Source organism: Pistacia vera, unplaced genomic scaffold (assembly GCF_008641045.1).
Source record: "Pistacia vera cultivar Batoury unplaced genomic scaffold, PisVer_v2 Contig4, whole genome shotgun sequence".
Classification (NCBI taxonomy): Eukaryota; Viridiplantae; Streptophyta; class Magnoliopsida; order Sapindales; family Anacardiaceae; genus Pistacia; species Pistacia vera.
Genome location: NW_022196223.1, coordinates 518,754 through 590,066, shown reverse-complemented (window position 1 = coordinate 590,066; position 71,313 = coordinate 518,754). Strand labels below are relative to the sequence as shown.

General features: G+C 36.5%; 7 protein-coding genes and 1 long non-coding RNA gene across 8 annotated transcripts in view; 2 read left to right on the top strand and 6 right to left on the bottom strand.

Annotated features, from left to right (window-relative positions):
* The window catches only part of LOC116141453 (calmodulin-like protein 7), a 1,064-nt gene extending 488 nt beyond the window's left edge, over positions 1-576 (top strand). Inside the window, exon 1 of the mRNA XM_031426951.1 lies at positions 1-576. This exon is cut by the window's left edge and continues 488 nt beyond it. Within this exon, the coding sequence (XP_031282811.1) occupies positions 1-357 (357 nt within the window). The 3' untranslated portion in view covers positions 358-576.
* An 853-nt stretch (positions 577-1,429) lies between these two features.
* On the bottom strand, positions 1,430-5,961 carry LOC116141452. The gene is made up of 5 exons (XM_031426949.1): positions 5,460-5,961; positions 5,232-5,361; positions 2,313-2,533; positions 2,008-2,181; positions 1,430-1,857 (listed from the first exon to the last, which is right to left on the bottom strand). The coding sequence occupies exons 1-5, from the start codon at positions 5,652-5,654 to the stop codon at positions 1,771-1,773; spliced, it is 807 nt and encodes a 268-aa protein (XP_031282809.1). The 5' UTR covers positions 5,655-5,961; the 3' UTR covers positions 1,430-1,770.
* A 30,647-nt stretch (positions 5,962-36,608) lies between these two features.
* Positions 36,609-43,830, bottom strand: LOC116141493 (putative disease resistance protein At3g14460). Its single transcript, XM_031426999.1, has 3 exons — positions 43,583-43,830; positions 36,816-40,397; positions 36,609-36,678 (listed from the first exon to the last, which is right to left on the bottom strand). The coding sequence occupies exons 1-3, from the start codon at positions 43,828-43,830 to the stop codon at positions 36,609-36,611; spliced, it is 3,900 nt and encodes a 1,299-aa protein (XP_031282859.1).
* A 92-nt stretch (positions 43,831-43,922) lies between these two features.
* On the top strand, positions 43,923-45,332 carry LOC116141492 (probable calcium-binding protein CML21). The gene is made up of 5 exons (XM_031426998.1): positions 43,923-43,937; positions 44,221-44,281; positions 44,342-44,544; positions 44,743-44,911; positions 45,163-45,332. Exons 1-5 carry the CDS (start codon positions 43,923-43,925, stop codon positions 45,270-45,272), a joined length of 558 nt encoding a protein of 185 aa, XP_031282858.1. The 3' UTR covers positions 45,273-45,332.
* A 2,159-nt stretch (positions 45,333-47,491) lies between these two features.
* LOC116141491 (putative disease resistance protein At3g14460) lies at positions 47,492-48,502 on the bottom strand. Its single transcript, XM_031426997.1, has one exon. The coding sequence runs from the start codon at positions 48,500-48,502 to the stop codon at positions 47,492-47,494; it is 1,011 nt and encodes a 336-aa protein (XP_031282857.1).
* A 2,338-nt stretch (positions 48,503-50,840) lies between these two features.
* Positions 50,841-53,257, bottom strand: LOC116141490 (putative disease resistance RPP13-like protein 1). Its single transcript, XM_031426996.1, has 3 exons — positions 52,489-53,257; positions 52,036-52,395; positions 50,841-51,937 (listed from the first exon to the last, which is right to left on the bottom strand). Exons 1-3 carry the CDS (start codon positions 53,255-53,257, stop codon positions 50,841-50,843), a joined length of 2,226 nt encoding a protein of 741 aa, XP_031282856.1.
* Positions 53,258-59,982: 6,725 nt separating this feature from the next.
* LOC116141469 lies at positions 59,983-62,493 on the bottom strand. Its single transcript, XR_004129812.1, has 3 exons — positions 62,458-62,493; positions 60,591-61,348; positions 59,983-60,477 (listed from the first exon to the last, which is right to left on the bottom strand). It is a non-coding gene; the product is annotated as an uncharacterized LOC116141469 (long non-coding RNA).
* A 155-nt stretch (positions 62,494-62,648) lies between these two features.
* LOC116141489 (putative disease resistance RPP13-like protein 1) lies at positions 62,649-66,335 on the bottom strand. Its single transcript, XM_031426995.1, has one exon. It carries the CDS (start codon positions 66,333-66,335, stop codon positions 62,649-62,651), a length of 3,687 nt encoding a protein of 1,228 aa, XP_031282855.1.
* Positions 66,336-71,313: the final 4,978 nt, after the last annotated feature.

Below are 71,313 nucleotides of genomic sequence, written 5' to 3'. Positions count from 1 at the left end.
GTAGTGAAAGTTGATGCTAATGGAGATGGGTTGATTGACTTTGATGAGTTCTGCATGTTGTACGAGGCTATGATTGGGCATCAAGATCATGGAGCTTCAGGGAAGATCGAAGAAGTTTTTGATCAAGAGGAGGATTTAAAGGAGGCTTTTGATGTGTTTGATAAAGATAAAGATGGGTTAATTTCAGTGGAGGAGTTGGGTTTTGTTTTGTCTTCGTTAGGTTTAAAAGAAGGGAAGAAGATTGAGAATTGCAAAGAGATGATCAGGAGGGTTGATAGTGATGGAGATGGTATGGTTAATTTCGATGAGTTCCGGAGGATGATGAAGCCTGGAGGAAAGCTTGTTGCAGCCTTCTGATTCTCAATGGAGTCTAAGTCCAACCTTACTAGCCGGAGGTAATTTGGAGTTTCTGTTACATGAAAGAGGAGAAACAAAATTCAGATACAACAATAAAAGTGTTTTTAACCTTCTTCTTAAAAATGTTTGGCTTCAACCTCACATGTATCGTGCAGTACATATGTAAAGGCTCAGGGTTTCAAAATGTTTGATATATTTTATAAATTTTTCTTTCGTTTTTCCTGGAGTTCAACCATGGATGAATGCAGGAGCATAGGATTGTGTAATATTTTTAATCAAGCGGATAGATTTTTGATCTTCAAGCTTGATATTGATGCCAGTAGGTACATATAATTAGAACTTTGATGTATGCCATGTAAAGACCTTGCTTTTAAGGTACACATTTGTTAGTAATATATCAGTCTCAATTAGTTTGCTAGTAAGACCACAAATATGTAAGGGTAATTGTATCTTCTGTTATCAATCCACACTTAAACATTTTGCAGAAAGGGGGAATCAAATTAGTTGTGGTGTCCCAGTAAAATCAGCTTTTCTTCAATTTCCAAAGGAATTCAATATTCTGCAAAGCAGGGGGAGTTAATTATGCTGTCCAAAAGTATTCCAAGGCAGAGAAAGGTGTATGATGAAAGCAACCTGAAAGAAAACCTTGCCTGTGTTGCAAGGAAATCTAAAATTGCCAGCCACACAGACCAATGATAGGGTTTTTCTTTTGCTGATTGTGCAAACAAGGCGTGGAACCCACCAGAGAAGTAGCAAACGCTGACCGATGGGACCTCAACCCAAGCAGTAACATAATCAATTCCCAATACTGGAGGTAGAAGACTTAAAGCTGGAATCCTCTCATTTTGTTTCTTGTTTTTAACTTCAAACAACGGGTTCCAACTTCCAATTCAATCTTCATATCCCAAACACTAATTGACCCATCATTTACTACTTTATTTTATCATAAACATTTTAGATACGTTTCGGACACATCGCAATTTCTATGTTATCTACAGATAATGCGAAATCATGCCACCAAGATTCACTTTCACTAATTTAGTGATAACATGCTGTCCAAGAGCTTATTATATATTTATAATTTTTACTTCTTCAATTAGTCATCCACCACCAATGCTTTTGTATCATATCAGTGCTACAGATAACTACTAATAGAAAGTCTATGAATATCGTATCCACTTCAAATCAATTACAGCAACAACAAAAACAAGAACTTAACAATCTTCTTGATAGGCTTTTGATAAATCCATCTCTTAGGACATGTAATCCCTTTATGAAAAATGCACTAAATGACAACAGGATTCAAAATTCAACACCCTGCATATCACACTGCTACCACTTTCCTGTTGTGCTCAAAAGGTGCATTTTTTTTATATTCTATCCACAGAGCCAACTCAATATTTTAAACAATTATTAGAAAACATCCGGGTGGAAACGCCCTGGGATAGAGTTGCTCTGCTCCGCTTGCTTCAGGTGCATTGTCAATGCATAGTTGTTCACCTGGTAGGGCATCATACAATCAAACAAAAGTTACAAGTTAGACTCCCATAGGCATGAAAAGAAGCATGAGATATGTTTTTCAACCATTTAATGAGAAGGTTCAATGATACATTCAATATAACTGTGGTAGTATGTGTCTGTGAGCCTGACCTCTAGTGTTCTCAACTGCTCCTGGTACTGGGACACTAACTGCTTTAGGTGCTGCAACTCCTGGCTCCGATCTTCATACTCCTTCTGACGTTCATGCTGAATAGCCACAGCTCTCTTGAGAACAATATTTTCCTGAATAAGTGCTTCCACTTGTTCCTTTAGTATCTTATTTTCCTATAACAAGGCAAGCAACATCAATAAAACCTTAATAAGTCATTTATCACAGCCAAACCCCCTCTGGCACCAATTTCAACTATAAACCAACAAAAACAGGTAATATAGAATGGCCTTCGACAGTAACCAACCTCGTGAAAGCTTTGGGCAGCCTCAGCACTAGCACGTGCACAGATGGACTTCTCCAAAACCTCTAATGCTCTAGAAGCACGGGCTCTGGCATCATCAATGTTGGAAGCACTCATCATTTCTCTAACAAAATGCTCAACCCATTCCACACCATCCAGTTGAATGACCTTTGAAGCAGATGGATACTCAGTAGGGGGAACCTCTCCATTAACTGTTGCTGAGCCTGCAAGAGAAAATTGCTCTTCCTGTTGAGAACTTCCAATGCAATTAAATTTAACATCACAAGGATCAACATCTGGAACGGCATTACATCTATTAAATCCTAGCATTAATTATTGTTATACTGTTGCACTGAATGATAATAAAATCATAGTCCAAGAGTCTGGGTAATCATACTTTTTTGCACAGTATTTAAAAGGCACTGTACTCTGCAGGTCAGTGTGACCTTCCGACCAACCTATGACTAAAATATCCGTAGAAGGGGATAGGGCTAGGCAAAGCAAAAAGGGTTTTCCATGAATGGGAAATGAAAATTATTAGCCGCACACGAAGCTTGTAAGTAAGTGATCGTCAATGAGCAAGGAATATCCGTCTTTCGGCTAAATATGATGTATTGAACTCATAATTCGTTAAATGTTTTTTTATCAATGTCAACCAAGTATCGTAAGTGAATTGTTCTCGGTTGTTCAATAATTTGATAATTTTGTTTTCTTTAGTTGGTGGGGCGCCACTTTGTGGGTGGTTAGGTTTACTGGTGGAAGAAGTACTTCTAAGCAATCAACTAACATAAGCCCTTCTGTACAACTGTACAACAGTCAATTTCAGTTTCTTGGTGCCTAAAAATCTCTGTACAGCACCTTGACTTTCTTCCCGCCCAATAAGAGTTGCCTTGGAGCATTATGGCAACCCTTTGTCCCAGAAGTTATTCCGCCTCATAAATTTCTCTTGACAGCAAGTTTGGAAATCACTTTCAATCATTAAGGTCAAGGTATTCAATTACCAATTAAGAATTTTGGTGGGATATGTAAAAATTTAGTTTTCCAAACATGTTAACAAATAAAGTAGGCATAAACAATTCTCAAAGCTGAAAGCTTATTCCTACATTTGCAGGTTATGAAAAGTAATTCAGTTTCTATTAAAAAGATAACTAACCAAGTCTAGGAATGACTGGTTATGACTGAAGATTGCTTAAATTTCATCTAATAAGGAACAAACTTTATGAAATCAAAGCTCAAAGCTTGGAAAAAAGCCCTGATACAAGACAAAGCAGACGGCTTAAATGACATATTATTCTCAGTCATAACAACCTCACCTTAGTTTCTCACCTCAGAGAACCAAGATGTGCCAGTATATGTATGGATGTCTAAGGAACATATCAAGAAGAACATATATCACAAATAATGGAACAGCTCAAAGAATATAAGGAAAAATAAGCTGCGGCATGAAATGGCGAAAAACTATGAAGGGATCATCTAGGCAAATATTAATGAGATCTGAGAAGAAGATGTTGCTAGATTTGAGATTTAAAAGTACAAAAGAAAGAGAAGTGTGATAGGAACCCACTCCAATAACTCAACAATTTGGGTTGGGCCATGGGTCTTTCACGGGCTTGGGTAGAACTCTCCTTGGAAAACCGGCTTGCCAAGGGAGGATGCCCAAACCTTTATAACCCACATGCCCACCCTTTTCCCTTTCAATGTGGGATCCTAACAAAGTGCAAACAAATCCAATCAGGTAAAGACCCAATAAGAGTACATTTATAAATCAGCAGTGTTGAAGACTTGAAGGTATTTTCAGCGGTGTTGGTGAACAACGATGCAAATAGAAACTGACAAGCCAGTCACAAATGACATCGAGGTGTCAGCACTATCGTTGAAGTAGTAAGACTGGGCATAAATGAACTCCCTTCTACAGAGGAGCTCAAAACACAGAAAAAAAGGCCTGATGTGAGAAAATATTTTAGAAGCTAAGGGAAACAACAAGAAAATACTTGTGGTGATCAAGAGTAACTGAAATTTGTTGAAAACAAAATATAAAAAGCAAGTAAAGAAATGCAGACATTCACAGATGAACTTGAAGAAGAAAGTTATTCACCTGACACTCAACAAAGTAACTTAGCATACCTTGCAGGAAATGCTTAGGAAACCAACAATCAGTAACGAAGCCTACAGGCAAGAGTAGCACCTTTACAAATTAAAAAAATAAACATCGGTACATTATAAACCCATGACCGCTTGAAATTAGCTAAGTTTTGAGCTTCAGAAATTTGGTTTGGGCCTAAAGCTCTGGCTGCCTAAGTGATTAGAAAACAAAGCATAAACCCTAATCTTTCAGAATAGGACCAGAAGACATACCCATAACATTTAAATTTCATGACATACATTAAAAGAAAAGCTACAACTGATCACTACCAATTTTTTTAAACCAGACGTATTAATGCCAGACAAGTCGATAAATTAAAGTCAGAAACTGTCTAAGAAGAGAATTTCTAATTGAAAAAGTCAAATGTGAGAACCATACAGGAAAAATACTTATTATACATAGAAAAACAATAGAGAAAGATGATTCACGAGATGAAAACAAAACTGATGAGTCAATGGCCTGCGATTGATTTATTAACAACATTAAACCGATGTGTGAAGTAGAACGAATCAACAAGCATATGAGCAGTTCTAAGGTCACAATCATGAAATGTTATAATGTCAATGTCATATACGCATCTTGGACAGGAAAACCACAATTAATGGAGCAACTCAAATAAACAAGGGAGATAAATTATCTGGATAAACAAGAGAACAATCACAAAATTTGGCTCTCATAAACAAGGACAAAAGCAACATCTGCCACACTTTCATAAAGAAAAGAATCTTTGTAAAGCCAGAATAGTAAATTGGCTGCAGTTAGTTTATTGAAAACCTTACCTAGCGGATGAAGCTGAAAGTTGGCTTCTGAGGCCTCGTTCCGATCAGCAGATCCCAAACGAAGCTCGTTCAAACTTCTAATAGCCGAATTCAAATCATCTCCACATTCTTCAAGCGCTTTCTCAAGAAGCTAAAAAAAATGACAAATTCCAAACAAAAACAATTATTAATCAATCAATCAGTCAATAAATTCATTGATTGAATTACTAAGATATATATAAAGCTAACCTGCTTGTCCATGTGAGGGAAAATAGCAGCGAGCTGATCGAAGATATGGGAAGAAGGAGCAGGAGGAGAGAGATTGGAAGAAAAAGAGGAGAAGCGCACAGGAGAAGAAGAAGAACAACGAATTCTTTTAGAAACAGGAGGAGATGCAGCTATATCTTCAAAGAAGGATCTCTTTCCGCACAGAATTGCAGACATGTTTTAGCTTCCGTCTGCTCTGTAATTTCTCCTCTCCTATCTCTACTCAGTTCCCCCCTTCTTCTCTTTCATGCAGCGATCCCAATTTCTTCTTCTTATTAGATATAAAATAAAATAATAAAACTCAACCGAACAACAGAAATGTTGAAATTACTAAGGAATCAATCAATCAATGAGTAAATTAGGTTTGAAGAAGGATGATTAGGGATTGGGCAATTGAATAAACAAAGAGGAATTGTTGCATTTGGTCGGTTCGGGTTAGAGTTTCGTCTGGTTATGATAAACTTTAGCTTTCGCATATGCGACGCCCCAACCCCAACCTTAGTGGTTAATACACGTAAGCGCAACTTTGGATTGATCGGGGATTTCAAAGGGAACGTGTTCGGACTCGATCCCATCAGGTATTCTTAGAACGTGGGAAACGGGGAGTTTTGACCTTTTCATTTAATTTTTTAATTTCTTTTATGATGATGACAAAACGGCCCTCCGCACGGGCGGAATTACACATGCCCAGACGAGGTTTAGCCTCAATATAAGTGTTATCCTTGTTTTGAACAATCATCAAAGTTTCACCTATTTTCCAAGCTTCATCGTTCAATTTAACAGGAAAAAGACATTACCCAATACATAAAGCCCTCAAAAAAATCAGACATATATATAATTTTTTATGGCTATTATAAATTGGAATTGAAAAATACTTTTCTATTAAACTAAGGAAAAAAAGACATAAATTTCATCTGTATAAATAAATGTACACCTTTATTAGATAAATATATATCAATAAAAAAAAAACACTTTTATTTTACAACTTTTTTAATTAATAAATGAACATTTTTTTACTAAAAACTCGTGTCATTTATCCTTTTGTTTTTATAAAAAAGCGTCCTCCAATTTTATTCTCTATCCAACCCTAAGAGATTTCAAAACTCGCAAGTCAAACCCTAACACAATTCAAAACTAAAAAAACTTATAAAAAAAAAAAATGACCAACCACCGTGGCCAACACAGTGTCGTAGTCGAAGCAGGCCTTAACTAGGTCACGACTTATCGGATCATGGCTTGGGCAGCATTGCCTGCCCAATTTTTAGCTGACAACGAAGTCAATCTTAATAAATTTCTTCAGTCTTGATTAATCCAAGTTATATCATTAATCTTTTCTAGGATTCACTTATGAACTATTCATCTTAATTCTAACTTTTAACAATATGAAGTTATTAACTTTCGTATCAAAGAATAAAAAATATCAACCACAAGACAGAAAAATCTTTTATGTGAAAACTTAAATCCACGAAGGAAAGATCAAATCTACAATACTTAGCATGACGACTTCACTCACGAGTAACGTAACCACTCACAATTGTAAGTTGTAACTTAACACAGCATCTTCAAACTTGTCTATTCGTTGCAACACGCTCAATTCATGACTCTCTTCAATCAAAACCTTTGAAATTTACAGCTTTTGCAAAAGTTTTATCTCCCCATAAAACACGCCTGAAGAATGTGGAATTCCTTCTTAAGAATATCTCTAAATTACTTCTATCCTTGTTTTGTTTCCTCTATTGTTGTTGTTAAGAAAGCCTAATGAGATCAATTGAAGACTTAGATCCACAAAGCTTCAAGTCAGCCATTCAACGTTTTCATCAAGGCCTATTAGGCCCAATTGGAGGTTTGTTTTCTTGAAAACTTTTTTTTTTTTTTTTTTTCAGAGACCGATGGACCAAAACCACTTCAATGGGGCAATTAGGGTTGATATCAAGCCGAACCGAGCCAAGCTTCAAGGTGCTCGAGCTTGAACCGCATGCCATAGCCATCACCATAAAAAAAGCCCAGCAAAGTCACCCACCCTTTCTTCATGCCCAGCAAAGTCACCCATCCTTTCTTCATGCCCAGCAACCCACCACACTCCCTTTTGCCTGCTCAACAACCCCAAAAAAATGCCCAACATCCAAACATAACAACCCACAACCCCGCAATCAACAATCAAAAGGCCCAATAAATTAAGAGATTTCCTTAAAAACCAAAAAATTACATAAGTAAGAAAGAACGGGTGGGGAGATGTTTTCAATGCTAAATGTGTTTATTAATGGCTTAAAGGGGTAACTAGAGATAATTTAAATAAAGTGTTAGTTTGAAAGGCTCAAACGATCTAAAGATAGCCTAAATAATTTCCTAAGTAATGTGTATTTTAGGATTTCATCTTAAATAGTTATCAAGTGAGTTCTAGAATTTTTTGAGATCGCAATAATGTTTATTAAAATTCTCACATAAAAACCATTACTAAGCCTTAAGACTAACTAACCAAGTCTTACCACATAGCATGAGAGTCTGAAACTCAATAAAACTAATAATTATTTGGATCCTCTCCTTCCAATCCTCTCCTTCCAAACCTCTGAAAAGTAAGTAGAAGATGAATCATTCTAGATTTTAATTCAAAAGTTTCACCCGCCTCATTATACCAAATGCATATAGGTTGCTGGTCCCAAGTTGGTGTAGCTATCTCTTTAAGAGTACAATTAGTTATCTCCTCGTGATCTGAATAAAAACAAAAACAAACAAAACAATTAAAACTAAAATTTAAAAATAACAAAAAGTAAATAAAAGTTAATTTAAGAAAAATCTATGGCAACGACACCAAAAACTGATGCGTTGCAAAAGCAATACCTAATTTTATCTCACTTAAAATCTATAGCATTGTCATTTACAGTATAGAGCAAGTAGGGTCTCTTCTGCAGAAGTCTTTTCTAATTAACTAATTACTTACTAAACTAAGGGGAATTTTGATTTGTAATGTGAAAACTAAAAACACAATTAAACTAAAAGTAAGAGGATATATGAGATAAAGTTGATTGAAGGATCATTCGCCACCACTAAACATGAATTGTAAACTAATAGAAACACATCTTACCTTCCTACACTCTTGATTACATTAGATCAAAAATATCGCAAGCTCGATAAATTCGATCTTTCTTTACTGTGTTGTTAGATTAAACAAGCTCTTAACCCAATTTCCTACCTATTAAACAACCTAGCATAAACTCTCTAGATTTAATTTAATAAAAGAATTACGCAGTGAAAGACATACTGAATCAAGGCTAAACTCATAAGCTCGATTTAGTTATCTTGAGTGTTTATTCCCATTGCATGCAAGCATACAACCTACCACTAATTATTTGGATTAGAAAAGCGATTACGGACTAGACAATCCAAATTGGTAATAATAGACTATCCCAACTATTTAATTAGCCACTTAACAAATTAAAGAAAATCTATTAAAGCATTCATCTCAGAGCATAAACACATAATCAAGAGAAATTTAGAAGATAGAAAAGTGCAGCCATTATATTAATGATAACAAAACATGTCTAGGGTTTTGAAATCACTCCCAATTACTAAAGATTTAGCTACTCATAGCAAAAGAATAGGACTATGACATGAACCGAGCCGCTCTGAGCCAGCTCGATTCAGCTTGACCAAAGCTTATCAAGAGCTCAACCGGGTCGACTCGACTTGATTCATGAAGGGGATTCAAGCTGAGTTCAAACAATGCTCGACTCAGCTCGGAGGCTCATGAGCTGAATCTGGCTCGAGTTAGAGAGGATTACATAGAGTGTTTTCAAATTATTGGGGTATTTTACCCCCAAATCAACAAAATCCCTAAACTGGAACTAGAAACCCTACCCAAAATTGACAAATCTCGATTAACCTTCGCTGTTGCCATCGCCGTCGCCCACGATTGCCGTCTTCCATTGTTGTTAGAGTCATGAAAGTGACTATATTTTGATGATAAAAAGACCCTATGTGCGATTAAAATGAAATCATATTGAGGCAATTAAGAAATTTATAAATTTATTCACGAAAAATCGCAGCCTAATGTTTTCTTATGAATTTAACATGATTGGAATGATTTTGGAAAGGGCATGAGTTGATATTAGGTTGTGGTTTATGGATTAGGGGTGATTTTGTCTCATTTATGCTATTTAGGGGGTAAACTGTCATATTTGTAGGGATTGATTTTGTCACTTTTTAATCGTGTAGGGACCAAAGGAAAATTTTCCACTTTTGTATAAAAAGGAAGTGAAGGGTCGCATTCCAGCAGCGCCGCTCACCCCAATCTATAGTCCGCGGTCGGCAACTCTTCCTCTCCCATTTCCAACGACGTTCCAATTTCCCCTTGCACCGATCATCATCATCCTGCACTCACCATCGTGATTCATGCGTTTGCCAGCAACGTTTTGTCTTCCAGCTATTGTTGGGCCACTTTCCGGCGATCCTTGGCATGACACCAAAATTTTATCAAACTGGTTGTCATTGTCACAAAATTAATCCTAAATACCATAGTTAGCGGTAAGCAGGGTCGAATCCACAAGAGTGAAGACTGACAACCTAATGCAAATGTGAGTAGCGAAAATGAAATTGGAAAATTGATTACTTAAACCTAACAATCTAAATGCAAATAATAAAAGCTTGAAATTAAAACTAATGAAGACTTTATAAAAAAATGTTGCCGTTACAATTTTGGTTCGACACGAGACCAACTCATACAATTCTCCTACACCCTCTACAATCCCTTAAATCTACAAAGCAAGGTAAATCAATGAAATGGCTTTTCGGCACTCTAGGTATAGTCTATCATGTCTCACCCAATCACTTAAGTTCGATTGGTTAAAGACTATCATTGAATGCCGACAAACACTACAAGACAATACCACTAGTTGGTACGCAATTAACAAATACAATTTGTCAACACACATAATCCAATCAACCAACTTCACAATAAACGCAACAACAGTAGAAATGACGTTAAATCCGAACACAACTCAATTACAATCGATGCGAAGTAATGAAAAGTAATATTCATCATTTAATTATCTCAAACCAACAACTATCATTTAATAAGTTCTATGAAAACATTTAATCACAATAGACAACTATATTCATCACAAATTATGCTCAAACTATATTAAAGTATCGAAATCAAACATGAAACGAAAACATATATAGTTTAAAACACAATACTACCAAATGTCCTATAATTGGGCTCATCCAACTAGTCAAGAGCTGATGAGGAGAGCAGTGGAGTCAATCTCGATCTTGCCTACACTGTAACAGACAACTGGGAACTCATTCGCTCATGGTGGTGTTGACGGAGACTGTAGCGGTGGAAAAGAAGCTGGTCATGGTGAAGAGGAAGTAACCGATAGCGAGATGATGCGAAGAAAGAGTGAAAATGACCAAGGAAACTCTTGGAAGTAACTGGCGGCGTTGATCGGCGAAGAGGAGATCCAAGGGTACGGGAAGATAGATTAGGCGATGGAGATGATGGATCTGCTGGTTGGAAGGTGAGAGGTCATCGAAAAATGCACGAAAAACGACGAGGAAGCTGAATGGTCACGACAGCAATTTGGTGAGATGGCGACTAAACGATGGCAATGAAGCTTGGAGGAAAGTGGATCTGATCATGGGAAGGATGGTCGACACCTAGAGAAGCTGGATCGTTGTCAGAGAAGCTCCAAGGTTGCCAAAAAATGAAGAGACGTGATGGTGGGAGGTGTAACGTCCCCGACGTGGATTGAACGGCGGTAAAAGGTGGGATGATGATGATCGGTGCAAGGGGAAGCTGGAACGTCGCCGGAAATGAAGAGGAAGAGTCGCCGGCGGTGGACTGTAGATTAGGGTGAGCGGCGCTGCTGGAATGCGACCCTTCACTTTCTTTTTATGCAAAAAGTGAAAAACTTCCTTGTGTTCCCTGCATGATTGAAAAATGACAAAATCAACCCCTACAAATATGACAGTATACCCCCTAAATAGCATAAATGAGACAAAATCACCCATAATCCATAAACCACAACCTAATATCAACTCATAACCTTTCCAAAATCATTCTAATCATGTTAAATTCATAAGAAAACATTAGGATGCGATTTTTCGTGAATAAATTCATAAATTTCTTAATTGCCTCAATATGATTTCATTTTAATCGCACATAAGGTCTTTTTATCATCAAAATAAAGTCGCTTTCATGACTCTAACAACTGTTACTACCGACGGCGTCACCTGTTACAACTTTCCCCTTTGTTGTCATCGTTTCACCATTTTCATCGACCTCCAGGCTCTCTTTGTCGCCATCTGCTTCTCTTTCTGCAGTCGACTTGGCTTTGCCCCGTCATCCTTCTCGCCATCATAGTAACTCTGTCAAGTATTATTTTGGCCCATTTTTTCTTTGTTTTCCCAATATAAATACATACATTGAAATTTGAATGATTGAAATGTCAAACGTGTGATGTTGAAAAATGAAAATGTTGTGGACTATGCTACTGTATTTGTGACTTTGTGTTGACTGTTGAGGAAAAGATTGAAATGTGTAAGGTGTTTGTGGTGTAGAGTGTGGACTATGCTGTTTAGGATGGTATTCGGGTGTGTTGAGAATGATTGAATGAGGAGTAATGACTAATGAACTTTATATTAAATGCTACACAACTGGAATAAGCTTTATATTAAATGTAGGATTTGCTTTAAATAAATGCATGTGTAATGTTGAAAAATGAAAATGCTTTGGGATGTAACTGCTGCGTTTTTGTTGACTGTTGAGGAAAAGATTGAAATTTGTAATATGTTTGTGCTGTGGAGTGTGGATTGTGTTGTTTAGGTTGGTATTCGTGTGTGTTGAGAATGAGAAGTAATGAACTTTATATTAAATACTACATGGTCGGAATGAACTTTATATTAAATGCAAGATTTGTTTTAAATAAATGTATGTGCAACAACCCTTCATTGCATCATTGTCACTTCAACAACTTAAGATTCCACCAATAATATAAAAATGACTAAATTAATAGGAATTTAGAGGAAACAAAATTTTAAGGAAGTGGTTTTATTTCTCACGGTTAGCACTTGGCAGTTTAGTTTGGTTCCAATTAATTCATGTTAAAAGATTGCTTTTCTAGCTTGTTAATACTTGAATATATAGTTCTAAATTTTTCAGGAGGCATTCCACATATTTCCAAAATTCCATCTAGTAACATTCTTTGATTCAACTTTATCTCCACATATTCTAATTTATTGTTGAATTAATTCTAGATTTGTAGTGGCCCTATCTTGTGTTTTTGGACTATTTTATTGTTGGATTTGTTTGATTTCATCAAGGGTATTCCGTCAAATATCAATAAGAAAAGCTAACCCTTTTCTTTTTATTTTGTATTATAGGTTTGGAAACGGCAATACCTCAAGCAGCCCTACAGAGCAAGATATGATTACAATTACACCAAGCAATAAGCGTGCCTTGAATGAGACCATTACAAATATAGAACACATTATTAGTAGCCCAGATAATGGTGGGCAGAACGACAATCCAATTTAAAGGAAAAAGGGAGCTAAAACATCAGTGACTTAGATAGAGTTTAAGGAGGTGATTCTTCCGGGGGGTACAAAAAAGGAAGAGTGTATCCATTGCAAAGCCAAGCTGTCTATTAATGCCACCAGAAGCACCACCCAATTTAATAGACATTTAAAATGGTGTTCAAAGAAAATAACTTCCATGAGGCAACAACACATTACTTTTCTTGTTGTTGGTTCTGATGTTGGAACTTCCTTTTTACCTACTTCAAGTGGAAAGTTTGACATGATAAAGATGAAGGAACTTATTGCCTATTGGGTGCTTACGCATGAGCATCCATTTTTAGTTCTGGAGGAAGAGGGCTTGAACAATATGATGAATTATGGGATTCCTGAATGGAGTTCAGTTTCCTGCCATACCTGCAAAAATGATTTTATGAAGGTATATGAGAGTGAGAAAGCAAAGTTGAAGACGTTGAAGAATGTGACCAAGATTAGTTTGACTACGGATTTGTGGAATTCCGCAATCAGAAGATGGAGTATATGGTGCTTACTGGGCATTGGATAGATGGTAATTGGAGGATGAATAGACGTGTCCTCAACTTTGTACATTTACCTCCTCCCCGTACCGGTGTTACGATTGTTGATTCCATTTCCAAGTGCCTAACGGAATAGGGGATTGAAAATAAGGTGTACACTATCTCAGTGGATAACGCTTTAAGTAATGATATTGCAATCAAAATTCTAAGGGAAAATTTTGAAGTTATGGGGAATACGATTTGTGGAGGTAAATTGTTTCATGTTAGATGCAAACCTTATTGTTCAAGATTGACTTTATCAGATTAGGCATATCATTGACAGCATCTATGAGAGTGTCTTATACATCAATGCTTCAGAGTAGGATTATGATTTTTATTGAGATTGTGCAACAACTTAAATTGTCATTTCGAAAGCTTATTCTACATTGTAAAACAAGATGGAATTCAACGTACGAAATATTGACAATGACAATTAAGTTCATAAAAGTATTTCCCAAGTTGAAAGAAAGGGATTCAAGTTATCATTACTATCCACAGGACGAGGATTGGGAGACAGTGTGTGACATTTTAAAGGTTTTTAGTGGTATAACCAATCTCATTAGTGGGAGTGATTATCCAACATCTAATTTATTTCTAAAGGAGGTATGTTTAGTGAAAATGATGTTGGATAGTAAGAGTGAAGACAGAGATGAGTTCATTAGAAACATAGTAAGGAAGATGAAGGAGAAGTTCGATAAATTTTGGGGGGAATGTAATGTGTTGATATCTATGGTTGTTGTATTGGATCCTCGATTGAAAATGAGGGTAATTCAGTGGGCCTATTCTGAGTTAGAATCTCGTGCAAATATTGTAACTGTTTGAGATGCATTGTATGAACTATGTGGAGAGTATGTTGAAGCTAACAAAGCTTCTACTATTTCCCGTGGGCCTCCAATAGTAGGGGATGGAGTTGGAGCAGTTGGTGAGGAGGCAACGACTTTGAGAGCTGCGAGTTGAGATGATTTTAGCAGTTTTTTGTGGGACTGTTGAGCCGAGTGAGTTTGAGCTAGACTGTTATTTGGGAGAGGGGTGTCATAAGTGCGTGGGGGATCATGAGGCATTCAATGCTTTACAATGATGGAAGACAAATTTAATCATGTACCCTATATTGTCTATGATAGCTTGTGAGATACTAGCCATCCCGATCACTACGGTTGCTTCAGAGTCTACATTCAGTGTCTGGAGTAGGGTTATTGACAATTATCGAGCTTATTTATCTTTAGACACGATGGAAATGCTCTTGTGTGGATGTATTGGTGTCAACCTTTGAACAGTGTGAAGAAAAGGTGCATAGGTTCCATTGATTCTATTTTTAGTGCAATTCAATATTTATAATTACTTTATGTTAGTGTAAACTTAATTTTTATTTCTTATTTCATTTCAGAAAGAGCAGGACCACTTGGAGATTGTTTTTCCTATCCCGTTAGTTGATGGGAATCAGTAGATTGTTTGATTCTCCCGCATGTCATTAGCTTTGGTAGCAAGATTGTGCAGATTGTTTGACTTAATTGATTTTTTGTTTAGGTTCGCATATTCATCTTTATGTACTTATATCATTAATTGATATTTTATTTTTTTGTTTGTAGAAGTGGGGCAAGAATGGTTTTGGGATGTAGCTGCTTAGCATACAACCATTTTTTTGATGAAACATTATATTTTGATGTTTTGTGATTAAATTTGTATATAGTCCCTTTTTTGTTCTAATGAAAGATGAATTAAATAAAGTGAACCAAACAAAAACTTCAGTTCACTTCACTCAATTTGTTGAAACAGATCCAGTATGGTAAATAGTATGATGAGATGATCACATGTGGTGTAATACTCACATTTAGAAATATGGTAGGGATTATTTTATAGTCATAGTGAATATATTTAATTAGTTTTATAGAGAAATTCCATAAAAGTTTCAATAGGGGCAAAATGGTCATTTCACATAGAATCACATGTTCAAGTGAAAAGTGAGTATGATAAATATTAAGTAGCTCGCCATGAGATAGCGTGATAGAAAGATTATGGAAAATACATGTGGTGTGATGCCGAGAAAAATACGTGTTTGTAAAGTAATAGAAAGAAATTAAAGAATAAGGGTAAAATAGTCTTTTCACTTACAACTAGATGAAAGTGTGGGGAGTGAAATTAACCAAGAACATGTATTAAATCCATTGAAAGTGAGGGTATATCGGTGAATGCATGTATGACATAATTGGAATTATCATAAAAGTGCAAGGGCAAAATAGGAATATATATATTATTAGTTTTAAGGCTTCAATTGAAAAACCCTAGCCATTCTCATCCCTTGAGCACGCCACCTTCTTCCCCCATTTCTCTTCCATTTCTTCAAAGTCTTCCAAGGGAATTACATAAGAATTCATGCCTAAGTGAATATATGTTCATTTTGTGGCTTTCTAAGCATGAATCAATGGAGAAGGTGAGCAAAGGAAGCAAAGAAAAGGATTCTTGCAAGAAAAAGGTGAGTAAATCCAATCTAAGCTTTAATTTGAGTAGTATATGTGTAAGTTGATTCTTGAGTGTTTGTGTATGATGTATGATAAAAAGTATTGGATGTTTAGATGCTTGTTTGATGGAGAATAATGTGTAGAAGTTCAGCCAAGATGAGTAGTTATGTAGATGTGATGTTTTGGTTGAAATTTGGATGAAAATTTGATGAGTTGATGTTGGAATTTGGAAGTGTTGAATCCGGCCAGATTTGAAGTTAAGTTTGGTGAGTTTTTCCTCCAATTTTGGTGGATTTGAGAGATGTGGAAGTGTGACCAACCAAGTATTTGCATGTGCATGTGAATTGTTTGATGAAAATTCAAAGAGAAATGCATGCATGAGTTTGTTAAATATTGTTGAAGAAATTGTTTGAGAAAGGAAAGAATTGGAGTTGAAAGGTTATGTTAGGCTTAACCAAGTGTAAGTTTTAGTATTCAAGAATACATTTTGTTATGCCAAAATTTAGAATAACACTTGGTTATGTTAGTTCAATAAAATGAATGGCCTTTAGTGCATGGTTCAAGTTGTTTGAACTTTTAGCATTAGTTTGAATGGCATATTGTATTTAGTCATTGAATTATGAGTTTTGAAACTTATAACTTTAGAAAAGTGATGGCAAGGATTGCATATTAAACTGTTGCAATAGTGTAGTATTGATGATAGTGAAGAATGGGTGATTATACTATAATATTACAATATGCCATAATAAATTGTCAAGTTTGTATGCTTGAAATTAGAAAGATCATTCAAGGAATGGCTTGGCCAAATGAGGATATTGTTATTTCTTGTTTTGAGATTAGTTATAAACAACATGTAATAAGTGGTTTTATTGTATAAAGAATATAAAAGTTTTCCCAAGTATAAATACCAAAGAAATAGAAGTTTAGTTTATGTATTAAATACATGACCATTTTAGAAATTGATTGGTATGAGTATAGTTTTCATGCCTTATTATATATTACAAGCCATAGAATTTGCTAGAAGATCTTGAGAATATTTTGTATTGGCCAAAAATTTAGTTAAGAATGTTAGAAGGAAATTAGAATTTAGCCAAAGTATATATGTTGTGCCACATGTTAGACTAAATTTACAATGATTAATATAGCAATATAGATTAATGTATAGAATGTAGCCAAAAGAAAAGAAGAAAGAAGGGCATGTATAACAATTGAAGTTGATGCTCATGTAAGATAATGCAAATTTATGACATTAAGATTTGTATTTAGAAAGTTGTACAAGATATGTTTGTTACATTAGAAAAATATTAGAGAGTTGTTCAATGTCATGGTTATGTGACATATAAGTTTGAGAAAATCTAGGAGCATATTGGGCAAGTTAGTAGACTTAATACCTAAGTTATGGCATAGCTTTTTATAGAAGAAATTAGATTGCCCAAAATGTAGAATTCATTCCCTAGTTGAATTGTGCCATTTTGATATCTCACTAACATAATTATTAAAGAGTAGAATTTGTGAGAGATAATGTAATTGTGTACATGTATACTTTACATAGCATGATAGAATTGAAGAATTACATAATTATGTAGAAATTATAGAATCGCGCACGTACACACGATGCATAGAATTCAGAAATAAAGAATAAAATAGAGAATGTTTAAGTTAAGCGTGTTATTAGAATAAAACTTTGGGCTTTCCAGAAAAGTATAGAAATAAAAGCCTTAGAATTAATAGAATATATGCCAGAGTCAGACACGTATTTTGGGATCATGCATAAACGGCATATAAATGCATGACATAGCATATCATATATTTCAGAAATTTTAAAAGTATTGGAAAATGTCTAGCTAGTTATTTTGTAGATTTACAGAGATGTTTTCAGAGGACTGTTGTGATGGGGAACCTGTGAGCGTTTGCTGCGTTAGTTAGTGGCAACAGAGATGTAAAAGTTTCCCACATGCACACCGCCATCAGTGAGTAGCCTCAGAATAGAAAAAACAAAATTTGTACAGTTCATTAGAAGTGCATGTGGATAAAGACTGTACCCATAAAGAATTTCAGAATACGCTCACATGGCCAAGGTTCCAAATCCATGCCTCAACCTAGTTTGATTGGCAAACCAGAACAAAAAACAGAAAGGATTCCAGAAAGAAAGAAAAATAGAATAAGAAATAGAAAAAAAAAAATTTCAGAAAGAATTAGAAAAGAATTTTCAAAAAGAATACAAACATGATCATATGCATATGCATTAGAAATTTTATGTGCATTGCATCTTATACATTTATTGCCGGATTATGGATTATGAAATTTTCAGAAAGAATACAAATATGAATCTTCAGTTTGCACATTATGAAAAATGCATAGTTTGTGTGTGTTGTTGGATTCTGCAGTTTGTGTTGCCGGATTATGGAGTTTGTGTGTTTCATTAATGATGGATCCTTTCTTTTTAATTATAGGTATGGCCTCCGAAGGTAGTTCCTTAAACACCCCAACATTGGATGACATCGACTATACAATTGTAATTAAAGTAGTTGATCGTCGTAACATTTATGGAAGCACAACCACTACCCGTATAGAACAAAGTGTCAATAGGCCCAAAAATGTAGTAGACAATGATAATCCACTTCACAGGAAGAAGAGAGCCAAGACATCAGCGATGTGGACATAATTTAGGGAGGTGGTTGTCCCTAGTGGTGCAAAGAAGGCTGAGTGCATCAATTGTAAAACCAAGCTGAAAATTACTATCACTGGAAGCATTACCCAATTTAATAGACATTTGAAGAGATGTGTGTAGAGATCAGCTTCCTTGAGGCAATAACAAATTAAATTTTCCCCTTCAATACTCAGGGTATATCTATCATCCTGCCTGCTCTACAAGGACAGTTCGATATGCTTAAGATGAGGAAACTTATTGCCCATTGGGTGTTGATGCATGAGCTTCTGTTTACTATTGTGGAGGAAGACAAATTGAATAATATGATGAAATATGGGATTCTTGAATGGATTCCGATTTCGCGTAACACTTGCAAGAATGACTGTGTGAAAGTGTATGAAAATGAGAAGCAGAAGTTGAAGAAGGTATTGAAGGGTGTAAGGAAGATCAGTCTCACCATAGATCTATGAAATTCAGGCAATCAGAGGATGGAATACATGTGTTGATTGGGCATTGGATTGATGATAATTGGAAGTTGAATAAACGGGTCCTAAACTTCGTTCATTTGCCTCATCTTTGTACTGGTGTTGCCATTTCTGATGTCATTTTCAAGTGCTTGATGGAGTGAGGAATTGAAACTAAGGTCCACATGATCTTAGTGGACAATGCTTCAAGCAATGATGTTGCAATCAAAGTCTTGAAGGAAAATTTTCAAGTTATCGGGAAGCTCATATGTGGGGGCAAGTTGTTTCATGTGAGATACTATGTACACATCTTGAACTTGGTTGGTTGTTCAAGATGACTTTTATCAAATTAAACACATTATTGATGACATCTGTGACAGCGTGTTATATATTAATGCCTCGGAGAGTAGACTTAAGGTTTTTGCAGAGATTGTTCAACAATTACGATTGTCGTCTCGCAAGCTTATTCTTGATTGTAAAACACGATCGAATTCAACATATGATATGTTGGAAACGGTAATGAAGTTTAGACGTGTTTCTCTTAGATTGAAGGAGAGGGATATGAGTTACCATTATTGTCCCAAGGAGGATGATTGGGACAAAGTAGAGAAACTTTGATATTTGAAGGTGTTTAGTGGTGTGACCAATCTCATATCAGGGAGTGATTATCCGACATCAAACTTGTTTGTAAAACAAGTTTGTCTAATCAAAATGATGTTGGATAGTAAGAGTGAAGATGAAGATGATTTTATAAGGGCCATTGTTTGGAAAATGAAAGAAAAGTTTAACAAATATTTTTTTGGGGGGGGGGGGGGGGGGGGTGCTAACAGTTGTGGTTGTTACATTGGACCCTAGACTGAAGATGAGGGTCATTTAGTAGTCGTTCCCTAAGATGTATCCTGACCTCGAAGTGCAGGCAAATGCTGATACTGTTTGAGATGCTTTGTATGAGGTATATTGGGAGTATGTTGATGCTAGTAAAGCATTGATTGCTTCCTACACTTCTAAATCAGGAGGGGAAGGAGTTTAGGTTGTTGATGAGGGGTCGCCTAGAGATTGGGATGATTTTAGTCACTTTCTAGATGTGGTCGAGATGGTAAAGCCAAGTAAATCAGAGTTAGACTATTATTTAGGAGAGGGATGCCATAAATGTGTGGGGGATTCTGTGGCGTTTGATGCTTTGCAGTGGTGGAAGGCAAATTCAACAAAGTTTCCAATTTTGTCTACCATGGCTCGTGACATATTAGTCATCCCTATCATTATGGTTGCTTATGAGTTTGCTTTCAACGCTAGGAGTAAGGTTATTAACACGTATCAATCGTCGTTAGCTCCTGACATGGTGGAGATGCTCTTATGTGGATGTGATTGGTGTCGCTCTTTGAATGGGGTGAAGAAAGGGTGCAAAGTAGGTTATATTAAATATTATTTTGATTAAATTCAATAATTACATTATCTTTATTCTAACTAAACTTTAATTACTCCTCCTTTGTCATTTTAGGAAGATCAGCAACCATTGGAGATCAAGCTTCCTATTCGGTAAGTTCTTGGGAATCAGATTCCGTACATGGTTTGGCTGTGGTAGGAGGCATGCACAAGTGCATGGTTTATGGGTTATTTTCCGGTTCTTGACTGGTTCTTTATGTTGTGGAAATCTATTCTATATTGTTTGTTTGTGTTGTGGAAGTTGCTGGAGTTGGGTACTAGAGGCTATTTGGGCGTGGGGAAATAGTTAGGGCTGGAATTGGGCTATAGAGGCCAATTGGGCATGGGGAAATAGTTGGGAAAATAATTGGGCAGTAGAGGCCGTTTGGGTGTGGGGAAATAGAGGCCGTTTGGGTGTGGGGAAATAGATTTTTCTTAATTGAATTGTGTTGGTGAGTTGTGGATATTGGTTAATGAAATCTGGGTAGGTGTTCATCAATTTAGGCAGGTGCTCATTAGTTAATTGTGTGTTATAATAGCAGGTGAAGGCTGGGTATCTAGCGAATTTTGATGGTGGTTTCGGTATAAGACGTAGATAGCCCGTGCACATACTACAACCACCTCTATTTTGATTATTGGACAGCTGTTATTTTGATGTCCTAGATTGTATTTTGATGCAAACTTAGTAGTTACTACTAGGTTAAAATTAGGACTATATTTTGATACAATCACATGTTAATATGTTATTGTTTTTGTAGCTCAAACATTAATTAAGTGAAGTGAACTAAAATGAAAAATTTAGTTCACCTAACTTAATTTTCCATACAAAACTATCATGGTTAATATGATTGAGGATGCAGTAGCCATTTTTGATGCAAAATTGTGTATTTAAACAGGTTTAGGAGCAAATTGTCTGCAAGGTTGAAATTGTCGGAGGTCAAGCCTTGGCAGTTCGAGCCTTAACGAGCTTGGCTCGAACTAGAGCTCGCAAGTCGGCTTGAACTGGAGCTTGCGAGCTCGCTCAAACTTGACTCATCTGGAACGAGCTCGAGCTCGAGTTCGAGCACATTTTCTCTAATTCAACAAGCTCGAGCTCAAACTCGAGCTCGATCCTGTAGCAAACAAGTAGAGCTCGATAAGCCGAAAACTCAGCTTGACTCGTTTACAGTCCTAGGACTGGCGATTTAAGAAAATAAGGTTGTGTCTTTACTGATAACTATAGCTTTTGGTCTAGTGGTAAGAGCCTAATCATGACAAGTTTGCTAAATTTTAGTTTAACCCCTTGGGTTTGAAAAGCAACATTTTGGCTCAAATCCCAAAAACTCAAAAACAAGGGGCCTGTTTGGTAGGTTATTTGAAAAATGTTATTCTGAAAAACTACCTGAATAGGATAGGATATGATTAAATTAAATATGATTGATAGGATTCTAAGAACGTGTTTAGTATAATATCTGAAAATTGTATCAAAGTTAGATAAAAATATAGAATAGTTGTTTGAAACATTTTTTGAAAACATTTTTTGATTTGTTAATTTAGTTAAACACCCTTCATAATAAAAGTTAATAAATTAATAAAAACATCCCCACCCACCCACCCACCCACCCACCCACCCAAACCATTGCCGGCAGCCGGCCAACACTGTTGGATGACAGTCAACAGTTGCTAAATGACGTGTGACCAGTTGGATTTGACCGATCGTGTGTCGCATTTGACCGATCGTGTGTTGATCTGGCCTTTTTTGGCCAGATCCACCTTGGATTTGGCCAGAAACAGTCAGATCTAAGGCCAGAATCTAGCCCTCAACGACACCCAAAATATGGTCGTCGTCAACGGTCAGATTGACACATGACCAGCTAGATCTGGCTGGTCGTGCGTTGTTCCGCCACTGACGACCGGCAGTGGTTGCTAGCGGCTAGCAGTGGCTTAGGTGGGTGAGAGTGTTTTTATTAATTTATAAACTTTTACAGTGAAAGGTAATTGTTTTTAGTTGAATAGAGTTGAAAAAATGTTTTGAGTTAAATAGAATGGGATAATAGAAAACAAGTCTCACCCACTTTTCTAACTCTAGACAAAAAATCCTATTTGAGTTGGATTAATTTTCTGAATGAAATGACTCAATAACTAAATAAACACATATTCTGTTTTTCAATCCAAATAAGATAATAGAAAAATTACTCAAAAGAGTGAAACAAATAGGCCCAGTTTTTTAGAGCTTTCACAAATAAATGACTTTTCTAACCAAAGCTTATGCTTTTACAATTAAAACTGGTTACAATAAAATATACCTAGACTAAGCTTTCTGAAATTCTGCAATAGTTTTTATCCAAGTTTAGTCTTTTTCCTTCTTTAATACTTCTTTGGATGCATTGGGAAATTCTTTGTCATTGATGTCTGTTATACCCGGGAAAATAAAGGGCTGACGTGGGAAAGTCACGTTAAGCGTGACCTGCTCCCGTCAGGGCAACACGCACACGTCAGACCTGCGANTGATACTATTACAGCATACTCTTTAGAAGACAACGAGTTGTACCTAAGGCACGCATTTCAGTTACTTTTCCAAACACTAACCACAGTATTGATCTTTCTAACTGCATGGAATGGCTCGCGGATTTCAGTTCTTTCAATACCAATGATTATTGTTGGGTTTATCAAGTATGGAGAGAGGACATGGACTCTCTGGTCAGTAAGCAATAATCAACTCGGAGAATTGGTGCTCTCTTCGGCTGCTGCTGATTCCAATTACCCCAGTACCCGTTGTATCTTGCCCAGGGATACAAAGTGGAAAGAGACTTCATGATAGATGCTCCTGATTTTAAAATAAACATGCCTGAGTCTGGAAAAGAATTCAATTCCGATCAAAAGATCATATTAGCCTATGCTTTATTTCATATATTCAAGTGTCTCTTTACAGATTTGAGCACCAGCGACATCGAGCGAGAAAGCATTGAGCCTTTATTAAAGGATATGTCTCATAAAGATGTTTTCAGTGTGATCGCCATCGAACTAGGATTCATGTATGATATGCTATACACCAAGGCCATCGTAATTCATACTCGTTGGGGTCTAATTCGCCGGGTTATCACTACTTGTCTCACCAGCCTTGTGTTGGTGATTTTCTGTTTTCTTGACAAGCAGAAATATTCCAAGTTTGATGTCTGGTTAGCCTTCTTGTTGCTGGGTATAGCTATTGTTCTGGAGATATATGCTGCTCTTGTTCTGTTATTCTCTGATCAATCTAGACATTGGATCATTGGGCGGAAGAAGAGCAATACCATCCTACAACCCATGTATCTTTTGGAAACAATGCTTTCACTACCGCGGTGGTCAAATTCCATTGGGCAATACAGTTTACAAGTCTTTGCATCAAAGAAAAATCTGACTGTAAAATCCCGGGGCTCTGTCAGATGGTCAGACTACTAAAAAAACTACTGCTGAAAATAAACCAGTATAGGGATAAACTACTGCTGAAAATGAACCAGTACAGGGATAAACTACTGGAAAATCGCCGATATAAAACGTCCTATACACAGGTGACCGAAGAATTGCCAGAACTGATTTTCAATCATGTCAAGTTGGAATATGAACAATTCAAGGAGAATAGAGGACGCGACACGAATCTTACAAAATTGCAAGAGCTGATATTCAATCATGTGAACAGGGAGCATGATCGAGTTAACGAACATAGAGGAAGCGAAATGAATCCCGGAGAATTGCAAGAGCTCATATCCAACCATGTCAAGAAGGATGTTGATGAATTTAAGGAGAATAGAGGAAACCTAAGGATGACAAGGAGAAGCCGTGCACTTGAAAACCATAGTATGCTTAAATGGAGTGTTGAGATGGACTTTGACGAAAGTATCCTCATCTGGCACATTGCAACAGAACTTTGTTATTATCAGGATAAATATTCAGGAGTCTTCGAAACTGAAAATAGCAGTACTGTTGCTGAGATGGGCATGGTGTTGTCAAAATATATGATGTATGTCCTTGTTCAGAATCCTTTACTGTTGCCAGTTGGAGTGGGGGGTGTACTCAGGCGTCGGGATACTCTTTCTGAGGTCAGCGAATATTTCAAGAAACACAGTTATCTCCATTAAGCGTTTCGACCCATCAGACGAAACTGAACACAGCACTGGAGATAATGGCGACAATAATGACGACAAAAGAATTCCAGCTTGGACAGATTTACTTGAACTCAGCGTTGAAGTGAAAGAAGACGCAATCAAATCCATATTCTATTATGCGCACAAGCTTGCATCAGAGTTAATGAAAATATCAGATAAATGGAAGATAGTTAGAGATGTTTGGGTTGAAATGGTATGTTATGCGGCAAGTCAAGGCAGAGGAAGTGAACATGCTCATCACCTAAGACGAGGGGGAGAGCTTCTTTCTCATATATGGCTTCTTATGCTCACTTTGTGCCACACCCGTCCGAATATTCCTCATCCCGATAAGTCCGGGCGCTCCACAAGACTCGATACCCAGACATGCATGTAGAAAAACTGCGAAACCTGTTTAAAGACATCTTTTCCTGATAACATCATAGTATTTCCATTTCCAACATCTCAAAAAAGACATGCAACATCTTTCGTTTTACAAAAGAAAAGAGTTAGGGAAACTTGTGGTATCAGGTTTTCCACATTATACTCCCATTCCAAATATGAACAAAAGGAAATACATGAAGAAACATGTTTCTTGAAACGAAATCCCAAATTTTACAATGCGACATAAATTAAAACCCATAAAAGATGTCAACGCGTGGCACAACCCTGAGCGGAGGCTCACTACTCGGCACGATCTCCGGAAGGTCCTGGTGGGGGAAAAACATTTAAGAAAGGGTGAGCTGAAATACTCAGTGATTGGGAAAAAGGGGAGTTTGCAAAACATTCGTCAAACAAAAGTTATGGATGCAATGGTTCTTATAAAATACAGAAAACAACATGATTCCATGAACATTCTTTATGTGGCAGCTAATCATCCATGTATGCATGCATAACTCATTTCTAATTGTTCTAATTATTATAATCTGATCAATTAAACTGACAACAATTTCTGAATCCTAGCTCATCACTAAATGCTGAAATTCTTTTATGAGAACTTAAAGAATAGCTGAAATGCTTAGCTTCTAAAGACAATGTTTTCTATAAATCATGCTACAAAATCAAATGTTTCATATAACTAATGCAAACTATCCATCAGATACTGAAAACTGAAACTATTAACTGATACTGAAAACTGTAGGCTGGTATCTGAAAACTTTAAACTGATATCCTGTTTCGAAACAGTAAACTGATACTAAGGTTCTCACCACAACTATACCCTGGGGAAAAATCTCGATACGTGGTGGGCATCCCACACACAGGCAGAGCTGGGAAATACATCTCGATACCCCCGCAAGATCTATCATCGCGCATGCAGAGCCTGAGACTATCTCAATACCTGGCGACAAACTCAACGCCCAGGCAGGCACTAAATATCTCAATACGCATGCGCAGAGCCTGAAGACCAAATATCTCAATACCCAGTGGAATCCTGCATCGCGTGGCAGAGCTTGAAACTAGGAATGGGTACTTCGTAGGGTGGTTGAACATGCCTCAAAACTGACAAATCAACCCTTTTTCGTTTCTCATGTAGTATATTTATCAAAATCACTAAATTCTCATTTAATCATGCATCTCATGTTAATCTCAAGTAACATATATAGTCAAGAGCATACCAATATGTGCTTATAAATCATACATATATGACATAATATTCAAATAATCATCTAGGGTGAAACTGAAAATTTCCAAACATGTTTTAAACTGACAGTTTAACCAGATTAAAAATTACTTTTACATCACTTACCATAGCATAGTCCGACCTAATCATAAGTACAACCACTTTCTATAAAAGCAAATCATGCCAAAACGTTGAATTCCATGCAAAATGGGGGTAGAATGCAAGTTAAACCTACTTTCAAAACTGACAGAATGCACCCCTTCTCTTTTTCTTTTTAACAGAAACCATCTACCAACATCACGACCTCAACCCGTATACAATTCAACCACTTCTCTACTCTCAAAATTTTATTCATATAGCGTGAATACATATAATTCTATATACCAAACTTCATCAAAACATTTAAAAATCATAAGTTAACATGCAGACATGGTTTAAGCTTTTGAAAAAGATTTGTTTAATCTACTGACCAAATCAAGCTATAATTCAATGGGGCATTCAAGACAAATATATGTTGATCCAGTATATTTTCAAGTCACTTCAGAATCAATAACTATTTAAAACACAATTTTCTTTCAAACTCATTTAAATCTGTCAACTGTTTCCAGAATTGAGGTTACTGACTTGTAAAATTCATAACAATTCAGCCCTTAATCTAACCTCATGAAACTCTCCAGAATTAAACTAGACCACATATAGGATTCACCAGAATTTAAATCACTGAATTTGGTAAGTATAAGTGCATTATTTCAGTTCTGAAAAATGCATGCTCTCAGAAAACATGAAATTCCAGAATTTCATAGCAAATTCAAAATTCATTAAAAATCCAATACTTCGAATTTTGGGTGAAATCATTTTCAACCATCTCTAATAAGTCTAAAACAAAATACCTGAAATTTAGCTTCATTTGCAAACCCGAAACATATATAAAATTTTTAGAATTTCGGACTGTCAGAATTCACAGCATACTTTTTATAACCAAAAACATACTTTAATAACTTTTGGTTATTTAGGATCAACATATAGCTCTACCCATATAAAACCTATTACATTAAATCTCCAATTTCAGTCAACAACACAATTCACCACCATATCCAACATACTGCTTCCCATATTTCTTTTCTATCACAAACATGTGAATATGCATAAAAATGCACTTGCTTGTCAAAATTAATCAATATATGAAATCCATAATTTCCATACCCTCATTCCCATTACTGCCACCAATTAATTTCCAAACAAACCACCCTACCAAAATTACTGGAATTCTCAATCATCAACCAAATCAAACTGGCGGAAACACAATTCTGCTTTCCATTCAACAACCAAGGCCGGCTTAAGGGGTAGGCAGTGAGGCGCCTCTAGGGCCCCAAAAAAATGGGGCCCAAATTTTTTATATTTTTTTTTTTTTGAATATCTTACAAATGAAAATAATTTATAATTTTTTATCTAAGCCAAGGGACCCCCAAAAAAAAAAAGCCAAAAAACCCTAATTTATTATAAACTTTTTACATATATTTCCACTCAAAGTTTAACAAAATAGCAAGTGGTACCTCGAGTTTTATATATTCTAGTTATAATCCCAATTAACACATTGAATCTCTTTTCAATGGAAGACTAAAATAGTTATTTACATATCTCAAATTACTCACCCCAATTCAATCCCAAATTTGACATTCACATAAATCATCTTCAACCCTCTTCTGCGCCAGTGGTTTAGAGTTGATTTCGTCAATTTTGGTTCTGACGATTTTCTCATCAAAATGATCAAAATCATCATTTTATCATTTCCCAACCTTGTAAGCCCTCGATTTGACTAATTTTTGATGAATCTCGCAACCCAACTCCACCACACGATAGGCATTTCCAGTCTTTTTGGCATGTATCCGACATTGTTGGTCTCCCCCGACACCCACCACTTCCTCCCCTCACCCCTCTCAACCAAAACCCCTATCATACCTTATCCGTTTACTCTGCCAATCGTCGGCCATCGATACCTTTTGGGCCGTGACTTCTCAAGCCTTTTCTTATCAATCTTGGCATTGGAAATCACCCATTTCACCATCCATCACTTCTCCAATATCTACTCTCCAAAATCCCCCACCAACCTAACCTTGTTAGCCTGCCGATTGTTGTCCACCTCTCCTAGTGATTTTTCATCTCACAAGGCAAAAAAAAAAAAATAATAATAATAATAATAATTTTTTAAATATATGCTCATATTATTAGAGGGCCCCAAAATAACTCCTACCTAGGGTCATAAATGTTCTAGAGACGGCCCTGTCAACAACATTGGTATAGGCATTATTATTTATACATGCATGTCCACACTTACTTCCAAATTTCATGATATATAACATCATTCACATGCATGCCAAGGATAATTTACAGAAGATGAATATAGCCATATCAAAACTGAAATAAATTCGAAGTTAAGGCATTTATGCACAAACATAGAAATCATTTCACTAAAAACATGATTTTATGCAAAATTCTACTATTCCACTCACGAACATCATGCTCATAAGGATTTTTGCAAAAACAAATGAACGGTAGTAGAAGGAAATCAACATGCAAGGGCATAAGCTTAAGTCTTTTTTTTTTTTTTTTTAGAAAAACAGTTTAGATCCACTCACTATTCTAACAACCGAAGCTCCCTGCACTCTCCTCCACTCTTCTCTCTCACTCTACCATTTTTCAGCCGCACCCATTCCCCTCTCTTCTCTGTTTTCTTCTTTTCTTCATCTGGGCGAAAATCAGCCTCCCCTTTTTTTTTAACTTTTCTTTTTCTGCTCTGCTCTCGCTTTCTCCCTCTGCTCTCGTCTCCTTCTTCTTCATTTTGGGCCAAAATCAGCCCCTTTTCTTTCTTTTTTATATTTTTAATCTTTCTAAATTTATGCTTCTGCCCCTAGATTACAGGTAATCCTGCTAAACCCCTACCACATCAGCATTTCTTTCAGATAAACCTCCAGATTTTGCCCCTTGTTACATGCAAACCCAGCAGCTTCCTTATCTTGCAATTTCATTCCCAATAAAACTTTTAAAAACTAACAGAAATCCCCTTCCATAAAAATAAAATCACACAGAATATGTAATATGTATTAGGATTAAAAACAGGGTTTCACACTTTGGCATGACCGAACAGTATCAGATATCTCATAACTGTGGGAGACCTTTTTTGATTTTGAAATAGTTGTTGTGCTACTAACTCATTGTAAGATATATAAATAGGATATTAATAATTTCTGCATTCTTGGTTTTATTTTTGGAGTAATATTTGATGTACAAACAAATTGGTTTGAAAGAATTTGTTTTACACCATTATAACAACTTAATAAACGTGCTCGGATAGAACTCAAACCTAAAAAGTTAGCTCATGAGAAGAAAGACAAATTATATTTTTTTATAATTTTAGTGGTGTAATTGTAATGAAATAAACTAAGAGAGATTGAAATAAAAGAGCATAATAAAGAAGTCTGAAATGAGAAATTTTTATTAACTATTTTAAGTCTGAAGTTCATCACTTACTTTACAACAAATTTTAAACTCTCAATTATATATTCATTTTTAAAAAATATTTAAATACTTCTTGTTTTGTCGTAGAATTAACATATCAAATATTGAGAATTTCAACTTTTAATTTTATGGTAATGGAGAAAATAATAAAATTAGTTAATTACAATATTTTAAGTTCATTGGTTTTGGGGGATTTTTAATTAGACTGGTTTTGAGGTGTTTAAAAATTATTATTTATCATATTTTTTATGAACTGATTTTGACTGGTTTAAAAACCCCCAAAACCAGTGTATTTTTAAAGGGTTTATAAAACACCCAAATGGCTAGTTTTAATTTTTTATCCCAAAAAAATCCCTTTCCACTATTAATAATCTCTTTGCTGCTTAAAAAAAAAGTCCATAATAAATGTGCTTGATCCCTCACTCTTCTTCTTATCTGCTTTCGGAGTTTCTTGTTTATCAACAAAAATTGAACCTGAACAGCTTTTGAACCTGAGGTGGCGTTTTGTTTTTTGTTACTAGGAGGAGAAGTGGTATTATTAGTATTGGTTGTTGGATTTCTGTTGCTTCTTCTGGAGCTTCTTGCACCAATCGTTACAGCTTTCTCTTCTGTTTTGACCTTCAACAAGCTGCTGCTTCGTTCTACAGAGGGCTGCTTTATATCAGCAGGCGGCTTCTTGTCATCAGTTTGTTGTTGTTGTTGTCGAGCAAATGTAGAAGAAGTGGAAGGTTTAGTAGAAACAGAACTGCGTTTACGACAGACAATAATGGGAGTAGATTGTTTATGTTTAGCAAGCAATGAATCAGATCTTTCAAGGTGGGGTTTCAACTGTGGTGGTAACGGAGCAGGAGCAGGTGGTAGTAGTGGGTCTTGTAAAGAATCAGACTTGTAATTTTCCTTCTTAATCTCATTAGAGAAAAGATTACGAAGCTGAAAAGCAGTGGCAGATTCAAGGGAAGATTTGGGGAAAGAAAAGAATGGCATTAAAGAAAAGACGCAAGACATCTCTATAGCAGGTGGTTTTTGTTAAGGGCATATATGTAAATTGATCATTTTAAAAAGCTGTCAGAACCGTTGAAAAATAAACTTTCAAGCATGGGTTGAGTATTTTAAAAACCGCTACCTAAAACCCCTCAAAACCGCTATGGTGGTTTACTCTCAAAACTGCTGTGATAGTTTATCCTTATAACCGCTACCAAGCAGACCCTAGGTTTTCTCGACCTTAAGGTTTAATCAAAGGACTAAATTTCTCTTGAAATTTAAAAAAATAACATAACTCTCCACATTAGTCAACCATTAATGGGTTTTTAATTTACAAAATTATAAAAATTCAAGTTACCAAGAGCCCAAATTTGTAAACTTACCTCTCCAAGGCAAAACGGTGCGTTTTTATATAGAAGAACCAGCTTTAAACGCTGTCGTTTGAGTTCATCGTCTTCTTTCAGGCTTTTGCTAATAAAACGAAACCCCCGACAAGAGCTGTTTAAACTTTCCCATAGGGGTTAAGTCAAAGTTACAGTCGGGGTTTTTTCGAAACTCTGAGATGCTGTCTTTTCGTCACGGAGTAATGGAGGTTGATATGGAGACCTCTTCTAGCTTCCTGGACCCGGAAGATCTCTCCATCAGGGAACATAATAAAGAGAGATTGAAAATGAGAGAGCATAATAAAGAAGCCTGAAATGAGAAATTTTTATTAACTATTTTTAAGTATGAAGTTCATCATCACTTACGACATATTTTAAATTCTCAATTATATATTTATTTTTAAAAAAATATTTAAATACTTCTTGTTAATTAACATATCAAATATTGAGAATTTCAACTTTTAATTTTATGGTATTGGATAAGGGGTACACCCATGATGGGTTACCCCAAGCGACGTGGGTGAGATGAAACTGCCAAATGTAGTTTCTCTCTAACTGCTGCCATATAAAAGGAAAACCTTTTCCTTTTAGAAACGTTACGAACACTGTTACTCTAAAAAACGAAAAGGAAAAGTACGCTCTCTCTCTCTCTAAAAAATTTGGAAAACAGAAATACATTCGTGGCTTTCTTCAAGATTACTTTATTGCTTCAGAGATAAGGAGTAGAGGTATTTATGCTGTGTAAATTCATTATAGTTCATTTATGTACAAATGTGATTGCAATGGTGACTATGATCTTGGGATAATGTTAGGATATATGTTATTCTATTTNCGTCTCCCCCACTACTCGAACCCAAGACCAAGGGGCTATAGTAATTTGAGAAGTATGGTGAGTACCATCAGGTTAGGGTTGATTTAGTCGCATTAGTATGCGATAAAATATTTCAATATGCAATAAAACATTCATGCTCATAAAATCTCATTTCCATATACACATCTTATAACATAAACCATTTTCCATAATCAATGTTAATATCTCTCATTGCAAGAACTTCTTTCTGAAAACTTTTATGGTAACCAATCAATACTCATGTTCTCTAAAGAAATCATTTTTAAAAACATTTCAAATACAGATAACATTTGCATTTATAAATTTCTATTTCAAATTCATGATATAGATATACATATCAAAATCTTCTCTCAATCACATGTGAAAACTTTCACCCAACTAGTACTCATGGGTAAATTCGTCCAACCCAACAAGATCTAACATCGTTGGATTGAAGGCTTGAGCGGTGACTGATTCTGCCTAGCAGATTTTCTTTAGAGGCATTGTCTGACTGCATAAGCAGACATTCCCTTGAGGAGGGTCCCTTCTTTTTTTTTTGTTTGGAGTTTTAGATATCTTTAAACCAATGCTATTGCAGGAAAGGGTGGAACATAACCAGAGTAGGGAGAATTTTCCTTGGAAATTGTCCGATTCAGCATACTAGCCCTCTCGCAGTTGCTGTTTCTTTTAGAAGCCTTGGTTTTCGCTCTAATTAAAAGATAGTGACAAATTAAGCTGATATCAAAGGAAAACATCTTAAACGAGTCTGCGGAAGGAGAGAAGGAACAAGGATTTTCACCATAAGCTTGATCTTGAGCAAATCTTCACTAGCTCAAAAGTCACATGCCACAGACGCTTTGTTCTGCCTCCACTGTCATTTGAAACTATAAAATCATATTATGGCAAGAGAATCATGATTCCATAAGGTAAGATTTCTGTCGGCCGAAATATCCACTTTCATTGTCATCTCAAATTTACCCCTTTGATATCAAGATGCCGGAGATTGATCAAATTTCCCAAAGGAGTAATTTCTTGATTCTTGTACACCATGCATCCTAATATCAAAACCTCTAAGTTCATTAATGAATTTGTTGACTTGGGTAGGCTTGTAATCTCGGTCTGTGAAAGGTTAAGGTACCTGTAACTGTAAACTCTCAAATCTCCAGTTGAATCAGGTAGCTCAATGATATATCGATTTCTTAAAGACAACACCCTCAATGTTTTGAACTTTGGCGACAATTTTACAAGAACTATGGTAGTTTTGCAATCACAGCTTCGTGGAATGCTTCAAATATGGTTTTGATTTGCAAAATTGTCCTTAACTTCGTGGCTTCATGGAATGCTTCACATTTATTTGCCACATTATCCTTACCACACGTGTAAGATAAATGACAAATCTTTTAAAATAATTTTTAACCCTAAAATTAATATAAACCAACTACAAGTGAAAAATACATTTAATAATTTTTTTTTCTTTTTTTTTAGGGGGGAGGGGGGGATTGGGGGGTGTTTGGGCCAGCTTGTGTGCACCTCAACTAATCCCTTGGGGCCTTGAAGTTGACAGCAGGGTAAATCCCCTTATTGGCCACTCCTATTAATAACTCAAAGTGGATTGAACTCAACATCTCTTGAGTAATACATTCAAGAGTCCTAATTGACCGTGGGATATTATAGGATGCGTTTGGTTCATTATTTTGGATAGAATTTTGGGAATAATATTGGGTAGTTGAATAAGGGAGTATTACGAGGTAAAATTTAAAAATTTATAAAAATACTCCTAGGTTTGTTAATTTAATTAAACATCCCAAGATATAAAATGACAAAAACACCCCCACCGCCCGTAATGCCAGATTCCGGCCACCACCATCAGAATCTGGCCGAAAAATTGCGTTACGACACAACCGGTCGGATTTGTGTCGTAACGCGTCGATATGGCTTTTTCCAACCAGATCCACTACCGATCTGGCCGAAAAAGGCCAGATCTACGGCCAAATGTGGTCGTTGATGGCCGAAAAACCCCAAAGAAATCCATCTTTGGCCATCAGTGATGACCAAAGATATGACCATCGTTTTTGGTCAACGATGGCTATTTCTTTGGCCGTCGTTGACAGTCAGAGCTGACCTTTTTCAGCCAGATCCACTATGGATCTGGCCGAAAAAGGCCAGATCAGTCAACTACCAGCAAGTTCTAATCGTGGTGTAGGCCGTTGTACAGATTTCGGCTACCACCGATGGTGGTTGCCGGAATTTGGCAAGTCGGTGGTTGCCGGAATTTGGCAAGTATGGGTTGATGGGGGTGTTTTTGCTCATTTTTAAACTTTTTTTCTAGGGGTATTTAGTGAAATTAATAAACTTAAGGGATCTAAAAATAATTAAAAAAATACACTAATATTTCTGGAATAATGTGCCAAACAATATTTGAGGAATAGGATTGTGAATATGGGTAGAAATATTGAACAAAACGCAGCCATAGTCTTTTCGTGATTTTATCCCTATCAGGTAACAAAGTGTATATTATAACACATTCAAACAACCATAGAGTAAATTAATCATTCATTTGTATCAAAATTGTCACTATAAAACTGTTTGTAGGAGGCCTGGATATATAAGCTTCGGAGGCAGAAGAGAGTACTGTGTTAGACCTTACCAAAAATGATCACATGGAATAAGGTCCATGTTTGAACAGAAAAATTGGCATTACAAACTCAAAATACAAGATTGAATTTGAGAGAGAACAATCTGATCATCAACTGCCTAAAGCAGCAATACAGAAAGACGAAAAGTCCCGAAACTCAACTGATCCCTTTCTACTTGACATTGTCATTAGTCATCTCCTAAACAAAAAAATAAAATAAAATAAAAAATACCAAACCACATTTTACATAGACATTAGACACAAGTAATTATGATAGTGCCCAAATGGCAGTGGAGACTTAGTCGACCGACAGCAGACTTGTGGTATGAAGCTGCTATTTCTGGGAGACATCAACGAATTAGAGCTCCAAAACCTGCTGAGGAGTGCGTCAGTTTGCTTCAGTCTTTGATCTCTGTTGTAATTTTTGTTACTCATTGAAGTCCTGATTTTCATCCAAAAGAAAAAGAAGATCAATTATGTGGAGATTGAAGTCAATAATCCCGGTGTAACATAGTAATCAGTAAACAGTGTGTACTATGAATAAGGTTACTAACCACAGGCTTGAACATATCTTTAACCAGCTCCTGATTCACAGTCTTTCAGAGGTTTGGCCTCAACAAGGATATGCAGAGGTTCATCCCGTCCTCTGAAAAAAAATCAAAAGAATGACATATCAATTAATAAAGAAGACAAAATGCTGGGAAAACAAAGTAAATAAATTGCGTAAGGGGAGAAGGAACACTATGACAGAGGATCATAAATTACATACACCAATGTAAATCAATTCAATTCAGAAAAATAAAAATGAAAAATGAAAAACTAGGCGCTGCAACATTGGACTTCGGGTAATATATAGGTAAACAAGCAAGCAAGAATTTGCTCAAGAAGAAACTCACCATTCAGATTGCAATGTTGATAGACTATAATGCCCTAGGGAGTGTAACATAATAAACTCTCACCTGTGCTAAGAATTTGAAATGTTTCTTCTGAAACAAACAGACGGATCAGGTGTTATAAACATAAACATAAACATAATTAACACTATGCTTATCATAAACATGGATATCAGGGATGCGGGCTAAATAAACAATGAAACTAACTTACTGAAGGAATTAGTGCTGGGAATACACAGTAGATAAGTTTGCATTCGGAGAGAAGGAAATCTTCAAGTAGTATACAAGTAGCATGCGTACAGAGATTCTGCCTCAACTATTTCAACTGGTACTTCTACACAAAATGGATGTTCACAGTCTCATTATGATGCGTATAGCCCGGTTTTCTTCCTGCAAATTCACTCTGTAAGAAATGACAGGATAGCAAATTAAAATTGATGTTCATATGACAAGAAGCAGGGGTGGAGCCAAAAAAAAATTTTGGGGGTTAAAGTGTCATCTTCAACGAAGAAAGGCGTTTAAAGTATAAAAATAAATTTAGAAAGCTGATATGTGGAGGTTTTCTTCCTGTTATTTTGTTCCTTAGGAAACAAACAATGCAACAATTTAACGTTGTGTGTTCAAGAGACAAGAGGAAACAGATAATACTGACTACTGCCCAAATTACATATCAGCATATTCTAATACAATGTTTTTAATGAGCTATGAACATTAATATAGTGATAACTTTTACTTTAACCAAAGAAAAACAGAGGATTAAAATGTCAAGCAATTTGATAATCAAGTAAAAGAAGCAGCAATTTGAGGCAGGGTATGATAATGTTTACCATTGTGATTGATTGGAGTTGGGAGTTCAGATATTCCTGCATGTGGAAGTGGAACACAATAAACACCCAGTTGTTACATAATTAAAGCTTATCTATTTATTGTTAAGGTAAACAGGATTTAGGTGTTCTACTTCACATACCTCAAGAGCTAATTCTTTGGATTTTGAGACTACGTAGAGCTTGTTCTTCCTTCCTTTTCTACATCTTTACAAAATTCTGATTTCATGGATATGGGCAATCTTCGACCACTCTTGTCCTTCATCCTTCTTACACTGTTCTTTTAACAGGCCGCAATCCAAAATCCTTAATATCGAAAGTGAGGATGGGAGGCCCTCCTCTGGAAAGGATGTCAGATATGGGCAACCAGAGATCTCTAAATGTTGAAGAGAGGTGAGATTTTGAAAAGCTTGGGAAGATAGGTATTTTAATTTTGGGAATTGACGAATGAAAAGCTGTGTTAAAGAGGGCGGTAACATCCTTTCCTTTGGAAAAGATTCTGCATCTGAGACTTCATTAGTCGAGTGAGAGGTAAGAAAGGGCTTGTACAATCCCCACTCAATCCAGAGGTATTTAAGAGAGGTGAGCTTGTGCAATCTCCACTCCATCAGTGGCTTACAGATATTCGGACCTCCAACTGTAAGTGATGTGAGGCTGGTGGGGAGACCTTCTTCTGGAAATGTTATTCTTGGACAATGGGATATCGTCAACGTTTGAAGAGAGTTGAGGGTGTGGATGCCATTGGGAAGAGCTTTAAGATTCCCACAACCAGATATATAGACTTCTCGGATTGTGCTAGGAAGCCTTTCATCAGGGAAGGACAAAAGACTATCACATCTATATATGGAAATCTTACGAAGAAAATTAAGATTGTGTAAACCCTCTGGTAGGGATTTAAGATTATAACAAATGTCCATACAACTATCTTGGAGAGCCAAGTTTTTCTGGAACCTCTTCGCTATTAGCTCTAATTTTTCACAGTGAATAACCGTGAGGTATTTAAGTGCTTCAGTTGGTTGGTCTTCTAACAATAAGATGGGGAGATTTGGGCAAAGGGAGATCTTAATTTTTCTGAGTGCAGGTAAATGGCCCATTAATGATAAAGTAGAGAGACTTGAGCAATTGTCAATTTTGAGGCGCTTAAGTTTAGTAAGTGACAGACCTTTCGATGATAAACAAGCGAGAGATGAGCACATGCTGATGTCCAAGTCTTCTAGCTGAGACTGAGATATTCTAGTGCTGTCAATGTTCTCTCTGTGAATCACTGAAGAAGAAGATAGAGAAGAAGTGCCAACAACTTCTGTATCATCCAACAAACACTTCAATTTCTTACAACGATTTACAGATAGCTCTCTCAGAGATGAAGGTAGCTGACCTCTCACAATGCATGTCAAAGAATCACAATTGTAAATTTGTAAACTTTCAAGGTGCTCAAGCGTCTTAGGTGACTGACCTGTTGATGATAAACTCATGAGAGATGAGCAATTGGTGATCCTCAGATTAAGAAGCCGAGTGTCCATCAGTGAAGAAGAGGAAGATGAAGTGCCCACTTTTCTATCAGAAAACAGACATTGCAAATTGTGACAGCGATCAATCTCAAGTGTCTCCAGGGAAGTTAGAGACAATGACAAATCTCCAAGCCAATCTGGAAATTGTGTGCCACCATATCGTTCCACGCAGAGCTTCTTTAAATTTTTGTGAGGTCTTAATATATCAAGTACATTTTTCTGTACTTCCTCACTTTGACACGCTTTATCACCATTGCTACAATCCCAATCTAGCCATAATTCGTCTAACTTCTCCTTATCACATAATATCTCTTCTGGCGGAAATGAGGTAGCATTTTTTAATTTTGAAATATGAAGCTTTCCACTAAGAAACTTGAAGTTACTTAAAACATTCAAACTGGATCTAATATCTTTGCCCACAACAAAATTAGATAATGTTCGAAGATTCTTCCAATTTTCCATTCCCAGTGGCATGTCTGTTAAATTTACTCCTTGGATATTAAGATGGCGTAGATTGACCAAATTTCCCATAGGAGGTAATTTTTTGATTGATTGACGCCATCTTAATTGTAAAACCTCTAAGTTGATTAAGGAATTTGTTGATTCAGGTAGGCTTGTAATCATGGTGTCTGAAAGACTAAGGTACCTCAAATGTTTCAAATCTCCAATTGTATCAGGTAAACTAACTATCGTAGCACCCATTAGAGACAACACCCTCAATTTCTTGAATTTTGGCAAAAAATTTGGAAAATCTATACCAGATGCATGATAGTTGACTTCCAAGATTGTCCTCAAGTTCACAGCTTCAAGGAGTGCTTCAAATTTAGTCCTCACATTACACAGGTCAGTTCTCACATTAGACTGACCTTTGTAAGACAAGTGGCAAATCGACAAGTAGCGAATCTTTTTTAATACTTCTAATTGGTTGTTGATCCTTAATTCATCCTCCAATCTACAAATTGTATCTCCAGAAGCCCATTTTGCCAAATCATTAATAAGATCATGCATTACATAAGTAGAACGGAACATTTTGATTGATTTCTGGAAAAGTGATCTTGACAACAGATCTTGAAACAATTCAACGCCTACATCTTCTAATTCCATACTGTCTTTTGACTTTTGAATTAGACCTTCTGCCATCCACAAAAGGACAAGCTCCTCCTCTTCGAATTCATAATTCTTCGGAAAAATTGCACAATATGCAAAACATCTTTTAAGATGGGAAGGAAGATGGTGGTAGCTTAATTTTAACGCCGCAGGAATCTCACTCTGCTTACTTGAGTACAATGTATCTTCCCATATTTTACTGTCTAAAATAGTTTCCCACTTACTTTCTCTTGGCTCAGAACGTAGAAGGCCACCAAGAGTCCTAGCAGCCAAGGGTAAGCCATTGCACTTCGAGGCAACTTTTTGACGAATATATTCCAAATTTGTAAATTTGGCAATATCTTTATTCTCGAATGCAAGTTTGGCGAACACGGACCAACACTCTCCTTCGGATAAGAGCTTCACATTATGACTTTCAATGGATCCAGTCATTGTTGACACAACTTTGAGGTTGCGTGTTGTAACAATTATCCTACTCCCCGGTGCTCCTGCCATGAAGGGAGCTTTTAGGATTTCCCAGTTATGATGATTTTCATTCCAGACATCATCCAGGACAAGCAAGAATTTTTTGCCAGCTACTAGAGATCTCAGTTTAACTTGTAGTTGGTTAAAAGTCTCCGCATCGGAAGACTTGGAAGTTATCTCTGCCAAAATTGCCCTGCAGATCTTTTCATCATCAAAATGGTCATGATCAGAAACAGAAACCCATACTTTTGGGTCAAAATCTTTCACTGCCTTGTCATTGAACACTTCGCGAGCAAGTGTTGTTTTGCCAATTCCTCCCATTCCGACAATGGGTACTACACGAAAGTTGTCATCACTTGGTTTATCCTTCGAAATCATTTCAAGTATTTTGGCTTTATCATCATCTCTACCAATAACAGCAGGTTCGTGTTGCAAAGATGTGGTTGGTCGTCTTTGCGGCACAGCAGTTGATGTCCCTCCAGCAATCTCTTTCAACCCAAGACGATCTCTTCGTTCACAAAGATCTTCCAGGAGGTGATTTACCTCTTCTATCTCCGACTTTATGTGATGGTTGGACATCAAAGAAGAGAAATAATCAGTCAAGATGTCCGTGGGCTGGTCTGCAGTCATCAATTTGCGCTCTTCAAGTTGAGTGGCATATTTATCCAGAATATCATCTACATCATAAGCCAATTGTTGCAGATCATCCAACCACATTTTCACTGCCTTGTTGGTTAGTTGCTTCTCTTCTGCGTCGTTAAGTACTGCTTGAATCATCGGTAACTTTTCCCTCCACTGCTTTATCACTGAATCTATCCCATATCCACTGAGAAAGGACAGCATCCTAGGATTCACCAATCTGTCGAAAAGCACCCCGAGGAATGCACCCACAGCGGCCACAACGACTTCATTCATTGGCATGATTCTGGCTGAGTCACAAAGAAGCAACAGGCAAGAGAGAGTGACAATATCAACAAAACTGTCAAAAAAACTTATAATACCAACCAAATTCATATAGATTTAATTGTTTAACTGCAACCAAATTCATTTTCGAAAGTAAAAACATCGAACACAACAATGATCTACCATCAATTTCTTGGTGCAACAGCAGTAGACCTTACAATCATCTGATTTCCTTTTAGTTCTTAGGTACTGATTTAACTAAATTCTATTCTTGAGTAATATGATCTATCTAATTTAAGTCAAACACAAAGATAAAGAAAAATAATCCGCCAGAAAGATAAAGATCTAAAACTAAAGATCTCACAAGTTGCTAATAAACATGCATACATCAAAAGAGCAAATTAACACTTTTAATCTACGTACCTGAACACTGCAGAAATTAAGTGCCGAAAGTTTGAGAGTCAATGAGAGAAGAGTATGAGAGAGTAGGTGAGAGTATTCATACAAACAATTTGTGGTAAGTTAAAATAATGACACTTGCATTTTAAAAAAGATTTTAATTGAAAATAAAATAACGACTCCATTGACGTTTAGGTTTTGGAAATTAATTATCTAATATTAAATAATTAGAGTAAATTAATCATTTTATTTGTATCAAAATTGTCACTACAAAGCTGCTTGTAGTAGACCTACATATATAAGCTTTGGAGACAGAAGAGAGTACTGCGTTAGACCTTACCAAAAATGATCACATGGAATATGGTCCATATTTGAACAGCAAAAGTATGCTTTCTTGATTTTAAATAACAAAATGAACTGCTTATGTTAGAGCTCAAAATGTAAGATAGGAAGAAGGGAAGGAGAGCAACTACATTCATAACAGAGATGGCAAAAACTCCCATTAACGGATCGAAATACCATAAAATTAATTATATTACCTTATTCATAACGGAGGAAGCAAATATTTACAACAGGTAATGGAAATTTAAGTTGGCATTACAAGCTCAGAATAGGCTCAAAATACAAGATTGAATTGGAGAGGGAACAGTCTGATCATCAACTGCCTAAAGCAGCAATACAGAAAGACGAAAAGTCCCGAAACTCAACTGATCTCGTTCTACTTGACAGGCCCAAGTTTTTCATTATGGAAAATTTTGTAATTTTGTGTCTTAAGTGTGGAGTATTATTGAAATCTTGTAACTAAGCATATAAGCATGAGGAAGCTTTAAGTTAGCAAGCATTGAACAAGGTTCCACATTACAAAAGTGAGCAAGAACACTAAACACAAAAGAGGTTTTTGAGATTAAGTGATTGAGATTTTAGAGTGCGAGAAATTAAGATTGTAAATTAAGATTCATTAAGTCATGTAAGGTTAGTTTGAAGAAAAATAATAAAGAATGACTCCATTTTTAGTCTTCGTGAATTGGAAAATATATAAAAGTCAAGTCATATGAAGCCAAGCAAATCAAGACAACTCTTTACATTAATAAATGTGAATGGTAGGTGGTGTTTATTTAATTTGGTTCAATTAATCTGATGAGCTTGTTTGATTCTTCCTCAAAATAATAACTAATTAAAACCGCGTATGAACTTTTGATCACAGTTTGGTCTTTGTTCATAATCTGTTCACAGTAACAAATTAATGGTTGCCTCTGACCAAGAACCAAGAACAAATCAAGTTACATCAATGTAGTGGCTAGCCCATTTTGCAAATTCTATTGTGGGTCCAATTCTGGCTCTGAGCCTCCTTGAAGGTGCTTTGTTTTTGGGCCTATTGAGGTTAAGGACATTTTTTGGCCTTAACACAGACTTAATAATAAAGCTAAACCACCCTTTCCAGCTTAATCACATACACAACCACACTCTACAGGTTAGGTTGTTCTTATTGAGTTGAAGGCTCAACACCTATCCTCTTGTGGAGGGATGAACCTGAACCAGACATAGGAGAATCTTTGTTAGGATCAGGGAATGTAGCATTTAGCAACTTTAGCTGTCACGCCCCCCCTCGGATATCCCCATCCCACTGGATCCGGGTGCTACAGGAGACCCAGGATTTGGAGAGGAACGTGAATATTTCGAAAACATTTCATAAAAAACAAATCCTTTTATAGATGTAAATGAAAAGTACTAAAACTGCATATTTAATACATTTATACAAAAATAGCTTTTAATTTTGAAAACGTGCATGTGAAATCTATTTGCATGCCACACAAACACCAATTCACTCGCATGATAAGGCAATAATCACCATATAATATTTTGGGATGCCATGGAATATCACATACTACTATCATATAAAATAAATCAATCATTACCACTATACTAGAACCTAGGGACCTAGGTCATAACTCACACGAATCGGTCCCAAATATAGACATGAAGTTACACCACCCATAGTTTACCCTCAGGGTGTCATAATATGGTATCAAATATAATCTCACCCACAGTTTGCCTTCTGGGCCTTAAAATCCCACACCGGCCAATACTTGCCTGGAGCTCATCAAGCGTCTGTCCTGTCCCGGTAAGATATCACAATCATTTGGTAGGCTAAGTATACTGCTAGCTAATGTTTGAAAGGGGATGAGTACTATAAAAGATGGTATCTATCAAAAAGATAAAACGCATCCACACATACATCGCATCTGAATGTCCAAACACATAATGAATCATGAATGCCTTCATGCAAATACATATAAGTCATAATATCATATAATACTTGCTCTCGTTAAAACAGGCATGCAACATATGAATGCAATGCTTGAAACATCATAATTAATGATCATGCAGAATCACCATTTACCCCTATATATTTCATTTATATCAGTCACAAACTTTAAAACTCTTATTAGCTCCTTGGACTATTAAATCCTTGTCAACCCGTATACTTTTAAACCTTTACGGTCAATTATCTGTATGTTTAAACTCTTCCGTCAATTCCCTATATTTCTAAATCCTCACAGTCAACTCCCTTGACTGCAGGTAAGGGTTTCAAAACTGACAATGTCCTCCCCAGATTTCCTGCAGCAGCAAAACAAAATTATAGATTCCACTCTTAAGTTAATACCGTTTCCTTTGTTTTAACAATAGAAGGTTAAAGTGGTCATTTACTATTTTTATTTTCTGCAAATCTCTCTCACAGTCTCACTTACTACCGCCTCTTCTTTTTCATCTACCTTTTTCTTCTGAGTGGGTATTTTCTGGGCATTCTTCTTCTTCTTCTTCTTTGGCTAAAATGTGCCAGACTTCATTTTCTGCAAAAACCATCTCTCTACCCACTGCCGCCTCTTCTTTTCTTCTACCCATTCTTCTGCATACAAATGCACCCATTTTCCTAATTCAAGCGCCGCAAGTCGCGAAATTGCAGGAAGAACACTAACAAAATTCACATAATTCGGATGCACATCTCCCATTTGTTTCTCGTGAAACATCTCTATTGCCTCCCTAAATTTCCCATTTTGTGCATTCCCAGATATCATAGCATTCCACGAAACCACACTTCTTTGAGGCATTTAATCAAATCCAAATTTCACAATTAACCCATGAACCTGTTTTCATTCTAAAAGCCTCCTCATTTTAGCGCTGGCTTTTAACATAGAAGGAAATGTATACTTATTGGGTAACACAAACCGCTCACAAATCATTTGATAAAATAACAACAAGGCATGTAGAGCTTCAACATCATTACTCTCACTGAAGGCTCTTATAAGAGTGTTATAAACAAAGCAATTGGGTTCACGCGTTTGGTTAAAAACCTTAAGGGCGTAATCTAAGTCACGGCGGTCGGAGAGAGAGCAGAAGCGAAGAATCTTGGCGGCCGCAAGTGGGTCGGGGATTGGGGCAGTCTTAAGTAAATTTTCTGTTTAAACCATTCTAAACTTTATATATGTGGGTTAGCAAAGCTTAAAATAATTTTACGTTCCAACAGTGCTTTAAGTGCTCATATCTCTTTGATATATACAGGTATGTAATACTGATTGTCTTCTAAGAAGTATTCGTTTTTTTTTTTTTCATCTCTTGTAGATGAGGACTCAAATGGTGCGATTGATCAGGAAGAGCTTAAGAAGTGTTTTCTTAAGCTTGAAATAAAATTTACAGAGGAGGAAACCAATGATCTCTTTGAGGCCTGTGATAATAATGAGGATATGGGAATGAAGTTCAAGGAGTTCATTGTACTTCTCTGCCTTGTGTATCTTCTGAAGGATGATCCAACTGCTCTTCATGCTGTATCCAATCACACCACTTAAAATTCAGCATATTTCATTTTTTAAGCCAGCAGTTTTTCTTGTTAAACATCATCCTCAGTCGTATTTTGTAGAAGTGTCCTTCGAGAAACTAGTTTGATTGATTACACTATGTGCCATATACAGTATTGCCCTTATGTAGAGGGCTCTCCTTATTTTTGTGTTCCTTAACATTGCTAGAAATCACGAATGGGTATGCCGAAGTTGGAGGCAACTTTTGAAACCTTGGTTGATGCATTTGTATTCTTGGACAAGAACAAGGATGGTTATGTCAGTAGAAATGAGATGGCTCAAGCCATAAATGAATCAGGGGAACGCTCTTCGGGACGAATAGTCATGAAAAGATTCGGTCAGTTTTTTCCCTTTCTTACAACATTCTAAAAAATTGATACCTCCATGTTTCAAGAAATATATTTCACCTCTATAACAAGTGCCCTGCTTTCACTGTGGATGCGGATTTCTCCGTGCAGGAAGACCTTTATGCTCTTCTATGTGCATGCATTTGAAAAGATTTGCTCAACATTATTATGGGTCGATGAGTTTTGTTGGTCATAGTAGATATTTCTAATTGCTAATGTTCTTCCCGCTTTACTATTGTAGAGGAGATGGACTGGGATAAAAATGGAATGGTGAACTTCAAGGAATTTCTGTTTGCATTCACTAATTGGGTTGGAATCGATGATGAGGAAGAGGGTGAAGAGAAGGTTTAAACCAATCCATTTTAGTTCCCAGTTGTTGCTGTCTACAATTGCTAGTAGCTAAAGCTTTTCAGAGAGGTGAAGTTCCACCATGAAGTCCTGCCTACTCTTTCGGGTAAATGGTAATGGGCGAGGAGATATAAGGATGTAGAAATAAATGGAGTTTAGTTTGTTGAATTTGTATACTCTCGTCACGGTTCTACTATCCTAAAGACATATATCATTACATACATGATATAGAAGAATATGCCTTTTATTGATAAATAAACATTTATTACAGAGTCAATTTTACAATAATTGATTTGCTCTAGAGTACCTACTTTAACAATCTCTCACTTGTACTATAACCAATCGTTCATATATTTAATACTGAATGACCTTCAGTGTTTTTCATGCTTTTGCTATTACAGAGGCTTCGTCAGTGGATTGGTGAGATTGTCATCAGCATGTACTTTACTGATCAGTACATCGTTCCTCTCAACCATTTTTCTGATGAGATGAAAACGTTTGAGTATGTGTTTAGACTTCTAAATAGTCTCACGTACACCACTTATATGCATCTTCAAATAATTTAAGAGGCTTCTGAAATGTCACACTTTTTTCTTTTCTTCCTTTGTAATAGAGATTATGTCAATTTTGGTAAAAAAGTTTACGACAGGCAATATTTTCATTTTCTGATCCTTAATATTGTTATTTTTTTTGAGGTTTATTTGAATAAAACTTAAACTGGGCAATCATCTGCATTGTTCATGACTTAAGTTGGGCAAAAGTCTCATATCAGTCAGCACCCTCATGTATGGTATTCCTATTGCCATCTCCTCAGATCACCAGCCGAATCAATAGATCAACCTATATTGCAGCTAATTTGCATGGTTGTAAGACAAAAATCCACAAATGTTTCATAATTTGCTAAAGATTTGATGCAAGATTGAAACTAAAGAAGCAAGTATGAGATATGATGAAGCAAAAGAAAACTAATTCATTTTTAATAGAAGATAGCAAAAATTGTTATTGCTAGCACTTGGGTAAATCATCGTTCATACTTCATACCTCCCTCTCTGACAGTTTGGGTACAAACCACAATTCAAATCCTTCACAACAATCCCCATCGTCGTATCATTAGAAAATATGATATGGAACTGCAGAAACTGACACAAGCTTCAAAAACGACTGAGAAGGTTTATTTCCCTGCTGGTCCTGCATCTCTTCCAACCAAGCGGGCACACAAACACACATGGGAAAACCTTCCTCAGAAATTGTACAACGTATAAGTCTTGGTTTTCGCCCTAAATAAAAAAGAGAGACAAAATAAGTAGACATTCAGGTAAAGATAGTAGACAAATTGGCGCAAGGAGAGAAGGAATAAGGATTCTCACCACAAGCTTGACTTTTGGGCAAATCTTCAACAACTCCAAGTCACATGCCACATATGTTCTGTTTTGCCTCAACTGTTTCAATCGGTAGTAGTACTGCATCGACAATGATATGTGGAGGTTTTCTTCTTGTTTTTTTGTTCCTTAGGAAACAAACAATGCAACAATTGAACATTGTGTGTTCAAGAGACAAGAGGAAACAGATAATACTGACTACTACCCAAATTACATATCAGCATATTCTAATACAATGTTTTTAATGAACTATGATCATTAAAACAAGTTAGTGATAACTTTTACTTTAACCAAAGAAAAACAGAGGATTAAAATGTCAAGCAATTCCATAATCAAGTAAAAGAAGCAGCAATTTGAGGCAGAGTATGATTATGTTTACCATTGTGATTGATTGGAGTTGGGAGTTCAGATTGTTGAAGTTTGAATCCTTTTGGTAGAAGAGGAAGACACGATGAAGAAGAAGAGCGAGGAAGAAGGCATGGCCAAAGAATTAGTTATTTTAGATAAAACTGAATTGCAGTAATTTTTAAATTATGAATTTGAATTTCTCTTAACTGCTAAGTGTAGTTATTTAGTTTTATCCCTTTAAAACTATAAAAAGGGAATATATTATGTATCGATTGAAGAAAATAAATAGATAATGTTTTCTTCCTCTTCCATAGTTACAACACAGATATTCCTGCATGTGGAACACAATAAATACCCAGTTGCTATGTAATTAAAGCTCATCTATTTATTGTTAAAGTAAACAGGATTTAGGTGTTCTACTTCACATACCTCAAGAGCTAATTCTTTGGATTTTGAGACTACGTAGAGCTTGTTCTTCCTCCCTTTTCTACATCTTTACAAAATTCTGATTCCAGGGATATGGGCAATCTTCGACCACTCTTGTCCTTCATTCTTCTTACACTTTTCTTTTAACAGACTGCAACGCACAATCGTTAACACCGAAAGTGAGGATGGGAGGCCCTCCTCTGGAAAGGATGTCAGATATGGGCAACCAGAGATCTCTAAATGTTGAAGAGAGGTGAGATTTTGAAAAGCTTGGGAAGATAGGTATTTTAATTTTGCGAATTCACAAATGACCAGACGTGTTAAAGAGGGCGGCAACATCCCTTCTTCTGGAAAAGATTCTGCATCTGAGCCTTCAATAGTCGAGTGAGAGGTAAGAAAGGGCCCGTGCCATCCCCACTCAATATTGAGGTATTTAAGAGAGGTGAGTTTGTGCAATCCCCACGCCATCAGTGGCTTCCAGATATTCGGTCCTACAACTGTAAGTGATGTGAGGTTGGTGGGCAGACCTTCTTCCGGAAATGTTATTCTTGGACAATGGGATATCGTCAATGTTTGAAGAGAGTTGAGGGTGTGGATGCCATTGGGGAGAGCTTTAAGATTCCCACAATCAGATATATTGACGTTTCGGATTGTGCTAGGAAGCCCTTCATCTGGGAAGGAAAAAAGACAATCACATTTAATTATGCGAAGAAAATTAAGATTGTGTAAACCCTCGGGTAGGGATTCAAGACTATCACAATCCATGATCTCCAAGTCTTCTAGCTGAGATATTCTAGCGTTGTCAATGTTCTCTCTGTGCATCGCTGAAGAAGAAGATAGAGAGGAAGTGCCAACATCTTCTGTGTTATCCGACAAACACTTCAATGTTGTACAATTCATTACTGATAGCTTTCTCAGAGATGAAGGTAGCTGACCTCTCACAATGCACGTCAAAGAATAGCAATTGTAAATTTTTAAACTTCCAACGTGCTCAAGCGTCTTAGGTAATTGACCTGTTGATGATAAACTCATGAGAGATGGGCAGTAGTCGATCATAAGATTTAAAAGCCAAGCGTCCATCAGTGAAGAAGCGGAAGATGAAGTGCCAACTTCTCTATCATAAAACAGATGACACAACCCGTCCCGAATTTCCTCATCCCGTAGGATCCGGGCGCTCCCATAAGACTTTGTTATCCGAGACGTGCCATGTAGAAAAACTGCGAAACCTGTTTAAAGACATACTTTTCCTGAATAACATCATAGTATTTCCATCTCCAACATCTCAAAAAAAGACATACATCATCTTTCGTTTTACAAAAGAAAAGAGTTAGGGAAACTTTTGGTATCAGGTTTTTCACTTATACTACACATTCCAAAATATGAAACAAAAGGAAATACATGATGGAAAACATGAGTTCTTGAAACGAAAGTCCAGATTTACAATGCGACATAAATATAAGACCCACATAAAAGATGTCAACGCGTGGCACAACCCTGAGCGGAGGCTCACTGCTCGGCACGATCTCCGGAAGGTCCTGGTGGGGGGAAAAACATTTAAAAAGGGGTGAGCTAAAAATACTCAGTGAGTGGGGAAAAAGGGGGAGGTTTATAAAAGTTCTTAAAAAAAGAATAATGCTAACATACAACAATTTTCAAGCAAATCATGGCAACAATGTAACTTTATGAATATGCAATAGAACAACCACCCCGTTCTCACATACAATATATAATTTATTTCTAATCATCCTGCACTCAATAAACTGTACTCTGACTTACTTCCTTTAACTGTATCGGATTCTGTATAAAACCTCAACATTTATTATTAAAACTCTCACCACAACTAGTACCCTGGGGGAAATCTGTCATACCTGGTGGGCGTCCCACACGCAGGCAGAGCGAGGGACGTACCTGTCATACCCGGCAAGGTCTATCATCGCGCGGGCAGAGCCTCAAAAACTGTCATACCTGGCGGACCACTCAACGCCCAGGCAGAGCCAATAAAATCTGTCATACGCATGCGCAGAGCCAAAATCTGAAACTGTCATACCCAGCGGAATCCTGCATCGCTCGGGCAGAGCCAAAAATCTGTATCTCTGGGGGATGGGTACTTCGTAGGGTGGTTTTAGCACCATAACAATCTCATGCATAATCTCAGTAACATATAAGTCAATAACACATTACCTATGCGCTTATAAATCATGCATATACGACATAATATTCAAAAATCACATATAGGGCTGAAAATGTAAACTGTAAAACATGTTTCAACAGAACACCAAATGCACCTTTATACACCTATATGTGTATATAAAAAAAAAAGAAAAGAGTTAATTATATGATAAAGTCTCATTCTAAATAAATATATATATTCCATTCAACAATTTAATAAGCCAACACCAACATTTCCCGTTACCAAACTCTGCATAATATGATTTTCTCCACCCTTCAACATAAGCCGAAACCCAACTCTCTCTATAGTGCCACCACACCCCAAATCAAGCAGCCATCAACATCAAATTTCATGAGACAGACATATACATATATTTAAATAACATGCAGCATGAAAGCTTATTAGTTTGGAACAAGATCTAATTCATTATCACCCAAAACTTTGCTCAGCCGAAACATGCAAGATAAGTTTTAGCAAATAAAACACTTAACTCAAGATTTTGCACCCAAAACATTATAATAGAAATAGATAACTTGACATGCAAACCGGAATTAAGTTTTTTTTTTAAAAACACTTTTTGGTTAAACCACTCACTCTTCTATCCTATAATTGGCTGCCTGTTACAGTGCTTAGATTTCGATCTCCACCGTTCAGAATGTAGAGCTGTGTTTCATGAACAACATATCCGAAAATCAGCACGATCGGACGGCGAATGAGCTCCAGATCACGATTTGATGATCCACTGTTCACAGACTTAAAACTAATAAACTCTCCCTTTCTCTTTGTTCTTCTCTCCTTCTCTCACTCTATCTCTCGGCCAAACCACTCTTTCTTCTCTTCTCTCCCTTTTTTTTTCTTTTCTTTTCTTTTCTTTCTCCTTTCTCTCCTCTCTTCTTTCTTTCTTCTCCTCTCGTTTTCTTCTTCTTCCTTTGGGCGAACTGCCCAGTTCTTTCCTTTAAATAAAAACAGTTTTTCTAAAATTATTTCTGCCCCCCATTTTTCTCTAATTTCCAGTTTAACCCAGCCACATAAGCTTTCCCTAGCAAAAATGTCCAAATTTTTCCCTCTTGATACATGCAAACCCATCAGGATTTATTTCTTCGATTTCACCCCCTTAACACAGCTTTAAAAACTGACAGAAATACCCCTATCTTACCACAATACCAAAAAAATCAAATTAATTAAAAAAAAAAAGAATTAATTAACTTAAATACAATTCATGATCTAACTAAAATCAAGAATGGGGTTTTACAACAGACATTGCAATTTCTTACAGTGATTAATCTTAATCGTCTCCAAGAAAGTTAAAGACGATGATAAATCTCCAAGCCAATCTGGAAACTGTGTGCCGACATATCCAGTGATGCCGAGACTTTTTAGATTTTTGTGAGGTCTTAATATATCAAGCACATTTTTCTGTACTTCCTCACTTGGACACTCATTGCTCCAATCCCAATCTAGCCATAACTTGTCTAACTTCTCCTTATCACATAATATTGCTTCTGGCGAAAATGAGGTAGCATTTTCTAATTTTGAAATACGAAGCTCTCCACGAAGACGCTTAAAGTTTTTTAAAACATCCAAACGAGAACTAATATCTTTGCCCACGACAAAATTAGATAATGTCCGAAGATTCTTCCAATTTTCCATTCCCAATGGCATCTCTATTAAATTTACTTCTTCGATATTAAGATGGCGTAGATTGATCAAATTTCCCATAGGAGGTAATTTTTTGATCAATGCACACCACCTTAGCTGCAAAACCTCTAAGTTGATTAATGAATTTGTTGACTCAGGTAGGCTTATAATAGCGGTGTTTGAAACACAGAGGTACCTCAAATGTTTCAAATCTCCAATTGTATCAGGCAAACTAATGACTTGAGGAGTATTCACCACATAATAATTACCCATTAGAGACAACACCCTCAATTTTTTGAACTTTGGCAAAAAAAAAGGAAAATCCATACCAGGTGCAACACAGTTGACGTCCAAGATTGTCCTCAAGTTCACAGCTTCATGGAGTGCTTCAATTTTAGTGTTAGACAAGCAGCGAGTCGACAAGTGGCGAATCTTTTTTAATGCTGCAGATTGGTTGTTGATCTTCGATTCATCCTCTAATCTAAAAATTGTATCTCTAGAAGCCCATTTTGCCATATCATTAACAAGATCATGCATTACATAAGTAAAGCGGAACGTAGTGCCTGATTTTTGAAAAAGTGATCTTGACAACAAATCTTGAAAAAATTCACCACCTACATCTTCTAATTCTATATTGTCTAGTGACTTTTGAATTAGACCTTCTGCCATCCACAAACGGACAAGCTCCTTCTCTTGAATGCATAATTCTTCGGAAAAATTGCACAATATGGAAAACATCTTTTAAGATGGGAAGGAAGATGGTGGTAGCTTAATTTTAACACCGTCGGAATCTCACTATGCTTACTTGAGTTCAACGTATCTTCCCATATTTTACTGTCTAAAATATCTTTCCACTTACTTTCTCTTGGCTCAGAAAATAGAAGGCCACCAAGAGTCCTAGCAGCCAAGGGCAAGCCATTGCACTTTGAGGCAACTTTTTGACGGATATATTCCAAATTTGGAAATTTGGCAATATCTTTAATCTTGAATGCATGTTTGGCGAACACGGACCAACACTCTTCCTCTGATAAGAGCTTTACATTATGACTTGCATTGGATCCAGTCATTATTGACACAACTTTGAGGTGGCGTGTTGTAACAATTATCCTACTCCCTGGTGCTCCTGCCATGAAGGGAGCTTTTAGGTTTTCCCAGTTATCATAATCTTCATTCCAGACATGATCCAGTAAAAGCAAGAATTTTTTGCCAGCTAGTCAAGATCTCAGTATAACTTGTAGTTGGTTAAGAGTCTCCACACCGGAAGACTTGAAATTTATCTCCGCCAAAATTGCCCTGTAGATCTTTTCATCATCAAAATGGTCATGATCAGAAACAGAAACCCATACTTTTAGGTCAAAATATTTCACTGCCTGGTCATTGAACACTTCACGAGCAAGTGTCGTTTTGCCAATTCCTCCCATTCCGACAATGGGTATTACACGAAAGTTGGCATCACTTGGTTCATCCTTCGACATCATTTCAAGTATTTTGGCTTTATCAGCGTCTCTACCAATAACAGCAGGTTCATGTTGCAAAGTTGTTGCTCGTCGTCTTTGTGGTGCAGCAGCTGATGTCCCTCCAGCAATCTCTTTCAACCCAAGACGATGTCTTCGTTTACAGAGATCTTCCAAACGGCGATTTACCTCTTCTATCTCCGACTTCATATGACAGTTGGACATCCAAGAAGAGAAATAACCAGCCACGATGTCCTTGGGCTGGTCTGCAGTCATCAATTTGCGCTCTTCAAGTTCAAGTTGAGTGGCATATTTATCCAGAATGTCTTCTACATCATAAGCCAATTGTTGCAGATCATCCAACCACATATTCACTGCCTTGTTGGTTAGTTGCTTCTCTTCTGCGTCGTTAACTACTGCTTGAATCATCAGTAACTCTTCCTTCCACGGCTTTATCACTGAATCTATCCCAGATCCACTGACAAAGGGCAGCAACGTAGGATTCGCCAATCTGTCGAAAAGCACCTGAAGGGATGCACCGAAAGCGGCCACAACGAATTCATTCGCTGGCATGATTCTGGTTTAGTCCTTGAAAGAAAAGAAAGGATTGTCACAAAGAAGCAACTGGCAAGAGAGAGCGACAAAATCAACAAAACTGTCAAATAAACTTACAACACCAACCAAATTCATATAGATTTAATTGCTTAACTGCAACCAAATTCATTTTCGAAAATAAAAACATAAAACACAACAATGATGTACCATCAATTTCTTGGTGCAACAGCAGTAGACCTTACAATCATCTGATTTCCTTATAGTTTTTAAGTACTGATTTAACGAAATTCTATTCCTGAGTAATGTGATTTATCTAATTTTTAAGTACAAGCACAAAGTTAAAGAAAAACAAATAGAAATACCTAAAAACTTTGACAGATTGTCCTTAAAAATATTATTACTATTGAAGCTTGTGGAGCTTCACATGATTGTCAAACTCTCAAGAATTCATAAAAATAAATAGACCCCAGATCTCAGTGTCACAAATAAAAATAAATAGAAATTGAATTCATAAATAACATGTATATAATAATGTTTAGAAAGGAGTAAAAACGTTTTTCATGTTATAGTTTTTAAGTACTGATTTAACGAAATTCTATTCCTGAGTAATATGATTTATCTAATTTTTAAGTACAAACATAAAGTTTAAACAAAAATAATCGGCCAGAAAGATCTCAGAAGTGACAGGATTATGAAATTCTTATCTGGCTATCTCTTAAAGAAATAAGAATTAAGTTGCTAAGAAACATAAATTCATCACAAAGATAAACACATTTAATGTACGTACCTCAACACCAGAGAAATTAAGTGCAGAAAGTTTGAGAGTAACTTTATAGAGTTTTTTCTATTATCTTCTATTTTTGAAAGTCAAATGAGAGTAATTACTCCCCTAATCCTGCATAAAAAAGCAGTTGTAAGGAAATGGTGATGATATTAAATTTTATATGATTGTTTCACACAAAGAAGGTTCATAAGTCATCTAAGGTTAGTTTGAAGAAAAATAATAAAGAATGACTCCAATTTTAGTCTTCGTGAATTGGAAAATATATAAAAGTTAAGCCATATGAAGCCAAGCAAATCAAGACAACTCTTTACATTAATAAATGTGAATAGTAGGTGGTGTTTATTTAATTTGGTTCAATTAATCTGATGAGCTTGTTTGATTCTTCCTCTAAATAATAACTAATTAAAACCGCGTATGGACTTTTGATCACAGTTTCGTCTTTGTTCATAATCTGTTTACACTAATTAATTCAAATCGTGTATGGACTTTTTCTCACCCAAGGTTTGGCCTGATGAGACTGTCCCATCCATCAAGTTTTAAAATGACACTTTACCACCCATGTTAATATTCTTCCATTAAGTTTAATTAAAGAAGAATATGGTGGTAAATTCAAAAAAAAGTTAAAGGGTAATTATGCCATTTTACCCCTATATAAACCTAAATCCTCTCAAACTGCTACAGTGCCACCGCCACTACCGCTAGTCGTTTCAAGCCGGTTTCGGCTGGTTCACCAAAACTGACAGAGATCTTCACTTCTTCATCCTTTGAGCCTTATCCCAGCCTAATTGTCCAAGAATTGGCCGAAATTAAGCCGTTTACCACGGAAAAAACCCAACCTTCAAGCCGTGGTCCAGGTGAAATTGGCCTGTTTCTGGTGTCGTTGACCTCCCTCAATTCCACCAAAATACTCCCTTCACCTCCCTCATCAAAACCCCTATCTCCCCACAATTGTTTAGCACGCTGTTCGTCGCTCACCGTGCTTGGCTTGTTTTACGTGCCCCAAGATTTTTCGATCGATCCCATCATCGAAAACCAACCTCGACACCACCAAATGCACCATCGACACTTCCTCTCTAAAACCCTTAACAAACCTGATTTCGTTTGCCCATCGAACACCGCCGATCACTGCCTCATTTCCTAGGGTTTTTTTTTGCTTGATTGATGATTTGGGTGTAATTGTTTGGAATTGTTTCGTTGGAAATTGACTAGTGAAGTTGGTTTAGAAGTGCTTGTGGTTGTGTGTGATTGTTTTTCCAGTCGCCAGATTAGAAATGTTTGTGGTTGTGTGGATTGATTTCCCGGTCACCAGAATCAGAGGTGGCGAAAGAGAGAAGAAAAGAAGAGAATAAGGGAGAAGGGTGTTTTGCTCTTTACACTGTTTTATCATGTTACATAACGGATTTTCCTAACGAAACATAATGGTGGGTGGGAAAAGTGTCGTTTTGAAACTTGATGAGTGGGAAAAGTGTCATTTGGAAACTTGACGGGGTGGGAAAGTCGTATTAGGCCAAAACTTGGGTGGGAAAAAGTCATTTGCTCTTTAAATTCTCTATCAAACGGGCCCAAGTTTTTCATTATGGAAATTTTTTTAATTTTGTATCTTTAGTGTGGCAGCAATGCTATAGACACTGGAAATTGGTACCGAAAATTTGCATCAAAATACGTAGCACCTGAGACGGACGTCGCTACGTAGGACACGATAGAAGACTTTCGTAAATGGATGACAGTCTAACATTGTTGGACGGCCGTCTAGAAACTCATTCAGGAATTGACGACAAAAGGCACATTAATCCCTATTGAGTTTTCCCTTTGAACGAGATCTTCCTCTTCTCTCCTTCTTACGACTCTGATTTTGACTCAGCCTTCTTGCTACAAGAGCTTTTGCTGACTCATCTCTATTCTCTTTCTGATTCTTCTTCTGAATTTCATGATTGGACAGAGCAAAACAAACTTCTTCAAAGGACAATTTTTCTTTCCCATGAAGAAGTGTAATACTAAGATAGTCCAACTCATCTGGAAGAGATCCAATTAACAACATAGCCTTATGTTCATCTTTGAATGTTTCATACAAATTTAACAAATCAGCAATTAATCTATTAAATGTATCAATATGGCTACTGATATTCGTACCTGGTCTCAACTGAAGACAAAACAGTCTTTTCATCAAATAGAGCCGATTCTCATTACTTTTCTTCATGTATTTGTTTTCCAGCGCCTTCTATAACTTATTGGCAGAGGTCTCTTTCGTGAATGGATATTTCTACTCTCTACAAAGACATGAGCGAATCATCCCACACGCTTTTACATTCAACCTCACCTAGTCTTTCTCATAGATATCTTCTGGTTTTTCCTTCTCCAGAAAGATATCTAGATCCTGCTGATACAAGCTATCCATTACCTCACTCTGCCACAAGCCAAAATTATTTTGGCCATCAAATTTTTCAACATCAATTTTTGCATTTGAAACTGTTATCATCTTTACTGGCGCGGATGGTGGTGCCGCGGATGGTGATGCCTCTGACGATTAATCCTTAGTCAATGATGCCATTTATGCCTTACTCAATTGGCTTGGTAAACAAATTTCTCAATAACCAAGCTCCACAAATTATTATATTCAATAGCTAACCAACAAATCAACAATAGCCCTAGGTAGTAGTAAGTGCTGAAATGATTAAATACGCACCAGGAAAATTCCCATGAAACAATGGAGGGGTCACAAATGGTCCCACTTAAAATCCAGTCTCCTTAGACTTTTATCGTCTTTTTGACAGAATTTTCCTAGACATGCATATAACCATACAAATAGCTACTCACTGTCCTAAACATAGGCTTTGAAACCAATTGTTATGCAACGGAAACATAAACTCTAACTCTAACGATTAAATATAATAATAACAAGTAGTAAAGCATAAATAAATAGCCAAAATTAAATGCAAAAATAAAGAATACCAGGAATTAACGAGGTTTGGTATTGAAACCTACGTCCTCGGGCGCTGCAAAAGAAAACTCCATTATCTCCAAAACATTACAAATATTTGGGTAATACAACAAATACCCAAAACAAAGGGGAGATACAATAAAGCTTGCAAATTAAAGGGTCCTTAAAGAAAGAACCCTAAACAAAAGAAGTATAATGGAATTACAACTTGAGATACAAATAACAATGATTTAGGTCCTTATATATAGGCCCCAAAAGTTTCCCACTTTTCATTCCTAAACAATGTTTTAACTATTTATTTATATTTTACTATTTGTTATTATTATATTCAATAGCTAGAATTAGAGTTTATGTTTCCGTTACATAACAATAATAAAATTAATTAACCCTGTCTCACTCTATAACTACCCTTAGTCTTTATTTTTATAAATTAAAACTAAAACCGCGTGGACTTTTGATCACATGACTCAAGAACATGAAGTAACAAATTATTTGATCAGAACCTAGTGCAAGGAAAAAAAAAATCTTAGATTTGTTGAGTTGTTGTAGATCAGGAATTGATAAAGACTTCATGATTATCCTTATTATTATTTTATAATTGTTTACTTGTTAGATCACGAAATGATAGGCTAATGCGAAAAAGAAATTTGTTTTTCTTAATTCCAGCCGTCCTGCAGCTGCCGGTATTGGATTGGATAATACGATGCTCACAGCTGAAGATTTGATTTTGTCAAACACAACTTTAATTTACCAATTATTTACTTGGTATTGTTGGAGAAACGACATATTTTGATCAATAATAATACTCACAATCGCATTATATAGATGCCATAGGAGTTCAAGAGAATTAAATCAAAAGTGAGACATGTTATTGTCTTGTAACAATAGAAATACTGATGTAATTACAGAGTACTCGTTCAGCACTGTTTCATTGAGTAGAAATGCAGAAAAAAAAACTCTTATGAAAAGGTTCTGCAAGGAGCAGAATGAAACTCCATCCACGTCTACAAAGCTTCCAAAGATGACCAACAACTTGACGCTCACTTTTTGGCAAAACATAAGACCTTGACTCCCCCACTGCCACTTGAAGACTTTGCGGTGCTTTTCTTGTCTGTTTTGAAGTTAGAAGTAGCACCTTAAATATTACCTGACACATCAATGTTCGAAGTTTTAGGGCATTAACCTAAGCCCTCAGACAAACTGTGTGTGATTTGAGTTCTAGTTAGAGTCTTTTTTATATGAAGCATAGCTAACACCTGTGAGACATTTTCCTAATTGGGTATGTCTATTATCAAAAGGTTATGTATCTTCAAAAGGTCATGTACCTTCAAAAGGTTGTGTTTCTTGCGGCTTCACAATGCCAATAGTAGAGGCTAACTCGTAGAAGAAGAAGATCAAAAAAATTCTATAGAGCAAAAGTCGGATCAGCAGAGCACAATTTTTTCAGAATTTGCCGATGATTAGAGATTAGAATTTGAGCAACAGCCTGAAGCAGGATAGAGATGCGAAGCCCTTTACCTCAAGTGGTTCATTTTACAAGACATTGTCATTAGAAATCACCTCAACTAGAAGTTAGAGGCATTGTCTAACTGCATAAGCAGACATTCACTTGAGAAGGGTCCCTTTCTTTTTGGAGTTTCAGATATCTTTAAACCAAGCTGTTGCAGGAAAGGGTGGAACATAACCAGACTAGGGAGAATTTTCCTCGGAAATTGTCCGATTCAGCATACTAGTCCTCTCGTAGTTGCTGTTTCTCCTAGAAGTCTTGGTTTTCGCCCTAATTAAAAGAGAATGACAAATTAAGTTGATATCCAGGGAAAACATCATAAACAAGTCTGCGGAAGGAGAGAAGGAACAAGGATTCTCACCACAAGCTTGATCTTGAGCAAATCTTCACCAACTCAAAAGTCACATGCCACAGACTCTGTTCTGCCTCAACTGTCCTTTGAAACTATAAAATCATAACATGGCAAGAAAATCATGATTCCATAAGGTAGGATCCACTTTCATTGTCCTCTCAATGTACCCTTCGATATCGGAAATAATACCAATTTGGCTGCTGAAACAGAGAAATGACAAGGGCATGGGTATACACATATGCTTACATGATGTAAGGAAGAATATGGCAGAAGAGACAAGACCCCAAAGGAAAAAAATGATGCCTCTGCTATCAGGAACCTCTTTTAAAGTCCACCTCATCAAGAGACGAACTGATATCTGAAAAAAAAAAAAAAAAAAAAAAAAAAAACCTAGTAGTTTTGTCTGATATCATTAATTATGTTGCAAATATCAGAATTTGAATATGTTCAAAGAATCAATGAGGTGGAAAAGCAGTTCAGTTCAAGAGCAGAGATGAAAACTTCATTTACGCATGTTTATACGTCAATGCCAGTGAGCCCACTTAAGTTTCGATTCAGCATTCATCAGTTGGTCTACTTCCTTTCTCACTTCAAGAACAGAAATGGACATTTGAGAGCTGAGACAGTTGTGACCTAATGAAGGCTGGTATTAAACTCCACATCTGCAAATTAGAATTGAAGATGGTAACCAATTAAGGCAATGAAATAATAAAAATTATTTAAAACTCAACTGTTAGGTACCAATGAGAACAATGTGATCACCAATTACATAAAACATCATACAGATTAATACATCTATTTAGTTTCAATTTATAAGTAAAATTTCGACCCCTCTGATTAATACCGTACAAGGTATATATTAGAACACATTCAAACAACCATGTTAGAGTAAATTAATCATTTTATTTGTATCAAAATTTTCACTACAAAGCTGCTTGTAGTAGGCCTACATATATAAGCTTTGGAGACAGAAGAGAGTACTGTGTTAGACCTTACCAAAAAATGATCACATGGAATAAGGTCCATGTTTGAACAGCAAAATGATGCTTTCTTGTTTTTAAATAACAACATGAACTGCTTAAATTAGAGCTCAAAATGGAAGATAGGAAGAAGGGAAGAAATACCATTTAATTACTTAAATTATCTTATTCATAACAGAGGAAGCAAATATTCACAACAGGTAATGGCAAAAGCTGTCATTAACAATATAAATTGGCATTGCAAGCTCAGAATAGGCTCAAAATACAAGATTGAATTGGAGAGAGAACAATCTGATCATCAACTGCTTAAGCAGCAATACAGAAAGACGAAAAGTCCCAAAACTTCACTGATCCCTTTCTACTTGACTTTGTCAGTAGTCATCTCCTAAAAAGAAAAAAATAACACACTTCATATAGACAAAAGTAATTATGATAGTGCCCAGATGGCAGTTGGAGACATAGTCGACTGAAAGCGGACTTCTGGTATGAAGCTGCTATTTCTGGGAGACATCAACGAGTTAGAGCTCCAAAACTCGCTGAGGAGTGTGTCTATTTGCTTCAGTCTTTGATCTCTTTAAACCAAGGCTGCTGTGAGAAGGGTGGCATATATGCTTCCTCACCAATTGTAACATTTGGAATTAACAACTCTGTTGTAATTTTTGTTACTCATTGAAGTCCTGATTTTCATCCAAAAGAAAAAAGAAGATCAATTATGTAGAGATTGAAGTCAATAATCCCGGAGTAACATAGTAACCAGTAAACAGTGTGTACAAGGAATATGGTCACTAACCACAGACTTGAACATATCTTTAACCAGCTCCTGATTCACAGGCTTGCAGAGGTTTGGCCTCAACAAGGATATGCAGAGGTTCATCTCGTCCTCTGAAAAAAATCAAAAGAATGACATATTAATTAGATATTCTAAATAATAAAGAAGGCAAAATGCTGGGAAAACAAAGTAAACAAAGTTTGCGTAAGGGGAGAAGGAACACTGTGACAGAGGATCATAAATTACATACACCAATGTAAATCAATTCAATTGAGAAAAAAAAAAAAAAAAAAATGAAAAACTAGAGGTGCAACATTGGACTTGCAGGTAATACATAGGTAAGCAAGCAAGCAAGAGTATGCTCAAGAAGAAGCTCACCGTTCGGATTGCCGTGTTGATAGACTATAATGCACTAGGGAGTGTAACATAATAAACTGTCAACTATGCTAAGAATTTGAAATGTTACTTGTGAAAGAAACAAACGGATCAGGTGTTATAAACATAAACATTAACATAATTAACACCATGCTTACCATAAACATGGATATCAGGGAAGTGGGCTAAATAAAAAATGAAACTAACTTACTAAAGGAATTAGTGCTGGGAATACAAAGTAGATAAGTTTGCGTTAGGAGAGAAGGAAATCTTCAAGTAGTACACAAGTAGCATGCTTGCAGAGATTCTGCCTCAACTATTTCAACTAGTACTTCTACCACAAAAAGGATGTTCACAGTCTCATTATGATGTGCATAGCCAGGTTTTCTTCCTGCAAATTCACCCTGAAAGAATGACAGGATAGCAAATTAAAATTGATGTTCATATGACAAGAAGCAGGGGCGGAGCCAAAAAAATTTCTTTTGGGGGTCTAAGTGTCCATCTTCAACGAATAAAGGGGTTTAAAGTATTAAAAATAAATTTCGAAAGCTGCTCTAATGGGAGCTAAAGTGTCGGGTTCAGCGAATGGGGTGGAGAAAAGGTTGAAAAGTGAATATTTAAGAGTAGAAATGATATACTCCTATGTAACTTTTGAAAATTTTGTGACACAATTTTCACCACTGACAAGAAAAAGTGAGTACTTGCTTCCCAATTTAAAAAGAAGTATGGGAAATCAAGCTCATACAAAAAACCACAAATGTTTCATAATTTGCTAAAGATTTGATACATATTTCGATTTTTAACATGGTATCAAAACAGATTCTGATTTTTAACAGGGTATTAGAGCTTATACCTACGAGAGAAGGGGACAGTTTGGGTAGGAACCACAATTCAATTCCCTCACAACAATCCCCATTATCGTATCATTAGAAAATATGGTATGGAACTGCAGAAACTAACACAAGCTTCAAAACCGACTAAGAAGGTTTACCATATGGGACACAAACACACATGGGAAAACCTTCCTCAAAAATTATACAATTAAGTATTATTAGCTTTCTCGTAATTGCAGTTAATCATATAGGTCTTGGTTTTCACCCTAAATAAAAGAGAAAGAGACAAATTAAGTAGACAAATCGGCACAAGGAGAGAAGGAATAAGGATTCTCACCACAAGCTTGACTCTTGGGCAAATCTTCAACAACTGAAAGTCACATGCCACAGATGTTCTGTTTTGCCTCAACTATTTCAATCGGTAGTAGTACTGCATCGACAATGACGTGGAGGTTTTCTTCCTGTTATTTTGTTCCATAGGAAACAAACAACACAAGAATTTAACATTGTGTGTTCATGAGGCATATTGTAATACCACGTTCTTAATGAGCTATGAACATTAAAATAAGTTAGTGATAACTTTTCCTTTAACCAAAGAAAAACAGAGGATTAAAATTTCAAGCAATTTGATAATAAAGTAAAAGAAGCAGCAATTTTAGGCAGAGTATGATTATGTTTACCATTGTGATTGATTGGAGTTGGGAGTTCAGATATTCTTGCATGTGGAAGTGGAACACAATAAACACCCACTTGTTATATAATTATTGTTAAAGCAAACAGGATTTAGGTGTTCTACTTCACATACCTCAAGAGCTAATTCTCTGGATTTTGAGACTACGTAGAGCTTGTTCTTCCCTCCTTTTCTACATCTTTACAAAATACTGATTTCAGGGATATGGGCAATCTTCGACCACTCTTGTCCTTCATCCTTCTTACACCGTTCTTTTAACAGATCGCAATCCGTAATCCTTAATTCCAAAAGTGATGATGGGAGGCCCTCCTCTGGAAAGGATATAAGATCCGGACATTGATAGATGTCTAATTCTTGAAGAGAGGTGAGATTTTGAAAAGCTTTGGAAGATAGGTATTTTAATTTTGGGAATTCACGAATGAACAGCTGTGTTAAAAAGGGCGGCAACATCCCTTCTTCAGGAAAAGATTCTGCAACTGAGCCTTCATCAGTCCAGTGAGAGGTAAGAAAGTGATCGTACAATCCCCACTCAATCCGGAGGTATTTAAGAGAGGTGAGCTTGTGCAATCCCCACTCCATCAGTGGCTTACAGATAGTCGGACCTCCGACTGTAAGTGATGTGAGGCTGGTGGGGAGACCTTCTTCTGGAAATGTTATTCTTGGACAACGGGATATCGTCAATTTTTGAAGAGAGTTGAGGGTGTGGATGCCATTGGGTAGAGCTTTAAGATTGCCACAACCAGATATATAGACTTCTCGGATTGTGCTGGGAAGCCTTTGATCAGGGAAGGAAAAAAGACTATCACATCTAGTTATGCGAATCTTACGAAGAAAATTAAGTTCGTGTAAACCCTCTGGTAGGCATTTAAGATTATCACAAAAGCTCATATAAATATCTTGGAGAGCCATGTTTTTGGGGAACCTTTTTGCTATTAGCTCTAATTTTTCACAGAAACTAACCATGAGGTTTTCAAGTGCTTCAGTTGGTTGGTTTTCTAACAATAAGATCGGGAGTTTTGGGCAGTTGTCAATTTTGAGGTTCTTAAGTTTAGTAAGTGACAGACCTTTCGATGACAAACAAGCGAGAGATGAGCACATGCTGATGTCCAAGTCTTCTAGCTGAGATATTCTAGAGTTGTCAATGTTCTCTCTGTGCGTCACTGAAGAAGAAGATAGAGAAGAAGTGCCAACATCTTCTGTATCATCCAACAAACACTTCAATTTCTTACAACGATATACTGATAGCTTTCTCAGAGATGAAGGAAGCTGACCTCTCACAATGCATGTCAAAGAATCACAATTGTCAATTACTAAACTTTCAAGGCGCTCAAGCGTCTTAGGTAACTGACGTGCTGATGATAAACTCATGAGCGATGAGCAATCGGTGATCTTCAGATTAAAAAGCCGAGTGTCCATCAGTGAAGAAGAGGAAGATGAAGTGCCCACTTCTCTATCATAAAACAGATATTGCAATTTCTCACAGAGAACAATCTCAAGTGTCTCCAAGAAAGTTAAAGACTCAGATAAATCTCCAAGCCAATCTGGAAATTGTGTGCCACCATATCGTTCGATGCAGAGCTTTTTCAGATTTTTGTGAGGTCTTAATATATCAAGTACATTTTTCTGTACTTCCTCACTTTGACACTCTTTATCACCATTGCTACAATCCCAATCTAGCCGTAACTCGTCTAGCTTCTCCTTGTCACTTAATATTGCTTCTCGCGAAAGTGAGGTAGCATTTTTTAATTTTGAAATATAAAGCTTTCCACGAAGAAACTTGAAGTTACTTAAAACATCCAAACTAGATCTAATTTCTTTGCCCACGACAAAATTAGATAATGTTCGAAGATTCTTCCAATTTTCCATTCCCAATGGCATCTCTACTAGATTTACTCCTTGGATATTAAGATGGCTTAGATTGATCAAATTTCCCATAGGAGGTAATTTTTTGATTAATCTACACCATCTTAGTTGCAAAACCTCTAAGTTGATTAATGAATTCATTGACTCAGGTAGGCTTGTAATAGCGGTGTTTGAAAGGCATAGGTACCTCAAATGTTTCAAATCTCCAATTGTATCAGGTAAACTAATGATTGGAGCACTCCTTAACATATAAAAATCACTCTTTAGAGACAACACCCTCAATTTTTTGAATTTTGGAAAAAAAATTGGAAAATCTATACCAGATGCAACATAGTTGACTTCAAAGATTGTCCTCAAGTTCACAGCTTCATGAATTGCTTCAAATTTTGTGTAAGACAAGTGGTGAGTCGACAAGTGGCGAATCTTTTTTAATGCTTCTGATTGGTTGTTGATCATCAATTCATCCTCCAATCTAAAACTTGTGTCTCCAGAAGCCCATTTTGCTAGATCATTAACAAGATCATGCATTACATAAGTAGAATGGGACATATTGCTTGCTTTCTGAAAAAGTGATCTTGATAACAGATCTTGAAAATATTCACCACCTACATCTTCTAATTCTTGATTGTATTTTGACTCTTGAATTAGACCTTCTGCCATCCACAAAAGGACAAGCTCCTCCTCTTTGAATTCATAATTCTTCGGAAAAATTGCACAATATGCAAAACATCTTTTAAGATGGGAAGGAAGATGGTGGTAGCTTAATTTTAACACCATCGGAATCTCACTATGCTTACTTGAGTTCAACGTATCTTCCCATATTTTACTGTCTAAAATATCTTTCCACTTACTTTCTCTTTGCTCACAACGTAGAAGGCCACCAAGAGTCCTAGCAGCCAAGGGCAAGCCACTGCACTTTGAGGCTACTTTTTGACGAATATATTCCAAATTTGTAAATTTGGCAATATCTCTATTCTCGAATGCATGTTTGGCGAACACGGACCAGCAGTCTTCTTCCGATAAGAGCTCCACATTATGATGTTCAATGGATCCAGTCATTGTTGATACAACATTGAGGTTGCGTGTTGTAACAATTGTCCTACTCCCTGGTGCTCCTGCCATGAAGGGAGTTTTTAGGATTTCCCAGTTACCATAATCCTCATTCCAGACGTCATCCAAGACAAGCAAGAATTTTTTGCCAACTACTTGAGAACTTAGTTTAACTTGTAGTTGGTTAAGAGTCTCCACATCGGAAGACTTGGAAGTTATCTCCTCCAAAATTGCCTTGTAGATCTTTTGAACATCAAAATTATCATGATCCGAAACACAAACCCATACTTTTGGGTCAAAATCTTTCACTGCCTTGTCGTTGAACACTTCGCGAGCAAGTGTTGTTTTGCCAATTCCTCCTATTCCAACAATGGGTATTACATGAATGTTGGCATCACTTGGTTTATCCTGCAACATCATTTCAAGTAGTTTGGCTTTATCATCATCTCTACCAATAACAGCAGGTTCAAGTTGCAAGGATGTAGTTGGTAGTCTTTGTGGTACAGCAGTTGATGTCCCTCCAGCAATCTCTTTCAACCCAAGACAATCTCTTTGTTCACAAAGATCTTCCAAACGGTCAGTTATCTCTTCCATCTCCGACTCCATGTGACGGTTGGACATCAAAGAAGAGAGATAACCAGTAAAGCTGTTCGTTGGCTGGTCTGTAATCATCAATTTGCGCTCTGCAAGTTGAGTGGCATATTCATCCAGAATATCTTCTACATCATAAGCCAAGTCTTTTAGATCATCCAACCAGATTTTCACTGCCGGGTTGGTTAGTTGCTTCTCTTCTGCGTCGTTAAGTACTGCTTGAATCATCGATAACTTTTTCCTCCACTGCTTTATCACTGAATCTATCCCAGATTCACGTAGAAAGGACAGCAACCTACGATCCGCCAATCTGTCAAAAAACACCTGGAGGAACGCACCCAGAAACACCTCTCCCACTGCCATGATTCTGGTCGAGTCTGTGAAAGAAAAGAAAGGATTGTTAGAAGGAAGCGGCAGGCAAGAGAGAGTCATGACAATATCAACAAAACTGTCCAATAAACTATATTCTATTCCGGAGTAATATGATATACTAACACTTGATGATCGATCTTGTGGCCTAAAAAAGAAGACAAAAGGTAAAAAGCAAAAGAGAGATTTTAATTTTTTTTATCTAAAAAAGGGGACAACATATTTAACATGTTCTCTCAACTTCTCTTTTATGAAAACGAAAACGAAAATGTAAATTTCTTAAATTTTTAGAAAATCTAATTTTAGAAGTTGAGATGAAATTCTGGTGTTAACTTAATCAAATAAGTTTCACTGTATTATTAATGATTTCAAAAGTTAATTTCACTTTTATAATTTTCAACTTCTCTTTTATGCAAATGAAAAATAACAAAATATTTTTTTTTTTCCAACCAGTTCAAAATTAGGACATATTCATAAAATTATATGTCCTAAATTTTTTATGATTTAAAAATATTTCTAAAAAAAAGAAAAAAAGAAAGAGGGTGTTTATAATGAAAGTACTTGTAATGAAAGAGGGTGATAATAAACATTTGAGTACTTGTAATAATAAAAGTAAACATAAACATTTAAATACTTACACAATTAAGTAAATTGAAGCAGAGATTCCCACAGAATTTCAGAGCTAGAGCTAGAAAGGCTGAGCGAATATGAGAGAAATATAGACACAAATAACCATGAATGGTATCAAAATTAACGATAATGAATTTAAAGGGAAGAAGATGGACTCTGGTGTTTTCAGAAATGGTTAATAAAATTAATTAACCCTGTCTCACTCTATAACTACCCTTAGTCTTTATTTTTATAAATTAAAACTATAACCGCGTGGACTTTTGATGACATGATCCAAGAACAAGAAGTAACAAATTATTTGATCAGAACCTAGTATTAACCTTGTGCAAGGAAAAAAGAAATCTTAGATTTGTTGAGTTGTTGTTGTAGATCAGGAATTGATAAAGATTTTATGATTATCCTTATTATTATTTTATAATTGTTGACTCGTTAGATCACGAAATGATTGACTAATGCGAAAAAGAAATTTGTTTTTCTTAATTCCTGCCGTCCTGCAGCTGCCGGTATTGGATTGGATAATACCATCCACGTCTAAAGCTTCAAAAGATGACCAATAACTTAACGCCGCTTTTTGGCAAAACATAAGACCTTGACTCCCCCACTGCCACTTGAAGACTTTGCGGTGCTTTTCTTGTCTGTTTTGAAGCAGCACCTTAAATATTACCTGACACATCAATGTTCGAAGTTTTAGGGCATTAACCTAGGCCATTATACAAACTCTGTGTGATTTGTGTTCTAGTTAAAGTCTTACTATATGAAGCAGAGCTAACACCAACATATTCCTGTCATGTCTTGCGGCTTCACAATGCCAATAGTAAAGGCTAACTCGTAGAAGAAGAACATCAAAAAATTTTTATAAAGCAAAAGTCGATCAGCAGAGCACAGATTTTTCAAAATTTGCCAATGATTAGCCTAAAGCAAGATAGAGATGCGAAGCCCTGCACCTCAACTGGTTCATTTTACAAGACATTGTCATTAGAAATCACCTCAACTAGTGAAGTTAGAGGCATTGTCTGACTGCATAAGCAGACATTCCCTTGAGGAGGGTCCCTTTTTTTTGGAGTTTCAGATATCTTTAAACCAATGTTGTTGCAGGAAAGGGTGGAACTGTTGAAACATAGATAATTTGCTGGAAATTCAGTTGAGAGTTAGTTTGATCTTTTGAATATGTTTTGGCGCCAAGCAGCTGCTGGAATCCTACATGTCTACCGAAATTGAAGCTGCTGTAGTAGCTGTTTTTAATGACATGTTTAGGTGAAATTTAGCTTAGATTAAGGTTGTATTAAGTTGGCAACTTTGTTTTAAATTTTAAAAGTCTGAATGGTTGTTGCAGTTGGTAAAACAGTATGCCTTTGTTGTATATAATGTAAGTTGTAGTGTAATGAAAATATAAGTTTAACTCTTTTCATTCTCTCCTCATCTTTCCTTAGAGTTCACCGGCTCTTAAAAAACCCAACAAATGGTATTAGAGCCACACACAAAAACAACCTGAAATCTCTCTCTCTTGCAGTCAATCTTCAACTGCAACTCAAGAACACCTCCCATCTTAGCCCAAAAATAGCATGCATCTGCTCTCTTATTTTCTTGTGTCAGACACAAAAATTGAAACAATGGCTGCTCAAACAACCTTGATGTCACCCCCAATGTTTAATGGGAAACATTACCATCTATGGGCTGTAAAGATGAAAGCCTTCCTCCGGGCTGTGGTAGTATATGGAAGAAAACAGGCAGCCACCTCCATTAGGGACCAAATCCTACCCTTAATCAGATGAGACTATATGAGGAAGAAACAACCAAAGCACTGAGAGCCCTTTTCCACATTCATGTGTTGTAACAGACTTTGCATTCACAAGGATCATGGCATATGAGACTCCAAAAGAGGCATGGGATAAGCTGAGAGAAGAGTACATGGGCAGCACCACAACAAGGTATATGCAGGTGCTAAATTTAAGGAGAGAGTTTGAGATGTAGAGGATGCAAGAATCAAATAAGGTTAAGGACTATGTTGACAGATTGATAAGTGTTGTCAACAAGATAAGGCTGCTAGGAGTGGATTCGACAGACAGGAGAGTGGTAGAGAAAGTTCTGGTCAGCCTACTTGAAAGATTTGATCCAAAATCTCATCTCTAGAGGACTCAAGAGACATGGGGCAGGTTACACTCATAGAGTTGGTTCATGCACTGCAAGCACAAGAGCAAAAAAGGCTATTGAGGCAAGAAGATATAGGTAAGGTTGCAATGATGGCAACTCACAAAACCAAATCAGCTAAAGGGAACAATAGGAGGTATGCCGATGAGAAGAAGGGGAAAGAAAGGAGCAATAGCCAATGGGGAAAACCAGATAGGATGAAGGAATATCCACCTTGCTCCCACTGTAAAAGGAAGGGGCATTCTGAAAAAAGATGCTGGTTTAGGCTAGGAATACAGTGCAGGGCTTGTAACAATTTGGTCATATAGAGAGGGTATGCAAGAACAGAGGAGAGCGCCCCTAATAGCAAGCACAAGTGATAGATGACCAGCAACCTGAACAAGGGGTAGATCAGTTGTTTATGGCCTCCTACAGTGCACCACCAACATTCTATGATGGTTGGCTGGTTGACAGGTGGTGTACAAACCATATGACACCACATCTGCATGATTTTGTTAGATTAAACTCAACACATCGATCCAGGATTAAAATTACAAATGGTGACTATGTTGAAGCAAAGGGGAAGGGAGATGTTGCAATTCAGACCTTCACAAGTATAAAACTCATCTTAAATGTACTCAATGCACCCTAAATCACTTAAAGCCTTTTAAGTGTAGGACAAATGCTAGAAAGCCATTATGTCTTGCATTTTGAAAATCATATCTGCCAAATTCTAGACAGTAAGGCGTGTGAGTTAATGAGAGTCAAAATAGTGGGAAAAAGCTTTCCCATCAAGCTGAAAAAAACTGAACATAGAGCCTGCAGTGTACAAGTAGATGAGTTTGTGAAATGGCATAAGAGACTTGGCCATATTCATTACCAAGGTCTCAAGGAAATTCAGACCAAGAAACTGGTCCAAAATCTACCAGAATTAGAGGAGAGTAATACCATATGTCAAGCCTGTCAACTTGGCAAGTTAAGTAGGCAATCCTTCCCTGCAAACCAAGCCTAGAGAGCAATTGAAAAACTGCAGCTCATTCATACAGATGTATGTGGTCCTATGGAAACTTAGTCATTGAGTGGAAATAGGTATTTTGTGTTGTTTATTGATGACCATTCTAGGATGTGTTGGGTGTATTTTCTTAAGCAAAAAGGAGAAGTTGCAGGCGTATTCAAGTAGTTTAAGCTGCTGGTGGAAAATCAAGCTCGAAAAACTATAAAAATCTTGAGAAGTGATAATGGTACAGAATACACTTCTCAAGAGTCTGAACAAGTGTGCAAGGATGCTAGAATCAAGCATCAATACAATAGCCCCTACACTCTACAGCAAAATGGAGTTAGTGAGAGGAAGAATAGATCAGTTGAGAAGAAGTTGCCAAAGAAATTTTGAGTAGAAACTATCAATACAGTAGTGTTTCTGCTCAATAGGCTTCCTACAAAAGCCTTAGACAACGAAACACCCTATGAAGCATGGTATGGAGTTAAACCAGCAGTGGATATGCTCAAAATATTCAGAAGTATATGCTACATTCTGGTTCCAGTAGCAAAAACATTCAAGCTGGATGAAAAGGCTTTAATTGGCATTTTTATAGGCTATAGTAGTCAATCTAAAGCCAATAGGGTGTATGTTCCAGAAACCAAAAAAATTTAGATTTCGAAGGATGTCAAAATTGATGAGGATGGAGTATGGAATTAGAAAGAAAATAGAGCTGATGTGGAGACAAAACTAGGCTGGACAGAAGTTGCTGATGATTAGATTTATGATGATGTTGAGAGTGATGCAGAAGAAGAAGTTTCAGTTAGAGGTACCAGACCTTTAGCTGAGGTTTATGAGAGATGTAACATAGCCTCACTTGAGCCAACATGTTACTCTGAGGCTGCAAAATCAGAAATTTGTAGATCTGCCATGAAGGAGGAGCTTGCAATGATTGAGAAGAATCAAACTTGGAACCTAGTGGACAGATCTCAGAACAAGAAAGTGATCCAAGTTAAATGGATTTTCAAGAAGAAGCTCAATCCAGATGGTTCAGTCCTTAAGCACAAAGCAAAGCTAGTTGTCAAAGGTTTTGCTCAGTAGTATGGAGTTGATTTTCTGGACACCTTTGCACCAGTTGCAAGGCATGACACAATCAGGTTATTACTTGCAATGGCAACCCAATTTGCATGGAAAATATTTCAGTTGGGCATCAAATCTGCATTCCTAAATGGATGGCTA

What these genes read in the sequence shown, in the direction of transcription:
- LOC116141492 (XM_031426998.1), top strand. An exon ending in TATCTCTTTGATATATACAG is followed by an intron (nt 44,282 to 44,341) that starts GTATGTAATACT and finishes CATCTCTTGTAG; the next exon opens with ATGAGGACTCAAATGGTGCG. An exon ending in ATCCAACTGCTCTTCATGCT is followed by an intron (nt 44,545 to 44,742) that starts GTATCCAATCAC and finishes TAACATTGCTAG; the next exon opens with AAATCACGAATGGGTATGCC.
- LOC116141490 (XM_031426996.1), bottom strand. Translation starts at nt 53,257, where the DNA reads ATGCCAGCGAATGAATTCGTTGTGGCCGCTTTCGGTGCATCCCTTCAG. An exon ending in GATAAATTTCAAGTCTTCCG is followed by an intron (nt 52,396 to 52,488) that starts GTGTGGAGACTC and finishes TCTGGAATGAAG; the next exon opens with ATTATGATAACTGGGAAAAC. An exon ending in GGAAGATACGTTGAACTCAA is followed by an intron (nt 51,938 to 52,035) that starts GTAAGCATAGTG and finishes ATTTTTCCGAAG; the next exon opens with AATTATGCATTCAAGAGAAG.
- LOC116141491 (XM_031426997.1), bottom strand. Translation starts at nt 48,502, where the DNA reads ATGGACGCTTGGCTTTTAAATCTTATGATCGACTACTGCCCATCTCTC.
- LOC116141493 (XM_031426999.1), bottom strand. Translation starts at nt 43,830, where the DNA reads ATGCCTCAAAGAAGTGTGGTTTCGTGGAATGCTATGATATCTGGGAAT. An exon ending in CGGCAGTGGGTAGAGAGATG is followed by an intron (nt 40,398 to 43,582) that starts GTTTTTGCAGAA and finishes TTTTTTTGACAG; the next exon opens with TTTTGTTGATATTGTCACTC. An exon ending in TCTTTTCCAAAGGAAAGGAT is followed by an intron (nt 36,679 to 36,815) that starts GTTACCGCCCTC and finishes CATCCTTTCCAG; the next exon opens with AGGAGGGCCTCCCATCCTCA.
- LOC116141452 (XM_031426949.1), bottom strand. Translation starts at nt 5,654, where the DNA reads ATGTCTGCAATTCTGTGCGGAAAGAGATCCTTCTTTGAAGATATAGCT. An exon ending in CTTTCAGCTTCATCCGCTAG is followed by an intron (nt 2,534 to 5,231) that starts GTAAGGTTTTCA and finishes TTTCTCTTGCAG; the next exon opens with GCTCAGCAACAGTTAATGGA. An exon ending in CTGCCCAAAGCTTTCACGAG is followed by an intron (nt 2,182 to 2,312) that starts GTTGGTTACTGT and finishes GCCTTGTTATAG; the next exon opens with GAAAATAAGATACTAAAGGA.
- LOC116141489 (XM_031426995.1), bottom strand. Translation starts at nt 66,335, where the DNA reads ATGGCAGTGGGAGAGGTGTTTCTGGGTGCGTTCCTCCAGGTGTTTTTT.